The sequence below is a fragment of the Mirounga angustirostris genome, unplaced genomic scaffold (genome assembly GCF_029215605.1).
Source record: "Mirounga angustirostris isolate CCGP_5_RB_7025 unplaced genomic scaffold, mMirAng1.0.hap1 SCAF_3, whole genome shotgun sequence".
Taxonomy (NCBI): Eukaryota; Metazoa; Chordata; class Mammalia; order Carnivora; family Phocidae; genus Mirounga; species Mirounga angustirostris.
The window spans coordinates 3204180-3275711 of NW_026991711.1; the positions used below are offsets into that span (position 1 = coordinate 3204180).

Genomic DNA, 71532 nt, shown 5'->3' on the forward strand with positions numbered 1-71532 from the left:
ATATTTAAAGATCAGGAGAACTCTTCAAGTCTAGAGCGATTTAAGATAAAAAATTTATGATTTAAAATTTAAAAACTTCTTTAATCCTAGAGAGATTAAGCATTTACCTAAAGTCCCCCAGTCAAGAAATGGTGGTGACCGGACAAGGGCCTTGGTCTCACGCCACCAGCTACCGGCGGCCGAGCGGACAGCCTGCCGTCCAGCTGATGTTCCAGAAGCCTGGACAGGGATTTGAAGAAGGCACGGCTCAAATCCTATTTGTCCGTGAAGCCTTTCTGGCCCATCACAAAGCACACTGGCCTCTCTTTGTCAGTATTCATCATTTACCTTTCATGACTCATGGTTTTGCTGTTGGTTATCTCCTGATCGAGGAAGGGATCCTGGATGAGAAAGAAGGTCTACACCAAAAAAGAGCCGATGTGCTTGGGCTCGTTGGCATTTGGGAGAACTCACGGGTGGCCCATGAGCTCTCCCTCTGGGGGAACAGTGGGTCAGGGTGATGTCGGGACGCCTGAGCCTGAGGCCGTCACCTGTGCCCACCAGGGCGGGACGTGCTGGCCACACCTGCCCGCGGGGGCCCCCCGGGGCGCTGCCCTCAGCAACATACTGTCACCCGGAGGGCACCCTGCGTGTCTGCCATGGGGCTTCTGAATGACCTTCTGAGGTTGGAAACAGGATTCCTAAGATTCTATCCAACACATATTTGTGTAATACTAAGCACCCAAGGGCTCCTTCCCAGGATCGGACACTTCGGCCGGCCATCAGCTCCTGGGCTGTGGTCCTCCCGGAGGTAGCGGTCCCAGCAGCCTGCAGCGCGGTGGCAGGAGACAGGGGACTCTTCACGCCCGGCTCCAGCCATGGTTGGGGTCTCCACACACGTTCTCACGGGCCCACACGGCCGTAAAGGGCTGGGTAGTAAATACTCTGGGCTTTGTGGACCCCATGGTTTCTGCCATAACCTCGGTCAGGTGGGTTGGAGGCAGGATTCTAACTCGAGTGTATCTGAATCTAAAGCCCCTGAGCTTTTTTACTAGCATTACCCCAACTTAAAAGTGATTGCTTACACGGACGTGCTGATACATGCCAGACCTTGTTTTCACACTCTTCACAACTCACATGTCAAGAATGTGACTTATTTAACCTTACTTCTGAGGTAGGAATGACCTTTACCTCCATTTTAGAAATGGAGAAACTGAAGCACAGAGAGCGCTAGTCTCTTGCCTAGGGTCACACAGCGGTCCGTGGTGGTGCTGGGATTTGAACCCAGGCAGGCGGCCTGCAGAGGCTGGGCTCCTAACGGCTATCCTAAAACACGGGCGAACCAAACATCTGCACTCAAGATGTTGTATAATTCAGTGTTAAGTTGGGTGACAAGCACCCAAGTGGCCGCAAAGTCCGTGAGGAACAGAGTTGTCCAAGCAGTCCTCCTGCGCGAGGGGGCAGGTGTGGGGGCCCGAGGGCCTGCAGTTGGGGGCAGCAGGGGACAGGGCCACGCTCCACGGGACAGAGTTACTCGCTCCTTATGCAGACACCTTCTGTTTACCCATAACCGAAATTTATTGAGCCCTTACAATGTGACTTACCTCATTAAGCACTTCCACTGTCCTAAAAGACAAATTAATCTGCTTTACTACATAGATAATCAGAGAATATGAAAACTAAGCATGGCTTTAAAAACCATCTAGAGAGTTCCAGCTGCCCTCCCGAAGGAAAGACTGGCTTGGGACGCCGCGGGAAGGCATACGGCCTCACAAACCCCGCCGTCATTTTCTGGGACGCTTCTCGGGTAAGACCCTTCCTTGTCCAGGAGGCAGAGCATCCAGTTCAAAGTGGCCCGACCCGGAAAAGGAGAGCTTATTGGTCACATACGGAAAGGTCCAGAGTCGTTCCCTCAAAGCAGAGCCCACTGTCCCCATGAGGTGAGCATGGTGCTGATGTCCCAGAGTGGGTGTGTCCACCCTACTCAAAGGTCCTGGGCTGGGGCCTCATCCTTCACCTCCTCATTACCTGCGCCCCCAATACCCTGAAGCCTGGAGGCAATGAGTGCAGATCCTCTGAAGGGAGTGGTCCTTTTGTCCCCCACCTGAACACTCTGAGATTCCTGCCCCCGCCGCCCAAACCTGCAGGGGAGTCCACTGGGCCTGGCCCAGCATCTCGGGAGGGCATCCCTACCAAGTGAGGGGTCCTTGGAGCTGAGAGGTCTCCCCCTGAGACCTTCACCACCTCCCTTTTAAAACGGGGTCCAAGGACCCTGGACTGGGCTGCCGAGGTGGGGCAAGGGGTGGGGGCCGAGGCGTGTGCGCAGGGCTCTGGTGCCACGCACGTGTGTGCGGGGCCATCCGGGTGCGGGACGGAGCCCAGGTGGGAGGGGACAGGAGGCAGGCACAGGAGCCACATCTCCAGCGGGGCCGACGCGAACGCCGAGGAGTCTGGGAATTTGACCCTCGACGTGTAGCCCCTTGTAAAGATCCCCTTGCTAAGAGCAGGGGGATGAAAGTGATTGTATTTGGCCATTTTGGGGCTTGGCTGGTCCATATGGTGTTTGAGGCTCCATCTGTGCTCTTCCACGAACGCAGGTAAATACTTCTTTCTTGCGAAACACGGAGAAAGTCCGTGAAGTGCAGAGAGAGCAGGTGTGCACAGAAAAGGTGCAGACCTGAATCTTAGAGAATGAGAGACGTTGGTAGAGAAGGAACGGGAACGGAAGGGAGGAAGGAGGGAAGAGGCAGGCTCACGTGGATGAGGGGCTGGGGGTGGCAGACACACGGGGGGCCGGGGGCGGGGGGTGGCGGAGGCACGGGGGGCCGGCATTACCCCTCACTCCTGGGTGGGGGGTGGGAGACTGCTTCTAATGTTCTCTGAGAAATGCAAGGAAATTTAACAGTCACTGTCAATCTCCTTTGGTTAATGTACTGTTTTCTTTGAAGGCTTCTCCGTTGGTTTTCAAGCTGTGGACTGCTGCCCATCTTATGTGTAGAAAGAAATTAAGTGCTATTTCTAATAGGTAGGATAGATTGGCAGAGCATAGACAACAGCCCGTAGGAAGTGTCACTTCAAGGAATTTATTTCTGCCGAGGGTGTGTACATATGTATGGGGTCGTGATGTAAAATGTTTTTTTCTGACTTTGGGCTGTTGTCAGAAAGTCTGCAAGTCCCTGTGCTCACTCTCCTGTGCAACACGCTCGTATTTATTTGTGCTACATGAGCATTAAGTGAAATAAGATGCATAGAATTCCAGCATAATGCCTGGCATACAGGGACCCTCATCACTGTCACGCCAACCTCTACGGTGCGGGAATGTGTCCTGGAGGTGAATTCTCAAGGCCAGTAGCAGCCGAGATGAGCCTGGAATTCATATTTCTATCCTCAGTCCCAGAGCTTTTCTGAAGTTCTTTTTTTTTTTTTTAAATCTTTTTTTTTTTTTTAAGATTTTTTATTTATTCATTTGAGACACAGAGATACAGAGAGAGAGAGAGAGAAAGCATGAGCACGGAAAGAGGCAGAGCCTGAGGGAAAAGCAGGCTCCTCGCTGAGCCAGGAGCCCGATGTGGGGCTCAATCCCAGAACCCTGGGATTATGACCCGAGCCGAAGGCAGATGCCCAACCATCTGAGCCACCCAGGCGCCCCGCTTTTCTGAAGTTCTATACCCCTTATGAGAGAGGTTTGACGAGCTAAGGAGTTGTCAATACTTCCCGTGTGATTTTAAAGGTTTACCTCAATACCTGACACACCGAAAAAAAAAAATCTTAATTCTAAATGATTCCATATAGGAACATTTTTCACTTTCTTTTGGGGTAGAAAGTACAAACATTTTAAGCATATGGCTTGATGAATCTTTGCTTTTATAGACTGCTGAGCAAACACCACCCAGATCAATCAAATCTCCCAAAAGGATCTTTGATGCCCCTTCCAGTTAATACACTTTATTACCGGAGACCAGTCTTGGTTTTTATACACATGGGATCACACAGTATGAACTTTTATTTTTCACTCAACATTTTGTTTATGAGATTCATTTTTGCCGTAAACTTGTGCAGTGGTTCCTTCTGTCTCATTGTTGTCTAGTGTTCCATTGTATGAATATAACCTAATTAGTGATCCATTATAACCTTGATGGATATCTAGTTTGTTTCTAGTCTTTGCTACTATTTATCTGGTCTTTGCTATTAAAAGAGCTGCCGGGAATGTTCTTGTACCTGTGTTTTTGTAGAATTAAGTGCCCACTTATATTGGGTATTTACCCATGCCTATAGAAGAATTTAAATAATTAGAAGTTTGTATATAACAGAGTTCATCAAAATGTTATTTGCACTAGAAAAAGAAACAACAGAAATCAACAGTAAATATGTAGTCTTGGGAACTAGTACTTATATATGGATAATGCCAGTTTTAATTTTTATTCACACCATTTACCAAAATGAAATCATCAAATAAATAAATAAAACCACAATAAAGTTTAAGAAAACATAAGCAATACTTCTGTCTGGGCAAGGAAAGAATTCCTAAAAGTGAACATTTATTAAATAAACCACAGTGGGAAAATAAAGAAAATGTTTGGGCACATGGCAATTTTAAACCTCTGAAGATCCAGACACATCATGAACTAAATTACAACTGCCATAATATTTCAGAATAATATTTATAACAAGTAACATCATATCGGGTTAATATCCTTACTATAAATAGAGTTCACATAAAATTTGGTGAGAAAAACTTTAGTGACCCAAGAAAAGAGTTCACAAAACTGTAGGAATGGATTTATAAAAAATAAAATACATGTGTTTAATGAACATGAAAACGTTCCAACGTTACTGGTAATCAAAAAAGAGCAAATGGAAACATGGGACATCACTTTTCACACATCACAAGGCACAAATATATATATATATATATATATATATATATATATTTTTTTTTTTTTTAAAGATTTTATTCATTTATTTGACAGAGAGAGAGATAGCGAGAGCAGGAACACAAGCAGGGGGAGTGGGAGAGGGAGAAGCGGGATCCCCGCTCAGCAGGGAGCCCGATGTGGGGCTTGATCCCAGGACCCTGGGATCATGACCTGAGCTGAAGGCAGACGTCCAACGACTGAGCCACCCAGGCGCCCCCACAAGGCACAAATATTTAGCCATCTTAACACCAAGAGCTGGAGAGAAAGCAGAGAGAGCCCTTCTGCTAAGCTATCGGGAATGGCTCCTCCAGGAAGCAACTCAGTACTATTCATACAAAACTTTAAAACATTTAGTCCCTTTGAACTTGTATTTCTACGTTCAGGACTCCATCCCTTGGGAATAATGCAAAATAGAAACAAAAATGTGTGTCTAACACATTTATCAAAAGATTATCATGGCAAAATATAAGGGGAAAAGTGATACTTGTCAATCAGAAAAAAAGAGAAAAAGGGCCATGTGACCTTATAAGGTGACCTCATGGAGGATGAGGTCATGCAGAGCAAGGGCAACCAGCCCAGCGGCATATCCACTGCACCCTCGGGACCGGCATGAGCGGCCTCACTGGGCAGGACAGACTGGGGACAGCAGGTGCTCCGTGGGGCCCCACTGTCCGTCCATCATGCTCCCAAGCAGGAACAATGGTCTGGCCCACGCGGATGGTGTCTGCAGAACCCTGGATGATCCCGGGGTGGTGCTGAGGGTGGGGATGGCCTAGGAAACAGTGGGAGGTGGTCGTGCTGCCTGCACCTGACACAGGGAAGCCTCTCACTGCTTCCCAGGCCATGAAGCTTGCTGTGGATTAACCACGTTGAGCTAGGTGTGTAGTGTTTGCGGGTCACACCTGCTGGGGGTCAGGAAGAGCTGGACAAAGATACGGTCAAAATCAGCAGATCGGTTAAAGTCCTTACAAGACACACAAAAAAAGTGTCGGACCTAACACAACAAAGGGCTAGACGTTATTCTTTGGCAGGTGGGAGAATCGGAAGCAAAGTATTGGGTAGGTTCTGTTCCTGCAATCCTATCTTTAATTTCATGTTGCACTGAGCTAAGAAAATGTTCTTGGTACCCAGAGGAGAGAGAATGGAAAGAACACTGCTTCGTAACTCACGCTGAGATTAAAAGGGAATGGCAGGAAACTGGGGAGACCCTGCTTCTCTGCGGGTGCCCTTTGCTTGAACCAGGCTGTTGATACCACTTCATTACGTCACTTGAAGTTCTTCACGGAGTTGAGTCAGTGACAAAAATCTGCCAGACTTTGTAGCAGTTTTGTAGGTTCTTCAAAGATGTGCGCAGAGGTAGGAATACCATTTGTAGTCATTTCATGTGGGTTACCCTCTTTATCCAGTGCACAACCCCAACCATCCCGATTCTCATTTCATTGGAGAGTAACTGATGCTCGGGAAAGTCATCCGCCACAAGACCAGAGCCACCACTCTACCCAAATCCAAGGACCACTGTTCAGAATGCACAATGGCCCTGAAGTTGCATGTGGCTCTCTGTGATAGCCCCCACCAACCAGAAGTAACCGGTAAAACGAGGTGCTCAAAACTAGGTTCTTGGTCAGCTCATTCGAGGGTATCACCTTACTTACATCTGTAAGGGAAGGAAGATTTCTGTTCTACCCTTTGTCTTCCCATATTACAAAACATAATTTATGTTGCAAGTAACTTACCATTCATATACAATGTACTCAAGAAATAAGTCATCCTTTTAGGGTTCAATATCTTTAAAATGTTAAGTAACGTTATCCAAATATATTTTATTTAGTATTGCTATCTATTGGTGTGATACAGTAGTCAAGTCAAATGCTGCCAGAAGTATATGTATAAAAATAGTTATAAGTTCTTTTAGGTATAAAAGCAAAAAGATAAACCACAAGAAAGTTCTCTAGATTGAATTAAAACATTTGGAAGCCTCCGGTTTTCCCTTTTGGGCAAACTTACAGATTTGATATCCTGAAAATTTTCTGCTGTAAAATACCCATAAGTTATCAAGTAAAAACCACATCTTTTTAAGTTCATAAAAAGTTTGCAAGAAAGTAAGAGAAATCCTCAAGGGATAAAACGAAATGGCACAGGAATCTAGTGGTGAGCCAGCTACGAATAATGGCTCACCGGAGGCAAATGCCTGTGTCCTCAAACCTTGTGCTTTGGTTCTAAAATCCACACAGGAGCAGAAGAAAATAGCTGGGGCTCTTGGAAGGCTAGAGTCTGGCTGGGCCTTTTCCTGTAGGCAGAAACTCCAAGAGCCATGCTTAGCGAGAGGATGAACGCAAGAAACTATCTGTCCTTCAAAGGGACAGAAGGTCAGACACAGAGATTGACAGCAAACGAACAGGTGATGATTCAGACACACACAGGCACAAAATCCAATGCTGGGACTATCAGACACAGAGACCTTATGTCAAAGTCTGTGCTTTAGGGGAACCCAAAGTAAAAGAATGACAAGGTTAAATTTATTCCAGAAACACAAATTTGGTCTAACATTTGGGAAAATCAATTGGTGTAGCTTGCCGTATGAGTAAATTAAACCAGAAAATCCAAAGATCATGGCAGTAGATGCTGAAAAATATTTGATAAATGTTCACATCCCGTCAGCTTAAAGCCATGAGCATAGTGAGATTTAAATGGCATCTACTGAATTCTTTGAGAAGGCACGATAACAAATGGTAGAATTTAAAGTGTTCCCTTTCAAAAATCATTAAGACAACGTTGTCCTTATACCACATACTCTTGGTTCTAGAGAATTCAGTACAAGGGGAAAAAGAAGAGGAAATGAGAATTTGAAAGGAAAACACAAAAATCCCACGACTTGAACACTATCTACAAAGAATCTCCCTCTAAATCTCTCTGAGTTATTCAGATTAATAACAAGGTTTAACACAATTGCTGGCTATAAAATAACTGATTAAAAATCAATTTGATTTCTATACCCCAAAATGAAGAGAAAAATGGAATTTTTATAGACAGGTGTTATTTACAATAGCAACAAAATATACAAGGTGCTAGGAATGGATGTAACCAAGTATGTTTAAGATCTCTATAGGGGAGGGCGCCTGGGTGGCTCAGTCGTTGAGCATCTGCCTTCGGCTCAGGTCATGATCCCAGGGTCCTGGGATCGAGTCCCACATCGGGCTCCCTGCTCTGCAGGAAGCCTGCTTCTCCCTCTCCCACTCCCCCTGCTTGTGTTCCTGCTCTCCTATCTCTCTCTCTGTCAAATAAATAAATAAAAAATATCTTAAAAAAAAAAAGATCTCTATAGGGGAAATTATAGAACTTTATTAAAAGACATTTTCAAATCCCCTGAATAGATGGGGAGATATGCCATATTCATGGATGGAAGAACTCAGTATATTAAAGATGGCCAGTCTTCCTAAACTTACCTAAATTTTAACAAGGTGTTTCATTAAGCTTGTCAAGCTGATTCTAAAATGCGTAAGGAATAGGGTTACGAGTATTCACATGTTCCTGTTGAGGAAGGTGAAGTAAATGTTTCACCAGACAGTGAGATGTGTTAATAGAATAGAATACTCCAATGACATGGTAAATAGAACAGTGAAAGAGAGGAGAGCACGTTTATCCATGCAAACAAGATTTGCTCAGCTCATTCAAGCAGTGGGGAAAAGCCAATATACAAATCATGCTTCCAAAAGAATAAGAAAAAACGGAACTGAGCCCCTGTCACACGCCACATATAAGCAGGTGAATAAATGTCAAAATGAAAAAGGAAAAGAAAGAAGGAAGGAATGAACGCTTGTGACTTTTAGGGTAGGGAACTTTTTTAAAAAACAAAACAAAGCACAAAACTCAAAAGGAAGTTTGATAGATTTGACTCCATGAAAATTTAGAATTTCTGCTCATTCAAAAGACAACATAAAGAAAATGCAGAGACAATAACAAATCAGGAAAATCCATTTTTGTAAAGGATCAATGAACAGAGTAGGTAAACAACTCCTACAAACCGGGGAGGAAGGACCAACAACCCAGGGGCTGAAATGAGCACGAACCTGATTCGCACCTCACAGAGGAGGAAAGGCAAATGGCCAGCCACCCTCCGAAGAGCCGCTCCTCCTCGGGAGCTTCGGAGGAAATACAAGGTAAAGTCATGAGATGCTATTTTGCACCCCTGCGTGCAGGAAAATTTTGAGAGTCAACGATACATTGCTAGTGAAATTTTTAATCTTTATACTTACTTGGAAAAATAATTTTTAAATATGCATTACAATTAAGGATGGGCAGAATTAAGAACAGAAATTCCATTCCTGTGTTCAGATCGGTGTGCGTGAGAATACGCACGCGTGTGTGAGTGATTTCTAAGCAGTGCTTTAATGGCTAAGAGTCACTTAGTTGTTAAACTTACATTTTTTAAGGCAAGTCATTTTAAAACAAAAATTCAAAAAAATTACAAATAGTCAAAGTGTCCACTGGCAGAAGCGAAACATTATTATACATGTATTACCATTAAAATGAATGAACTATGAATGACCTAAGTAGATGACTCTCAAGGACATCTTGTGGACTAGAGACAGAAGGATTAGTGGCTGGCTGGGGATGAGGAGGGGGCGCCAGGGGTGATTCTCTGTGGGTGCAAGGTTTCTCTTCAAGTTCATGAAAATGTCCCAGGTTTAGATAGTGGTGATGGTTTCACAACTTCGTGATTATGCTAAAAACCACTGAACTGTACATTTTTATGGAATATGAATTATATCTCAATTAAGATATAGAATGTTGTGTAAAAAAAAGTAAGGCGCAGAAGAATACAAATAGTGTGATGATGTTTCTATAATGCTTAAATAGAAATTGAAATTGAAATTGAAATCTACTTTCCAAGATGCATCCTTGGTAAAAATTGTACCATCCTGGTGAGTGATGGTACATCCTTGGCCATCGCTCAGTGTATCTATATAAAAATATACGTGTTGTATGCATATACAGAACTACACAAGTAGTATATATGTTATTGTGCAAAGTGGAAACCATAGTGCCTACGCAGACATTAATCTGCTTTTAAAATTTGAAATGTCATCAGTTTCCTGAACTATGAATTTTTATGCATGCCATTCCTCTGTGCAAATGCACCATGATTCATTTAACTGCTGTCTTACACTTGCCCGTTTTTGTTGTTTCTAATCTCTTACTGTTAAACACTGAGCTGCGGTGACTAAACATAATTTTGTGGTGTTCTTTATCTTGGCAAGTGGGTCACGACACATCCAGTTACGCAGGCTGGAGACCTATGAGCAGTTCTTGCCATGCTCGCTCGCAGCCGCAGTCCAGGACCAGGGCTTGTCGCCTTGCATCCAAAATATCCTGCAGACCTCTCACTTCTTTATGCCTCCACCCACTGCCATGTGGATACTTTGGTCTTGATTTTCTGTGTCGAGTAATACACCAGGCACTTGTCATCTCTTATTTGTCACACTTACTCTAGGAAGTAGATCCTGTTTGTCCTCTTCCAACTTTTCTCACCTGTTTTCGATGGGATTTTGTTTCGTTTACCTTAAGAAACAGTTTTGTGTGTTTTTTTTTTTTACATTATGCAACAAAGTAGACACATACAAAAGGGTATTTAACATATATGCCAATTATAAATAATTGGACATCAGTATACTCAGTTCCAAACTTAATTAAGAGAACAGTATTTTCAATATTTTGAAGTCCATCGACTGGCCTTACCACCATCCTAAACTGTGTTTTATTTTTTTATTGTTGTTATGATTTTACCACATACGTATGTAAGCCTAAATAATAAATTTCTGCATTATGCTTATATTTAAGCATTATAGAAACATCATCACACTATTTGTATTCTTCTGCGACTTTTTTTACACAACATTCTATATCTTAATTGAGATATAATTCATATTCCATAAAAATGTACAGTTCAGTGGTTTTTAGCATAATCACGAAGTTGTGAAACCATCACCACTATCTAAACCTGGGACATTTTCATGAACTTGAAGAGAAACCTTGCACCCACAGAGAATCACCCCTGGCGCCCCCTCCTCATCCCCAGAGAAATAGACTAAGTGTCCAACTGCATTAGCAATAATGGTCCCCCAGTTGGTACAATTATAACTAATTTAAATTTTCTTCTATTCACTTTCCTGGAGTCTAAAGATTTTCTACAATAATCGATGGTGACTTCAATAATCGGAACACGCGTGTGGCATTTAACTTGGCAACTGGAATTGTTGCCAATGTCTTCAAGACGGTGGCGGGACAGGCGCTGCGGAGTCGCAGGGGAAGGCGCACGCCAGCGTGGGAGACCGGTGGTGGAGACAAATGTATGTTTGTTATGAAATAATTATGTGGTGGGTGGGGACTTAAAAGCCTCTCTGGGCAATCAAATTCCAGCTTTCACTCAGACACTCTTAACGCACGAGCATAACACCTTTTCAAGCGCATCCCAGGGTGATGCCAAGTGAGTGCTCAGCACAGCACCTGCGGGCCCAACACCACCTTCAGACAGAAGGCGTCTCTCTATGTTTTCAGAGACAATTTCTTTTCACTGGGGGGGATTACAGGCACTACGTGGATTTTCTCTCCTCCTTAATTGTGGAATGCCAGAGTTCGGCATGTTCTTCCTTGCCTTGCCCTCTTCCGTTCATGTTCTCTATCCTTCTCTCCTGCTCTCCTACTTTACTGCTTTTGGAAATATGAACATCTTTTGGAATAAATGCTGAGTATTGGGGTGTGTCCTGCAGTAGGTTAACCGTGGGGCTACCTGAGGAGTCCCTGCAGAGGTGCAATGCTTCAATCATGGCAGATTTTATTAAATAAAATTCACATAATACAAAATAGCGATGTTAAAATAGGCAATTTGGTGACATTTCATATACTGTATCTCATGGTAGATATTTTTGGAAAACATTTTGAGGCTTTATTGTTTTAGAGCAGTTTTAAGGTCACAGCAACACTGAGAGGAAGGTGCTGCGATCCCTCCCACCCCCGACCCACACCCCCCAACCCCCACCCTTGACCCCGGCGCCCGCGTGCGCAGCCTCCCCGACTGTTATCATCACTCACCAGGATGGTACAATTTTTACCAAGGATGCATCTTGGAAAGTAGATTTCAAATATGAAAACTATGTTTGCACTGAAATAAGAGCTACCTGCTGCAGAGACATGGGAGATCAGTCTACTTCAGTGGAGTGACAGGTAGGGCGAGCGAGCCTCTCTTCCAATTCACCCCCAGATCACAGATTGCTCCAGAGCTCTAAAAAATATACCCGCATTCGCTGACTGGAATGTAAGCAAAAACTTAAAAAATACATACAACGCTTCATCTGGAATTAAAAATTAGAATAAACAAATCCTAGATGACTATAATAGCACATGAGAAATAGACTAAGATTTTATGTATTAATCCTCTTTCTTGCCAAAATTACGTTTTTTTTCCCCCTAGAAAACTTCAGCTTTTTCTGATTGGCTTTACTCAATTTTTCCCTCTAGCAATGGTTAGAAAACAAACCATCACTTTTCTAGAACTAAGTATAGAAATAGTTATTAAATATCTACTAACTTATACTATCTATCCACTTCATATATATTCTTCCAGAACACATAACATGGCACAAGAAATAGTCATTTTTTAGGTGTCAGCCTTGTCTGACTGCCCCCCTCCACAGAGGACTCCAGTTTCCCTACGTCACCCTGTCCCTTCACCAGGCGGCGCAGGATGGATTCTTCTAGAAACCTTGAGGTCAGTGACTTCCTCCAGGGCTCAGGGCTCTGTAACTCATGGTCACATTCACAATGTGGGTTTCCTGGGTCCCTCTTTCCTCTCCATGCCCCGCCTTCTCCCTGCACCCAACACCCACTGTGTCCCTTCCTTCCCGGTCTTTCGTTGTACCCTCTGAAATGCCCACACCTCGACCTCAAGAAACAAGCCTCTGTATGTCCTCAGGCGTCAGCCCTCCAATCCCTGAACAGAAGGTCCATAAGGTCTCCGTGTTTGCGGCCCGCAGATGGTATGACGCAGAACACAAAATAATAATAACAAATATTTATTAACTATTTATAACGTGCCAGCCCTTTATCATTGAAAGGGCTTAATATATCACTTTATTTGAGTTTTTCTATAATTACAAAAATGTCCAATTAGAGGGCAAAGTATACAAGTATAATCCAAAAAGTAGAACAATCCCGACGAGAACGTATTGAGCATCTACTATGGGGTAGGTTCCTTAAGAAGGTGGGTCAAGAGTAAAGCGTGAATCAGCAAATGCCCAGGGTGGGTTCGAGGGGCCATGGAGGTGGCTCTCTGAGGATATGCCGTACGGAAAGCCTGCCAGCCCGCAGCACTCAGGATAGGAGGAAAGGTCAGGTGTGGTTTCTCTGTTCCAGAATGACGTCAGCACTTGGTCCCTCGTGGTTGTGGCACCTGACAGTCGCCTAATGGCACATGTCTGGAAATTCTTGACCTGAGCACTCACAGGGAACTGCTGGTATAAACAAGTTGCATCCACCCCAGGTATTATGCAAACAAGTTCTAACAAGCTGTCAGCTTGAGAGTCAAGGAAAGGGATTCTGGCCCATGTTCCAAACATGCAAAAGCTGAAGAGAGATAGCAAGACGATACTTACTTTGGGGGAAAGTTGGTAATGGGGATTCTACGATTTACAACAAAGCAGAACCATGAGATTGAGAGGAATGATGGAGACCCACTGTCCGGACATGTCAGAGGCCCCCGACGGCTGTGTGCCAGGGACTCCCCCAGAACAATCAGGGGCACACACAGATCTCTCCTGGCCCCTGTCCCTGTCCCACACTTGGGATTCCCTGGCTGGAGCCTCTCTGGTTACCCACCGTGGATGCCAACACAAGCAAAACCAAGAGAACGGGTCTCGAGTGCCCTCACACTTATGATGGCTACAGCTCAGTGAGCACCTTCACAGTCGCCGTTAAATCCAACCCGCCACATGTACCAGGCGCCTGCCCACAGCAAAGCCCCTCCTGCCATCCACCTACTCCCACATGCTTGTGCTAAGTGGTCCGTGCCTTTCAAGCAGCCCCATTTCCCTCCTTTGTTTCCCAAACCCTTCTAGTCCATTCTTCCACGTGTCATCCACCGTAAACCTGAGTCTGTGTCCTGGGAACCCCTGTTCCATCCTGAGGACACTGCTGCCCTTTGCCGCCAGGACCAGCGTGTTCTCCTTCTCCGCTCTCTGGCACCTGGTGTCCCTGGGGACCCCCGGGGCTTTGCCGGCACAGGGAAGGGAAGTGCTCCACCCATGGCATTTCCTCCACAGGGACCCTGGCCCATCTTCCACGTGTCTCAGGGCTGCATTCCAACCTCCTCATCTCCACAGATGCCCAGGAGGAAAGTGCTCCCGCTGTGGAGGTCAAGTCCCACCTCCCTGGATGACTCCCCACCATTGTCCATGGCCGTGCCTGCTTTCACACTGCCCTCTGCTCACTCCGGTGACGTCTCACCTGGCTGCTTCTCTCCCACTCCTAAGACTGCTCCTTCTCAGGGCCCCCTGTGGGCTCTGCTCAGTGGCTGGTGGGTGCCAGCATGCTCTGCACGGCTGTGACCTCCTCTCGCTCAGCCTCCCGGCATGGCACCCACTTAGATGCAGCCCTGTGCCCTGGCCCCCCAAACTCATCTGCTGTCCAAACCCGTCTGGCAATCTGCTGACAGCTTCCCTGGGGCGGCTGACGGCTCGGTCACATCCCTGGCGTCTAGAATCACTCGCTCCATTCTCCCTCCCCGACCTTCTCTCAGGAGAGGGCACTGCGGGTCCCAGTCACCGTGCCAGGAGCCATTTCTGACTCCCCCCTCTTTCCGAGCGCCTGAACCATCACCAAGGGCGACTGGCTGAGCCATTAGTTAAAGCTAAATTGAATTATTTTCACACCTTGACTATTTAATAGATTCTTGTGTTACAAAATCCAGAAAACCCAAAAAGTAACTTGGTAAAGTGGGGGTCCTCTCCCCATTTCCCATCGCCCCCAACACAGGTCTGCACTGCTGCCAGCTTTGTGAGCTTCTAGAACGCCTGTGCATGAATACACACATTTCCTTTTTATAAACATAACAGCATTCTATTAAACACCCTGTTCTGTGACTTATGTTCCCACCTTCCACTGTATCCTCAAATGGATTGCGGGCCAGCGTAGACAGAGCTGCCCCGTTCTGGTTCCCGTCACAGAGCGTTCTGGTATGCATTAATACGACCCTTACACCTGCTAGGTTTTACATGGACGTGCCCTGTTTATGAAATGGGCACTTGGTTATTATCATTACAATGTTTTAATTATGATTATGTTTGAAATTATAATCCAGTCTTGATAAGGAACACTATCTGTATATTTCTTTATGAGTTAAGATAGATAGATTGATAGATGAATAGACAAAGTTTGATCAGTCCCAAATTGTTGGCATTCAACTTGCTTCCAAATTTTTGCTACCCTAGGCAAGCCCAAAATGAAGACATTTCAATACATATGATTTCCCATAGGTGTTGTTTCTAGTCCAATCATTAATGTGATAAATACCCTTCTAAAGAAATTGCTTCATATATGCACGAGTAATTCCTAGAAGTTAAATTGTGGGTCAAGGACTGTGGGCATTTGCCATTCTGATGGATACAGTGAAACGGCTCGGCGTTGCTTCGGTTGGTACCCCCACAGCCCTGTGTGGGAACCTTTCCCGACATTCTGGCAAACACGCTGTGTTACCAAACTTCTTAATCTGAGCCAATCTGATAGGTGAATGATCGTACCACTTTGTGGTTTTAATTTGCATTTATCTTATTAGGGGAAAGGTTAAGCAGACTTTGATACATTCAAGACTTTCTGGCACTTATTTATATTCTTGTGACATTTGTGTTCAGATCCCTCACTCATTTTTGGATTCCTTATTATTGTCTTACAGGAGCCCCTAAGGTATTAAATAAAGACAGGATTAGCACATTTTCTGCGGTATTGGCTATGATTACTTCCCCCCACAGAATTCTGTTTTAGAAAGTCAAATTCATCCATATTTCTTCCATTTTCTCCCAAATTTTATGGTTTCATGTTTTAATATTGCAATCTTTGATTCAACTGACATTTCAGTGAAAACAGACAGGCATTCAAATTCGTGTCTTCAGATATATTTTCCCGGTATGCCAACCCCATTTACTGATAACCTGTTTTCTCCCCCAGTGGGGTAGAATGCCCACTTGGTAATGCACTGTTTTCCCCTGTGTGGTCCATCTACTTCTGTACTTAGCACAACTGACCTTTAGCTATTTGCATAGAGGTTCTCGTCTTCCCTCTAGACTGTGAGCTTCCTGAGGGCGCTGTCAGGGGCGGAAATTTCGTTCCATCTTCCTTACCAGCTAATTGGCTAGCCTGCCTCGTGACATGCATGCAAGGCGAGGATGTGAACTTCTTGGGTCAGAGAACAGCATGCTTTGCTTCTGCTCCACTCCAAGCACCATGCGGGTGGCCCGGAGAGGTCTAGGGCATTCTACCTGTGCAGGTGGTGGTCACAGTTGACTGACGGGGGCTTGGAGAATCCAGCTCTTTTGCAGCAGGAAGTAAGCAAGCCTGTTGTTTGTCCTGGAAGGAGCCATTGCTTTCTCGATTAAGGTGGTTGTCTGCAAACACATCCCTAGAAAGGCCTAAGTGAAGGGTGGCCACTAGGCATAATTCACTTACCCAGCAAGAGGTGTGGGAGCAGGAGAGAGCCCGGGAAGACCTTCCTTCCCAGCAGAACCACTGGGTGGCTGTTGTAGGTTTGCATTTTTGTGCCCACGGGACCACACACGGTGTCTAGCACAAAGTGAATCCTTGAAATATATTGACAAATTTGCTAGAATCAAATATTTCCTTGGGTCAGTATGAATTTTTCACCAGATAACATAACCAGAAACCAGGTATTCCGTATTATTCCACACTATGCAAACAGTTCCTTAGCCTGTAGACTGGAGCGGGATCAGACTATTGGCTTTTTAAAAATTAATCTAACACTGGACTAAATAGAATTAGTAATGTTTGCCTAATTAAAACTAATTTCCATGAAATAAAATTTGGAGACTGCATTTCCTAGTTTCATTCCTGGGAAGTGTTCAGCCGATAACTTGGAAAGCATGCACGGGGTTTAAGAGCCCTTAATCTATTTTAAATGGATGTGTCTTATTTATAAAATGGGCACTTGGTTATTAACACTAAAATGTTTTAATTATGCATTTTCACGTTTGAAATTGTAATCCAGTCATGACTAGGAACACCGTCCGGCAAACAAAGCTGGGAGACAAACAGAATTGCCCCCCTACGGAATTAGCTACAGATTGCAAACAGCATTCAGAAGGCAGAAAAGGGGACTGGGTTAAGAATGTAAAGGGAAGAGAAGAACCAACGGGAAGAGCAGTGAGATGCAACAGCATGTCCTTTCGTTGTATTTAAGGAGGGGTTTGAAGTGGATGATGGGGACTCAATACCGTGAGTGACTATGGAGTCCTGGCTCTCAGTACCTGAGCGCTGAATCAGAATGCGGGAGACGCAGAGATGCTTCTGTGGGAGTGAGGGGGACCCCTGGCCACACAGGTGCATGTATCAGAGGTCGCCGGAACTCTGGTCCCGACCAAAGCTCTCAGGGTCACGCGCAAAGCACTTTCCATGTTAACTGCTCAACACCTAACATCCTTCACATCAACTCAAAAGACACCTTAAGAAAGATTCATTTTAAAGCTGCCTCAATGTACCTTGTACTTGTTCTCATGTCTCCCCTTTCTTTCTTGTAAGTGCAAACAAAATTATAATCGATGATAGTTCTGCTTGTCAGAGTGAAGTTCAGTTCTTGTTTTTTATTTTTTTATTTTATTTTTTTATTTTCATACCACCTTGTCCCGGAATTTTTCCGAACATGTAATTTGACGTGGTGGGAGATGGTTTGTAAAACTTCTGTGCTCAGAGATGAAAATCACTTTCTCTTCCATATATTATTGGCAAGAAGGGGCTAAAATAGCAGCATTAGGAATTAACATCAACTGTTAAGAAAATTAAGAACATGCCAGATGATGATCATAATAACATACAATAATTTTTGTTTCCAAATTATGAGATGATATTGAATAAAAGGTACAAGAAAAAAAGAAACTCCTTAAACATTAATCATTTTATGAAACAGTGCCTTATTATTTAGATAGAAAACCAAAAGGGCAAAGACTTACATTCTAGATAATTCCTAAAACACATTTGCTGCTTAATAAATACTGAACATATATTCAGTGATTTTTATATTTTGGATTGAGGAAGATACAAATCCACTTGAGTAGTAAAGGATATTACTCTTTTTCTATTATTCTATAATTAAAAAATAGTGTGACTTTAACCAATGGAACCAAATGGCTATATGCATATTGATTTCCTTTTTAATTCATACTATAAGGGGTATGGGTGCCATGTTGAAATTGTAATACATTCTTCGTGTGTAGAAATTTTAAAATCAGGTACAAGTTTCCCAAAATAAAAACAGAAAATCATCAACTCTCAAAATAGCAATATATTTCATTGTGTTTGCTTTTCAGTAGCAGTGGTAAATATGGCTTTTTAATTCTTACTATTACACCTAAAAAGGCATTCTTGCAGTAAAAAATGTAATTCTAAGAAAACTTTTATGTAGAATTCTTATTTTTTTCTCTCTTTTGGCAAAATGAGAGGCTGACATCTTAATGAAGAACTAACAAAGGTGAAATACAGGCTGGTGTTTACACTCGAAGTGGTCATTCTTAGAACGAGCTTATCTGAACTGTCATCTCTACCCAACACTCAACAGCCAGCAGGAAATGGCACTAAGAGCATCTTTATTATTTTCTTGTGAACCTCACTAACTCGTATTTCCTCCAGCCAGTTTAGTTGATATCATTTGCTGTAAGCGTCCTAGACAAGGCAAAAAGTATAGTTACTATGTGAGTAGTTAATCGTTCTTCTTAAACATTGCATGTGGGTGCACAGGTGAGTGGGATTGAAAGATCGAGGTTCTATTCCCACTTACATTGGAATCATGTATTTACAGTATCAGCATTACGGGAGAATTATGTATATATTTTACTTGTCCCATAGGCTGGTAAGAATCAAATGCCATAACATACGTGCATATACTGCTAAACAACCCTTACCAGTTATTATTATTGCTTTTTTTTTTTTTTCATCCACAGGTAAAGGTACCTGAAGGACATGCTTGGTAGCAAAGAAATCAAGTCTTCTGATCTCTTCACTCTATTTAGATAACTTACCTCTAGGTGCCATTACTAATTTGAGTATCTCTATTATTTGCGTTGCCTGAGGACAGACTAAAACAATTAAAAGGAAGATGCAATTTATACATTTAGAGTTGATAAATAAGTCATGAGTGTGTAAGTTGAAATTATTTCAATAAAAAATAGCTACATTGGACATTTATTAACTGCCATTATTACTTATAGTTTAAAAGTGTTTTTGTTCTTCTTAGCTTTTAAGGTATATTTTCTTTCCCATCCATACTTTTTCAAATTTTGCTTTTCAATATCCCTGAAGATGACCAGCTTATTCTAAAAATATTTGAGACTGGTAGGTCAATTTAGTGAAGGAATACGATAAAAAGTTTGCTTACAAGACAAGCAAATCTTGATTGTAAACTCATGTTTACTCCAAAATAATCCTGAGTTTAGATCCTTGTTTGTTTTAATTTTGTTGGTTAGGTAGCTTTCTAAACTCTTAAACGAACGTTGATATTCATTTTTTATACACTAACTGTTCTTGGTAAATAAATGTGCAAATTGAGATATAAAATATATTTTAAAATGTGAATGTATTAGCTTGAGACTTGCCCAAGCATAAAAAAAAAAATAAGTTTTTAAACTGAATGTATCCATTTATTTGTCACCTGAAAATGCCCTGAGTTACTCATTGTCAGTATTTCTTTCTCTTCTCTCAAATTGTTTCTACCAGCTTATTTAAAGTTTTGTGCAAAGCAAATGTATGTTAGGTTGTAACCAACTTTCTGCCTCCACTCTGGCTGCAAGGTCTTGCAAAAAAGCCTGTTTTGCCTTAGGAAGCAGCATTGCCAGGTGGTGGCACCATTCACAAGAACGGCTCACATTTCGCTGTTATCTTTAGGTTGGATTTCAAAACAACTCTAGAAAACAGACTCAAAGGCAAGCCTAGAAACAGCACGTGAACTGCAGAAAAGTAGAAGGTTTCTGACTACAACCCAGTTCCACAAAACACCATAGCATCTGGCAAAAAGCAGAATGGCTCCTGTCCTACTTACCTCCTGAGCAGTTTACAAACAGGGCGAAAGCTCACTCCTAGAGCAAACAGTGGGATCAATGAACACGGGCTGATCTTTCCTTCCTAACATTTGCTCTGTTCAAGGACACGCAGCTCTCCTCACCGCTCATACCCCTCCCTCCCAGAAAATATAGCTGTGTCATTTAGAGACTTTTTTTTTTATGTCACTTGCTCATGATCTACAGATTGAGAAGCAGACAATTTTGTTCTGCTCTGACAGAAAGCCACAGTAACAACAAACAAACAACGTTTTCACCCAGTAGCTAGGACACCGAGGGCCAGCTCTACCCAGAGCGCCAATCTGGTTGTGCAAAACGTGAGTGTATTAAGTTACAGGGCCAAGCATTCCAAGAGAGAGATTCTAAGAAGGAATCTTTTTGTTTTTTTACGGTTCAGTAATGTTATACAGTCATTAATGTATAATTTTTATTTCTATCATGGAAAGTCTATGGGGAAAAAAAGGTTTTTGGGTTTGTTTGTTTGTTTTTAATGTAGAGATACATTTTCAAAATTCAAACACAACAAAATCCAGAGGTGAGTTACTAAAAATTTTAAGTTACTAACTATAGTCACTTTGTAATTGGTTGTTTATATGTTTAAATTTCTCCAACATAATTATATTCAAAATGAAAATGTTTTGAGTATTGGGTGAACTATACTTGTTCCCACAACATAAATGAGTATTTTTCTAAAGAGTATTAATTCAGTGCACACATTTTTCAGAATAATTCTTATTTTTAAGTTATATTCAAAGTTATAGTAGTTTGCTCCACCCTATATGCACGAGATAGTCACTTATTTTAGAAAATCCCTCCTTTAGAAAAGCCCTCCTGCCTAATGAATATTTAAGAGACCATCTAAAACATATAAGTATTTATAATAAACAAAATAAATACAAAAGTGGAAAGACTTTACAATTTCCAAGGAACCAGTATGATCTATTAACAAATCCTGATTCTTCAGACATTTGGAATGCCATGCATAGATGTAAGCTATCCAAACAGTAGTTATATTCTCTCATGTCAATCATTCTGTTGCACACAATTAGCATGTTACAAAATTCTTGTGAAATTTCAGTTGAAACATATTAGCAAATATATTGGTGTAAAAAAAAAAACAACAACCCAGCTATGAAAGTCCAGGAAGTCCTCTTACGAATTCTAGATGAGGAAAAAGGCTGTCTTTGCATGGCTCATTCATCAGAGAAAGAGAAATGTATTAAACGAGCTACTGAAATACATTATTTAATAAAGCAAAATGTGATGAAATCCTGTCACTTTTTTTAAAGACTAACTAGGTCCTCTGACATAAGGCTCTGAGGTTCAAATCTATACCTCCTCCGAAAGCATATTTTATTTTATGTTATGTTATTTTATTTTTTCCTCCTAAAGCACATTTTAAATTGAAGCTATTCTGATTATATAATGTTCCACTTAACTATCTGCTTAGTCCATTTTTAGATACAGTTCATCCAGATAGGAAATACTGTCAAACAACCATGGGGTTAAACAAAACAAAACAAAACAAAAAAACCTCACAAGCACTAAAATGTTATCTACTTTTGTCCTCCTCTGTGTGCCTTTCTTCCATGAAACAGAATTAATGATCCTTACTATTATTTGCATTATTATTATTTGTATTATGGATTTGTGATGCATTTTTAATGTCTACATTTTTATGAAATTGACTACTTTATGAAAGGTAATTAAATGATTCCAGAAAGGACTTTTTGTTTTAATCAAAAAATCATTATGTATGATTCTGCGTAAACAAAACAAAACAAACAAACAAACAAACAAACAAAAAACACCCCATGCTAAAAGGTATGGCCATTTAGTTATCCGTAAAGCCAAAGAGAACTTCCAATGAAAGATCTTGGAGCATGAGAAAATATTTCATCCAGGCTGCTGGCTGGCAACAGGCCACGCAAAGCAGCACCCAGCCCTGCGTGGAGAGCAGGTTGGCAGATGTTATTAGCTGACTTTTGCTGAAAAAGTATGGGAGAACAGTTGGAAATTCACAAGGTGTTGGACAAGCTCTAAATAAATAAATAGCTTATTCGGCAGTAGAAAGAGAGAAAGACAATGAGCTCCTTCGTTGAGGAAGAAGACAGGGATACTTCTAATTACAGAGTTCCTTACTGTTGGTTTCATGGGCTGACTTCTTAATGAGAATGGAAATTGTACCTCCCACACTTGTGTTTAGAGGTTCTAGGACTTCAGAATGACAATTAGTTTGCAGTTTTGCTCCAGATTTGTGATCTTTCTGGTATGGGAATGCCACCAGTGTAGGTGAGAGTTCTTCGCCCTCCTCCCTTGGTGATTGAGGCAGCACGTGGGGAAAGTGCCAAGTGCCAACTTAGAGCTTCTAACACCTTAACTTGAACATGGCATTTAACACTAGAATAGCCCTAAGGGAAAAAACAAACACCCCAAAGACGACACTTGTTAACATCTGAGGGGCACGGCTAATAAGGATTCAGTGAATATACGAAAATCTAATTTTGTAGAAAGAGCCGGAGTCCAAAAGAAAAGAATGAAACAATTGCAAAAGATACTTTCTCAGAGGAGATCATTATCCCATGAGGCTGAAAGGAGGTTATCCCAGGGTCATTGTTGGCTAGTTAGGGTTGCTGAACACATAGGCAGGCCCATTTAGATCCCTCACAAAGTAAGATGGAAATCATCACAGAGCCGACAAAATTGGGCCACATTTTCTTCAAATTCCAAGAATCCCTTCATCTCTCCTTTCTGAGTAGACATATTGCTAGGCAACATTTGTTAACACAGAAAGGACAACAAGATCTAAAAGGAATAGAAAACCAGAGCACCATGTCTACAAAGGTGCCCCCAACACACACACAATCTTACACACACACACACACACACACACACGCGCACATACAGGCACACACACTTAAAACGACATTCCAAAAGGTATTATTTTTTAAAGTATGACTTAAAATGGAAGATCGACTTTAAATATACCTCTTTGAGGCAAACTCTACTATGATACACGCCTCACTGATTCTTCTTCCCAAATTCATGCTACTCCACAATGATCATAACTATACTGGCTAAAACGCTGTTTTCTTTGTGTAAATAGGGTTCTTTTGGCACATGATAGCAACTGGCAGAATCTTTAAGTCACATGCTGACAAATATGTGAAAATATTTATTACCCTTTAAAACATTACAATCTTATTATCCTTAGACTTAAGATTTCATTATATTTAAAATAAAGACCTTTGTAAACTATAGAGGACATTCAAAGGCGAACTTCCAGGACTTAATAGAAAATAACCGACATTATTGTTTCAAATTATTTCACGAAGATACACAAATTAAAGGAAGAGAATAGACAAGGGCTGGTTTTGTTCGTCTCAGTCTCTGCAAGACCCGGAGGCTGCTCCGGTCTCAACTCAGGGACGCCCATCCTCACCGGTTGCCCCCACGGTTATGAGATGTGACCGCAGGGGCACTATTTGTAATCGACTTGGAAAGTCACAGAAGCCGTCACAAAGCCCCGTAGATGTGCACACTGGAAGCACTTCTTCAAGGGCATTTCGACGAGGCAGTCGCCGCCCGCGAAGGGCGCGCAGGTCTGGAGCCGCCCACCTCCGCGCCTCCGGGCGCGGGGCCGGGAGGGTGTGATGGGGAGGAGGGCACCCCGCCGCGGGGACGCGGGGACGCGGGCTCGAGCTGCGTTCTCGCCGGAGCCCGCCCTCTTTCCGGCACTATGGAAACTGCAATTTTCTCGCCTGCTCGTCCTCCTTCTCCTTCCCTCATTTCATCCCAAACAGAAGATTTCAACTTCCCGAGAACCTGACAAGTGAATGGCGCCGAGGACGCCCCGGAAGAGCCCACGACCTGGCTGCGGGGGAGGGGCGCCCCCGAGCGGGTGGGACCCTGGGAGCCGCCCGAGGCGAGCGCTGTCCGGGGTCGGGGGCGCCGCGCCCCCCTCTCCCTCCAGGAAGAGGGTACCGAGCTGCTGTCGACCCAGCGCTCACCGGTGACTAATGTGATGCTCGTAAACAAGGCGCGGGCCGGGCACCCGGGAACCACCCAGGCGCAAACCCGCCGCGGCGGGCGGGCCCGCGCCCACCCCGACTTTGGGCGCCAGACCCGCTCGCCCAAGTGTGTAGGATGGTGGGGGGGGGTTACGCGAGGGCAGCCAAGTTCACTGCCCCTTCGGGCCCCCGCGCGTGGGGCGGCAGCTGGGCGATGCGGGGCCCGAGGAGGGGCGCTGCGGCCCCCGCACCCCCCCCGGCGCCCAGCCCCGGCTGGCGGTCTCGGCCCTTGATCTCCGCCGGCCCCCGCCCCCTGCAGTGTCCCCTCCCCCGGCCCCCTCCCCGGCGGAAGCTCCGAGCCCAATTAACTGAGTCAAGGGCGGGAGGGAAGGGCCCTCCGCGCAGAGGCCGGCCCCCGCCCCTCCTGCGCGCCCCTTTTCCCGCCCTGGGTGGCATCTCCTCCGCCGGCATCCACAACGAGCCTCTGATTAATGAGGCTCGGCCGGCCCCCACCGCGCCCGCGCCCCGGCCTCCGCGGGAGGGGGAGGGGACGGCGGGAAACGCAGCCCGGGGAGAAAGGGGGGCGGGGCGGGGGCGCGCGGCCCGCCCCCCCGCGGCCTGCTCCCATTGGCTGCGAGGGCCGTCCGTCGGGGGGCGCGGCGCCAATGCGGGCGGCGGGGCGGGGCGGCCGCGCCGTGTGTGCCTGCGTAACGCCGAGTCACATGTTGTTTTGCTCTTCTTAGTTCAGTCACTCGGTGCGCGATGTGTTACTCACTGTGCGGCGGGGACCGCGACGAGCCCGGGTCGCCGTTGGCAGCAGCAGCAGCAGCAGCAGCCCCGGTGGCGGCGCGGACCCCGAGTGCCCGGGCGCGCCCCGGCACCCCGCAGCGCGGCGCAGCGGCGGGACCGGTGCGGCCGCGCGCGCCTTAGGCTCGGCTCCGCGGCTCGGGGACCCCGACTCTCGGCCCGGCCAGCGAGTCCCCAGGCGCCGCCCGAGAGCCCGGGAGACAGCGGCCGCGGGCAGCCGGGCCGGGGGGCGGCCACCGCCCGCGCCGGGCATCCTCCGGGGCCCGGAGCGCGGAGGGCGCTGCGCCACCGCGCGGTGCCGGCCCCGCCGGGCTCCCCCAACCTTCCCCGCCTCCTGGGCCCGAGGGACGCGGGCTCCGGCGGGCGAGCAGGGGAGGGGAGGGAGCCGCCCCCGCCCGCGCGCCCCTCCGCTCTCCCCCAGCTCCGCCACGCCGGGCCGGGCGGCGCGGCCTGAAACGCGGGCGATGGCGAGCCCGCCGCTGCATGGGCCCCCCGGGCCGGCGGGCGGCGACGGCCCCAACCTCAACAACAACAACAACAACAACCACAGCGTGCGCAAGTGCGGCTACCTGCGCAAGCAGAAGCACGGCCACAAGCGCTTCTTCGTGCTGCGCGGGCCCGGCGACGAGGCGACGGCGACCGCGGGCGGGGGGCCGGCGCCGCAGCCGCCGCGGCTCGAGTACTACGAGAGCGAGAAGAAGTGGCGGAGCAAGGCGGGCGCCCCGAAGCGGGTCATCGCGCTCGACTGCTGCCTGAACATCAACAAGCGCGCCGACGCCAAGCACAAGTACCTGATCGCGCTCTACACCAAGGACGAGTACTTCGCGGTGGCGGCCGAGAACGAGCAGGAGCAGGAGGGCTGGTACCGCGCGCTCACCGACCTGGTCAGCGAGGGCCGCGCCGGCGACGCGCCCCCCGCCGCCGCCACCGCCGCGTCCTGCAGCGCCTCCCTGCCCGGCGCCCTGGGCGGCTCGGCCGGCGCCGCCGCGGCCGATGACAGCTACGGGCTGGTGGCGCCCGCCACGGCCGCCTACCGCGAGGTGTGGCAGGTGAACCTGAAGCCCAAGGGCCTGGGCCAGAGCAAGAACCTGACGGGCGTGTACCGCCTGTGCCTGTCGGCGCGCACCATCGGCTTCGTGAAGCTCAACTGTGAGCAGCCGTCGGTGACGCTGCAGCTCATGAACATCCGCCGCTGCGGCCACTCGGACAGCTTCTTCTTCATTGAGGTGGGCCGGTCGGCCGTCACGGGCCCAGGTGAGCTGTGGATGCAGGCCGACGACTCGGTGGTGGCGCAGAACATCCACGAGACCATCCTGGAGGCCATGAAGGCGCTCAAGGAGCTCTTCGAGTTCCGGCCGCGCAGTAAGAGCCAGTCGTCGGGCTCGTCCTCCACACACCCCATCAGCGTCCCTGGCGCGCGCCGCCACCACCACCTGGTCAACCTGCCCCCCAGCCAGACGGGCCTGGTGCGCCGCTCGCGCACCGACAGCCTGGCCGCCACTCCGCCGGCCGCGAAGTGCAGCTCCTGTCGGGTGCGCACGGCCAGCGAGGGCGACGGCGGCGCGGCGGCGGGGGCGGCGGCGGGGGCGGCGGGCGGCAGGCCGGTGTCGGTGGCCGGGAGTCCCCTGAGCCCCGGGCCGGTGCGCGCGCCCCTGAGCCGCTCACACACCCTGAGCGGCGGCTGCGGCGCCCGCGCGAGCAAGGTGGCGCCGGCGCCGGCAGGGGGCGCCCTGCAACACAGCCGCTCCATGTCCATGCCGGTGGCGCACTCGCCCCCAGCCGCCACCAGCCCCAGCAGCCTGTCGTCCAGCAGCGGGCACGGCTCCGGCTCCTACCCGCCGCCTCCGGGCCCGCACCCGCACCTGCAGCACCCCCTGCACCAGGGGCGGCCCTCCAGCGGCAGCGCCTCGGCCTCGGGCTCCCCCAGCGATCCTGGCTTCATGTCCCTGGATGAGTACGGCTCCAGCCCTGGGGACCTGAGAGCCTTCTGCGGCCACCGGAGCAACACGCCCGAGTCCATCGCTGAGACACCCCCGGCCAGGGACGGCAGCGGGGGCGAGCTGTACGGGTACATGACTATGGACAGGCCCCCGAGCCACTGTGGCCGCCCCTACCGCAGGGTCTCGGGGGATGGGGCCCAGGACTTGGACCGAGGGCTGAGGAAGAGGACTTACTCCCTGACCACACCTGCCCGGCAGCGGCCGGTGCCCCAGCCCTCCTCTGCGTCCCTGGATGAATACACGCTGATGCGGGCCACCTTCTCTGGCAGCTCCGGCCGCCTCTGCCCGTCTTGTCCCGTGTCGTCTCCCAAAGTGGCCTACCACCCCTACCCCGAGGACTACGGCGACATCGAGATCGGGTCCCATAGGAGCTCTAGCAGTAACCTGGGTGCCGACGATGGCTACATGCCCATGACCCCTGGCGTGGCTCTCCTGGGTGGTGGCCCCGGCAGCTGTAGGAGCGATGACTACATGCCCATGAGCCCCACTAGCGTGTCCGCGCCGAAGCAGATCCTGCAGCCCCGCGCCGCCGCCGCCGCCGCCGCAGCCCTGCCCCCCACGGGAGCCGCAGTGCCGGCGCCCACCCCTACGGCCGGCAGGGCCTTTCCAGCCAACGGGGGCGGCTACAAGGCGAGCTCCCCAGCCGAGAGCTCCCCCGAGGACAGCGGGTACATGCGCATGTGGTGTGGCTCCAGGCTGTCCGTGGAGCATGCCGACGCCAGGCTGCTACCCAACGGGGACTACCTCAACATGTCCCCCAGCGACGCGGGCCCCTCGGGGACCCCTCCCGACTTCTTCTCGGCAGCCTTGCAGGGCAGCGGGGAGATGCTCAGGGGAGTCCCTGGCTATTGCTACAGCTCCCTGCCCCGCTCCTACAAGGCCCCCTACACGTGCAACGGGGACAACGACCAGTACGTGCTCATGAGCTCCCCCGTGGGGCGCATCCTGGAAGAAGAGAGGCTGGAACCGCCGGCCGGCCCGGGGACCGCGCCGTCCACAGGCGCCCTCGCGGCGGCGGGCGGCCACTCCCAGCCTCCTCCCCCAGTAGTGCCTTCGCCCGGCAGGCCGAGCGGCAGCCTTGGTGGCCGCCCCGACGGCTGCCTGAACCAGCGCTGCCGGTTAGTGCGGCCCACACGCCTGTCCCTGGAGGGGCTTCAGACCCTGCCCAGCACGCACGAGTACCCTCTGCCGCCCGAGCCCAAGAGCCCCGGCGAGTACATCAACATTGACTTCGGCGAGGCCGCCGCTCGCCTGTCTCCGCCCGCGCCTCCGCTGCTGGCTTCGGCGGCCTCCTCGTCCTCGCTGCTGTCGGCCAGCAGCCCGGCCTCATCCCTAGGCTCGGGCACCCCGGGCACGAGCAGCGACAGCAGGCAGCGCTCCCCACTCTCCGACTACATGAACCTCGACTTCAGCTCGCCCAAGTCACCCAAGCCGGGCCCCCGGAGCGGGGACCCCGTGGGCTCCCTGGATGCCCTCCTGTCCCCCGAGGCCTCGTCCCCCTACCCGCCGCTGCCCCCGCGCCCTCCCGCCCCCACCTCCTCCCCGCAGCCGCAGCCGCCCCCGCCGCCCCCGCCGGGGGAGCTGTACCGCCTGCCCCAGGCGGCCACTTCCCAGGGCCCCAGCGCTGCCTGCTCTTCGTCCCCGGAGCCTGGGGACAGTGGGGACTACACCGAGATGGCCTTCGGCGTAGCTGCCACCCCGCCGCAACCCATCGCGGCCCCCCCGAAGCCGGAAGGTGCCCGCGTGACCAGCCCCACGTCCGGCTTGAAGAGGCTGAGTCTCATGGATCAGGTGTCGGGGGTGGAGGCCTTCCTGCAGGCGAGCCAGCCCCCAGACCCGCACCGGGGAGCCAAGGTCATCCGCGCAGACCCACAGGGGGGCCGCCGCCGCCACAGCTCCGAGACCTTCTCCTCGACCACCACTGTGACCCCCGTGTCCCCGTCCTTCGCCCATAACCCTAAGCGCCACAACTCGGCCTCTGTGGAAAACGTCTGTCTCAGGAAAAGCAGCGAAGGGGGCGGCAGCGGCGTCCTGGGTGGGGCAGACGAGCGCCCCACGTCCCCCCGCCAGTTGCAGCCGCCGCCCCCCCAGCAGGCGCGCCCACGGGCGCCGGGTCAGCCTGGGGGCTTGGTTGGCTGCCCCGGGGGCAGTGGCTCTCCGATGCGCAGGGAGGCCTCTGCCGGCTTCCAGAACGGCCTCAATTACATCGCCATCGACGTGAGGGACGAGCCTGGGCTGTCGCCCACCCCGCAGCAGCATCCACATCCACAGCCCGGAGACAAGAGCGCCTGGGGCCGCACCCGCAGCCTCGGGGGTCTCATCAGCGCCGTGGGGGGCAGCAGCGGCGGTGGGGTGTGTGGGGGGCCGGGCCCCGGCGCCCTCCCCTCCGCCAGCAGCTATGCCAGCATTGACTTCTTGTCCCATCACCTGAAGGAGGCCACCATTGTGAAAGGTGAGGCCCTTGGACCTTGCGGATGGGGGGGGACGGGGGGGGGGGGTGGGGACGGCTGGGGGACGGGCGGGGGGAAGGGTGCGGAAGCCGGTGAACCGCTCCGGGTTCACGGCCATTCTCCTCTTCAGCACCTTGACCCCAGCGCCAAAATACTGGACCAGCCTTCTCGTTTTGTTTTCCTGTGGGCTCCCCTGGCTTCCTTCTGTTCCAAACACCAAGAGCAGTCGGGGGGTCTTTGAGCTGAACGGGAAGCTTCCCACTCAGGAGACTTGGATTTGTTGTTCTCCCCGAGCCCCAGGTCTTTTTTCCCACAGCCGCCCCTTCCCATCGGTTCCCAGGGCAGATGTCTCCCCAGGTCGGCCACCCCAGAGTGCCAGGTGCGGGCTCTTGGCCTCAAGTTTGACAGCTCCCTCACCTTTCCCTTTGTTTTCCTGGAGCCAGGTCCCACCTGATCTTTGCTGAGCCCCGAAGTTTATAAAAGCAGGCCTGCAAGTCATTTAGAAAATGAGCGTCCATTTTGGTGACAGCAACAGGAACAGTTAACCGTTTCAGTTTTACACGGAAACTGGAGGGGCTTTGCCGCAGGAGACACCGTTTTTCTCCTGAGGGTCTGAAGTGGTGACAGTGTGTGCGCACAGCGTAAGAGCAGTGGTTCCGGGCGTACCTGGGAGTCACCTGGTCGGAGTTAAACCTGGATGGCTGGGCTGTAGAAAGCCCAGAGATTCTGATGCAGTAGGTGTAGGGTGTGGCCTGGACTGTGCCCTTCTAAGAAGTTCCCGGGTGGTGTTGATGCTGCTGGTCGGGGAGCATCCTCGGAGCACCCTGTCCTCCGGTAGGCTCACCTGAGGAGGCTTGAGGGTGGACCTGCCGGGCCTCGCCCAGACACATTCGGGCAAAGCCTCCGGTGGGCAGAGCCCAGGCACCAGCGTCGTCCAGAGTTTGCCCAGGTGATGGGAACGTGTGGCCGGGATTTAGAATCAGTGCTTTAGAGAGAGTAAGTGGAAGACAACCTCCCAGGTCTTTTCCAGAACAACTGGACAGGAGGGTGCCCCGTATTGTTCACCGTCTCGTCAAATATCCAATGAGGAGAGAGGGGTGTGCTTGCTTGCAGCTGGTGGTGCATTCTAAGGAGCTCAAACTTTGAGCGGCTGGGGGTCGGGGGTTGGGGAACAGGAGGGAGTGAGTATTCAATTCCTAATTTTTCTTTGGTGGGGGTGGGTGTTGCTAGTAAGGTAGAGGCTCTGGGGCCACCCCAAAACAGGAAGCAGTGAATAGTGTTCTGTGGATGCTGGCTTAAGGTCAGCAGGCTGCAGAGGGACCGAAGTGATGATCTCGGTGGCTTGGGGATCCATGCGCCTTTTGTTCTTAAAGTAAACAGAGTAGCTGGACGCCGTCTAAGTCCAACGTAGGGTTTGGCGTATGCTTGGGACTGTTAGTCCCTGCGGTTTAAAAGTGCAGCTGTAGGGTAAGTAGCCTGTTGTTCTAACATAATAGAGGGAGAGCGTTTTACTTTTTTTACTAAAACCATAGAGTAAAAGATGAAAAGAGTCACAGAGAATTATCAGGAATGTGGTGCTTGAGCATCTAATGACATCAGCTGGAACTTGCCAGAATGTATCCCATAAACGATAACTCTCCACTGAAGGTCACTTTGCTTGGAGTTAAGCACAACAGGCACTTCTGGAAGAAGGCTCGTGTGTGTCAGGGAGTTGGAGGGTGAGCTGCCGTCCAGGACACAGCCCAGAGTGACACCCCAGCATGACTGGAACTGAGTTGGGGAAAAAAAAAATGCATGCACACAAAAATTCTTTTCGTATGCCCAGATGGGCGTATGGGGTATATGCCATAGTGAACATGAAAGTACATTTTGCTGAAATCTGATTCTAATCAGAAAAGCAGCCTGAGAACGTAACACCTTTTACGCCTTTTGGCGAAGTAGGCAGCGAAAACCTGGACTGGACTCAGCCAGGCCCCAGGAGTGGGTTCTTGCTACAGCAGGAGGAGCGAGCTGGGGTTTTCGTCGCCAAGCCTGAAAGGATTCGAGGCCGTTCTGATAAAGGAGGTACATTCAGAAGCGTGATTCATGTATGATATAATGCCCTTTTCAGACTAGGGAAAATTTTAAACTGCAAGAGATAAGTTTAGTTCGAGACCTGATTTAGCTTGTTTTGTTTGTTTTCCCACCAGTAGAAAATTCCTTCCAACCTAGAGGATTCAGGACTCTGAAACCAAAACGGCAGTTCATATGCTCTATGGTGGCTGAACAAAGATGAGATTGGATTTGCATGCCGTTTTTCCAGAGTCTCTGGGGGCATTATGGTAAACACCCATTTAAGAAGGAAAAGGACTATTTTTAAGCAAAATAGAGAGCTGCAATTGATCCATTGTGCCAAAACCACAGTTTTTTTTTTAAAAGGACTGCATGCTAAATGGATTTCTAGTAAACTAATGTGACACAGAGAACAGTAGAACAGGAAAGACAAGGATGTCATCTTAATTAACGTGAACCTGAGTTGTGGTCTGCGGAGCCAGAAGGGAACTCAAAGTGAACGTCCACTTTTATTTAACTCACGTGTGCGTGTAGAAATTTGTTTGTGGTGCTCATAAATAAAAAGTTCACAGGAGATAAGCGTCCTTTGGGAGAATGATTTATAGGAAAGAAGACTTGGAAAGCATTTCTTTGAAGATGAAATAGGAGAAGAACTTCCTGGGTCATTGCGTGCACTGGCCTGGTGCTCAGGAGTGGCTTATGTGTCCACACTGAGCTCCTCAGGCTCCATATGGGGAAACGTCATTAATTATGCTGAAGCAGAATAATTCGGGGTTGTTTGGGTAGGGTTTGGCATTTGCATAAGTGGTAACAAAGACATAAGGTTCCTGCAGTGCTTGATAGTTGTTTACAATAGAATTGGGGATGGTGGGATTTTGGTGCCGGAACCAAAGAAACAAGTTAGTATACCTTAGGGGTGTGTGTGTGTGTGTGTGTGTGTGTGTGTGCGCGCGCGCGCATGCTCTGGATTAAGATATAATAATAATATATATGATACAATAGTTGTATATATTAATCCAGAGCAAATCAAAATTGAACTCTAAATTATGCATCTTACTTGGGAGCAAGGGAAGGTCCTTAATGTGTGTTTTGCGTGTGTGTGTGTAGGAAAATCCAACCAATCTGTCAGAGCGTTGTTGTTTCAGAACTGGAAATATAGTACAGGATTTACTGTGCTTTAAAGCAGCATTTAAAAACTAACTGTATACATTTTTGTGCCGTGATTGGAGGTTGGTGTCTATCGTAAAAGGTGCTATCTTAGTGTTCTGTTCCTCTTTAGTGGGATTTTTATTCTAAAATTGGTTTTCATGTATGTATAAGGCAGATTAGATAAGAGTTACCATTGAAAGCATCTGTGTTTAAATTCTGCTTGATAAAAGGACTATTTATTCATATCCTATGGTCAGAGAATTTGGGGATAAGAGGAATGTCTCCAAAGGAACAGTATAATCACGATTTATGTTTAAAAGGATTGCCTATTGGAAGTCCGAAAGCAAAGAAAACTTGAATATCTTTCAGTTGCTTGACAAGCCACATGCCCTTTATTTTTCTGTTGTGCGTGCTGTCCAGCTCCTGTTGCAACAAGATAATAACACTGCTCCGGCCCTGTTCCCAGGCACAGACAACCAAGGTGCTAATGAAAACACACAGGCTTTCGTGAATGAAAGTCACGTGACTCGTTCTACTTCCTTTATTGAAAGAGAAACCTTTACAAAAATAGTATTTCGTAGAAGGAAGCATAGTATGTGGAACATTAAACCAGGAATCAGGAAACCAGGTTTCTGGTTGCTGATCTAATGAGTCATTGTGTGACAGAGGAAAACCATTTAACCCCACTTTCTCACTTTCTCTGTCTGTAAAATGGGGTAATTATAACCCTCTCCCTTCCGTGGCTTTGGCCACTGGGCGGTCCAGCAGATCATAAAAATGAAGAACAGTTAAAACACTCTTCTAAAGGATCCTGCTCATAAACCCACTGATGCTATTGACACTTACTACCTTGAAACCATGAGTATTTACAGGAAAGTCACTTTTGTCCATGAACGTTCTTAAAAAAACAAACAAAGAAACAAACTCAGAGTCTGAAAACGGAGCTAATACCCTTTTAAGAAACGCGTGTCTTTTTTGCTTCTTTGCTAGTTAACACCCCAGTCGCCAGGAACCATGTTTTCCCCCTCTTTACTTAAGGTGAGATGTTGTTCATAGATAATTATCAATTGCAATGAAGTAGTGGTTTAAATTACACAGGAGAATAACAATGGGGAAAACAGCATCCTAATGCCGAAACTACACTAAGACTGTCCTTTTGATTACCTTTTATGATTTGTTTGTATGTCAAGAGATACTGTCAAGATGAACATTTTTTAATTAGAATATACCTTTTTTTTTTTTAACTGATAGTGTTGGCTGTCAATGTGGGGTGTATTGAAAGAAAACCAGAACCCTTGAACTTTCAGCCGCTGAATCCAGTGCTGGGCCTGGGTTGATTTAATTAGGGGAGCCACTCCAAAGTTTTGATTTGTGTGGTTGTCAGACAGGGTAGGGAAACCTCCAGAGTTTGCTTGAGTCATTTGCTTTTCCACAGGCCTCCTCCCCCACAAAAGGAATTCTCATAGATAATTAATGTTTTATTTTCCTTGGAGCTATATGGATTAAACGAATCTTTCTCTTTTTCTGGAGAGGAGAACTTGCAGCAGTTTAACGAACAGCATGGGTATAATGGGTTTTCTGTTGAAATTCCCACTAATGCATTTTCTGTAGAAGCATAGTTCCAAGAGCTGGTTAACTTTTGGTATCAGATTTGGCAAGTGGAGAGGGTTCTTTTTGTTTTGTTTTTTTGGGTAGCACAGAATCAAGTGTTCCCGTTTCACCTTAGAAACTTAAGGGAAAATGTAACTTTACTCTTTTATCTGCATTGCCAAGTGGAGTGGGGAAGAACTCAGAGGGAAGTAAAGCGCCGCCCAAAGCCCGTTCTTCACCGGAGTCCACTAATAATAGGGGAATTCGCTGCCGATTTTGTCTACTACAGACATGAGGAGAATGTGTATTTCTGTACAAGATGGGCAAGGCATCTTAATGTTGGCATTTTAATAAACAAATGAAAACAAAGTGTTCTTACCCTCTAAAATGATCAGTTATAAGCATGTCCTTGATCAGGTGGTTGTTTTGTGAAAACAAACTATCCACATTTAAGTGGGGGAGACTGTGTTAATTTTACTTGTATTGTAGACTGAGTTCAGTGGTAGGTTTTTTTCTGAGGGGAACTCGTGGAGTCATCCTTCAAGATAGGGGAAATGCTGAGGCGGAGTGTTGCTGGTGATGATTCGATTTCTTTCTAGAAAGCCATAGAGACTTGTATGAACTGGGCACAGAAATAAAAGGCACAGAAGGAAGTTTAAAGAGAGGGACTTGGAATATACGTCGTATGGTACCATCTTGCTCAGTGGATACAAATGATACAAGATCCTTCTGGGCATGGTGCTCTTGCTGCTTCATTGAATTCATTGCATGGGAACGCTAAAAGAGAATTGGGTTAAAATTTAAAGGCTGCACGTTTACAAGTGATAAAATAGGCAAGTTAGGGGTTCTGATTTCTCGGTGATTGGACCAGAAAAATATTAAATTTGCATAAAGTTGCTTTTACATGTCCAGAGACATTGTAAAACTCAATCAGGTAAATGGCGTCTTCAAATTTGGCCCTCTTTCCTTATGCCATACATGATATTGATGCCCACAGAAAAGATTTATAAAATACTCTTTGCCTACTGTGCTTTTACTGAAATTTGGAATATTTGGTCAAATATTGTGGTATATAATATACTTTAAAGATAAATGATCTATGCATAGCACCTTGTAAATACTGGGTTTTTTTTTTTTTAGTATTGATTTTATGTGTATATATATATTTATTTATTTTTAAGGTCTTACTTATTTATTTTAGAGATGGGGGTAGGAGCAGAGGGAGAGGGACAAGCAGACTCTGTGCTGAGTGCGGAGCCCCACTCAGGGCCCGATCACACGACCCTGAGATTGTGACCTGAGTCAAAATCAAGAGTCTGATGCTCAACTGACTGAACCACCCAGGGGCCCCTTTAGTATTGATTTTCGAGTATCAGATTTTCCAGAAACAAATATTTTGTGTGTGTGTTTATGGCGGGGGGGGGGGGGGGCCTCCATTTCTCATCTAGTCATGCTCCAAGAGGCTTGATGTGAATTTTTTTTTTTGATGTGAATTTTTTTTAATTGAAACTCGAATACTGAATAATGACATATTCTCTAATCATGTTAAAACTTTATAACCTCAAGTATAGTTTTAGTCTTACTGGTGCTTTAATCTATCCATATGGTATTGGTATAAATCAGTGTGTGAATTATTATATTCTAGTATTAAATTTCAGTTTTTTCAATGTGTAAGAATGGGATTATGATAGATTTCTTTATATTATGTGACTTTAATAATTACCTTAAAATCCATGTGTTTATCTCAAGAAGGATTTATGCTTTTCCGTAGTATTAATGCATAATCTTTAGTATTCATGAATGTGACATAGTGCTTTCACCATGCAAATTTATAAGTAGTTACTTAAGTCAGTCCATCTTTTGCCTCCAAATTATGTGTAACTAACAGTCCCAAAACTTGATGGGCAGTGAAAGAAAGCAGCTGGAGCTGGGAGCTGGTGACATTGTAACCATTACTGAAAGATTATTGTGCGCCCCTCTCCCCTTCAGGTCAGCAGTATTGTTTAAAATCCAGAAAGTGTTTTTTCTCACTTCATGGTGGTGAGACATTTTCCTACCTGCAGTATCACGTAATCCTGCAAAACCCAGTGACATAGACAGGGCCACTCCTTGGAAATAAGGAATCTGCCGCTGAGGGAGATGCCCCGCGACTTGTCCAGGTTCCCTGCGCCGAAAGGAGCACTGTTGGGCGATCCACGGAACGGCGCTACGGACCAGCGCTGTCCTGGGGCGTCCTGCGGTTCCGTCTCCGAGTGCTCTTTACATTCTATCCCCTTGTGTCCGCGTCCTACAGACTCTGCTTCCGGAGCTCACAGCCAGTAGTTACATCGGGATTTTGCTGGACCCGCCTCACGCAGCTCTCAAGGTCACTGTGTGGTTTTTTATGTCGCTGGGTGATAGTTACTTCATTTCTCTCTCCTTTTTTTCTTCCATGTATTTATTCATTCCCAGTAAAATGTGGGCAGGTGAGCAGGAAGTAGGACATGGAGGGAAAGCCCCCCAGTTTCTTTAAACCCGTCCTACACCCGGCAGCGTGGAGAGCTTAGGATCTGATAGGACTTCGACGGCTCTCAGTGTGTCTGTGTCGCTGACCTCAGGTGTTTGAGGTTGTTGGTTGGTGGTCAGCTCTGGGGGCTTCCAGGCTGGCTTCCTGGAGTTCTAGGGGTCTGCGATGAGGAAAGCTCCCGTTGCCCCAGCTGTTTCGGCTTCAGCAAAGCCGGCTGTACATTATACTTGAGAAGACCCCTCCCCGCCCTCCCAGCACCAAATGCATTAAAACGCCTTCCACACAGCGTGTTGAGAATCAGAAGGGAATGCAAGTTCGTTTGAAGGGAGAAGAGCTGGGAGCTGTTGGTATAATGTAACTCATTTAAGATTGTGAACACAGAGGCCCAGGGAGGTCAGACTTCTTCTCCAAGGTCACCATTTAATTAGTTGGTAGAAATGTTTGTAAATATTATCAAGAAAGAATAGAGTATGCTCTGTCTCTGTGGGTCCTTTGTGCACTGATGAGTAACTTTCTCCCAGGGCTGTCCGGTTCGCTGCAGAACAACTCAGCGCTTTTACGAGTGGTATCTGTCTTTTTTACTTTGGGACATTTTGCTTCACGTATAGACCAAAAGGTCTGCTGGTCGCCAGAAGTAGGGGAGACAGAGGCACCGAAGTAAGGAAGCGGGCTGTAAATCCGGGAACGAGCCTGCTCACGACCATGTGGGCAGTGTTTACTGGTGAGGCAGAGGAGAGAAGCTTTGGCAAACATTCCAGATCATGTGCTTACTTGTTAAAAAGAAAGAAAGAAAAGAAAGAAGAAGAAAATTCCTGGCATAATTCAAATGGAAAAGCCTCTATTATAAAACGTACGTCCTTGATCTTTGTGATGGGTTCAACCTGGACGGTCCATCCGGTCACGGCTTGAGGTGTCTTTATGATGTATTTATTCTATAACTGAAATACCATATTCTCCTCATTATGAATAAGTCCATTAACAGTTTCCTAAGAAATGAGTCATTAACCTCTTTAACGATGAGTGTATTTGAAAACTAACCAATTTAGAATTTGCCCAGGGACCGATAAGTTAACTCATCAGTTGTTGCTAGGTGGTAATCTTCTGGGGACTGGATTATTTCATGAGTGCCTGTCTTGTTTTCGAGATTTCTTTTTCCTGAGAAAAAAAATCATTTAACTGAATTTTTATATGAAGAGAAAGGGTTTTTCTACCTTCCTAATGATGTGACTGTAACCCCACTTTCCAAGGCATAGGGGAAGACGTGAACAACCCAAAATTCATAAGCTGTCCATAGTTTTTAAAAAAGGTCATGGGGCTCCATGGGCTTGTGCTCTGGTGGGTGAGTCAGTTTTGTTTGCTTTAGCTGCCGGTGTCTCCAGCATCCTCGGAGAGACTACTTCCTCCCTAGCAGATGGCAGCCTCGGGGCCACGCCTGCCTGGTAAGCAGGGTGCACCGTAATCCACCCAGCCGCGCGGCATCCCAGGCTGCCTGCCGCAGGGGCTCAGCAAAACAGGGAGACCCTGCCCTTCCCTTCCCTCCCCATCAGTGCAGCTTTTCGGGTTGAGGGAAGAGCAGAGTTCAGAGTGCCCGGTCTCTTCGGTTCTGGCTGTGGAGCACGTACCAGGATAAAGGGAAAAGCTGACGAATGAAGATTCTGATGTGCTTGCTCTGTAGGGAGTCTTCATAAAGAAGCCCAGCAGGCTTTCCCGGGGTGAGGTTTGGATCCCTTCCCTAGAGCACCCCTGGAATTGGCGTGGCTGCCCTGCCCAGCACGGGGGATGGGGGGCGGTGGGAAGCCAGCGGAAAGTCCGGACTGCAGTTGGGGGCGGGGGGTGGGCTGTGAAGCCCGGAATTCCCAGGCCTTTGGAGAAGCCACACCCACACCCACTGGGGGGATTGTCCCCGCCAGGCCAGGCCAGCACCTCCCCTCCTGTCCCTGAGCAGAGTCTCAGGTACCTGGTGGGTGGATGAGTCGGGGGGGGATTGTGAGGTGGGGGAGAAGTTTTGGAAATAGGCCAAGATGTTCTTCTTACTAAGTTTAAAAACTATGCAAATCGTGCTTTAGAAACTCTGAGCAATAAGCAGGATTAAACAAGGCATGGATTAGTGTGTGTAGAGCAGCTTGATTTTGTTTGAAGATGAGAAATGGGGGTACTAGGACCCTGGGACAGTCAACATAGTGGAGCTCCTGAACTCCTGAAGTGGCAGAAGTTGCTAGAAAGTGGCCAGTTTCTTACGCTGCAGCCTGGATGCATTTTTTCGAAGGTAAATTACTCAAGTGACTTGTGGCAATGTATGCGACTGTTTTATTCTTATACGATAGTAGGGTTTTCAAAAATTGTTTTCTGGCATAAAGGTGACCTAAAATAGCACTTTGTATATACAGATGAAACAGAAAACACCATTAGCTACTCATACCCTCCTCCAGTTATGTTTATCAAGTAAGTTCGATGACACTTCTTCAAAGATCTTTCTTTCATTCGTTTGCTGAGTAGACTTCTAATAAATACACGGTTCAACTGAAAATATTTAGGTGGGATTTAGGAAAATATATTAGCTGCAACACTGCGAAATCTGTATTTCTTCCTCCTTTAGGATATTATAAATCCAGGAGCGTACAATTATGTTACAGTCAGCATCAGAAAACTAACTTCAATTGGTTCAGTAAAAAAATGAAAACTTGAATAATGCATGGTGTGGAAATATTAGATATGAAAGCCTGACAGACTTCTAAACAATGAATTTTAAAACATTCTTTAGCTTTTACTTATTTTGACAGTTTTCTAAATGAGCATCTTTTTTCCCCCAAGTTTAAAGTTTATGTAGCTTCCAAATATAATGACATTTTGGTATTTAGGGTCATATCAGAATTTTAAAGATGCAGTAGAACTGACTCACCTTAATTCCATTTTACTTCTTATCACTATTTGCAGTTTAGCTTATCAGTAGGGCTGGTTTATTAGTAGTCTTCGTTCCAAATGAAATAACCACAGCAGTAAAATACCCAAGTTTCTCTGGCATGGAGCATTTAATTAAGTTCCTAGAATAACTCCGGGTGATAAGCATTCATCTCCACGACTCTGGAGTCTGTCCTGTTCAGCTGGAATGTTCAGAATTCTTCGGGTCTTAAGCCATTTCCTAGAGTCGAAGACGGTTCAGCCAGTCACTCGATTGAGGTTCAGTGTGTCCCAACACCAGAGTCGTCACGGGCGACGTGAAACCAGCCTCTGGCCCCTCGGTGCTCCCCACGCACGCTGTCCCCTGGGCAGCCGCTCGGAGCCCTCCGGGAGGTGTCCACCCTTCACAGTGGGCTGGCTCGCTGGAAGGTTCTGATGGAGCCAGTCCAGCGCAGAGTCGCCTCCGCCACCCTCTTGGGTTACCTCCGATGATTCTGGATCGGTTTTCTTCTCAGAAACAATAGGTTTGATTTTGCTGGGGTCCTGGCTGCTGGGTGTAGCTCACTCTATCCTGTGCCCTGTAACTGTCCCAGGATTTCTCTTTGTGCCCAGTCTTTGCTGTCAGAGGGAGTATTCCAGAAACTTCCCCACGCTAGGTTACCGGCTTCCCTTTCCTGCGCCTTCTGATTCTTCTCGGCTCACCATCCGCTGCTGCTTCGCAAAGATGTCCTCTCTTTAGTTCGGGTGGTGCAAGTTCTTCCTGTGAACCCACCCTTTATTCTGCGGCCCCCAAACAAAGTGATGGGAATGCCACTCAATGGCTGCTTAGCAGAAAGAAGGGCTGTGGGTGGGAGGGACAGGGGCAGAAAGGTTAGATCTCCCTTCAACTTTCAGATTTAATCAAATTGTTGAATATTTTTTTCATTACGAAGATGCCAGTTGTTACTTGTTAAACACTTTTAAAATGTTTCACTCCTTGAAAAATACTGAAGTGTGGGCTAGAAAGAAACAGGTTTGGTTTCCATGCTAAAAAGAAAAACAAAAGGTACTCAATCTTCAAGTCTATATTTGAGACCTAGGAAATAAATTAAATTTTGAAATGTGTTCAGATGGTGAAGCATTGTAGGTAATAATAGATGCTCCAGAAAATTAAGTGGGGAAGGAAGAGAGGGCAAAGGTGACAACTTGAAGGTGGTGAGGACGCAGGTCTTGTAGGATGAGGAAGCGGGTCTTGTAGATATTTAGGGGGAGAATTCATATAGACAAAGGAAATGAGTAGCCGTGCAAACGCCCTGGGGCAGAAGATTGCTGCCATGTTCCCGAATGAGAAGTGGATCAGTGTGACTGGCGGAGAGGGAGAAAGGCAGAGCTTATTAGGTGAAGTGAAGGAGGTGACAAGGGACAATAACCTGTAGTGCCCGATCAGCCATTGTGAAGACATCAGTTCATATTTAACAGTATAAAAGGAAAATAGAGTCTTTGGAACAATATCTAGAGCATTTAAAGCCTTTTACTGGCGTCATCTAATTCTGCCATCTTGTGTTATTTTGCCTGGTGAGGGATATGGCAGCTCTTGACTTTGCTTCTCCAAACTAGCAGAGAAAATGGGAGAAGCCCTGAAAGTGGGTTGAGGCACTGAGATGTGATGGGGTGGGGGGTGGGGGGCCCACGGGGAGATGATAAACGAGATAAACAGCCAAGCACCTGCCTACTCGAGGAATCACATACTTGATTACACAAACATCTGTAAAGCACCTTATAATTTATGAAACATTTCTGAATGTTGTCAGGTCCTCAGGACCTCCTTGGAGGGAGGTTCTTGTTATTCTTAGGTTTTAAAAGAAAAACCTGAGGGGGCGCCTGGGTGGCTCAGTTGGTTAGGCGTCTGCCTTCGGCTCAGGTCATGGTCCAAGGGTCCTGGGATCGAGCCCCGCATCGGGCTCCCTGCTCCGAGGGAAGCCTGCTTCTCCCTCTCCCGCTCCCCCTGCTTGTGTTCCCTCTCTCGCTGTCTCTCTCTCTGTCAAATAAATAAATCTTAAAAAAAAAAAAAGAAAAAAAACCCTGAGGCTGGAGAGACTCTCTGGGCCTGGAAGGAGGCGTTGTCCCGGTAGGTTCGCTGCTGCCTGGTTCTGGGTCTCCAGCTGACGCAGTGGCTTCTTTGGGGCGGGGGGTGGGGAGGCCGTCACCCTGGACAAGACAAACCGAGGGTGAGTCTGGAGCTGGGTTAGTGCTTGTGGGACCGCTTACAGCTGAGCCCCGACCCGGGGAGTTTGGCAGGCTCTGCTTTTCCTAGGGAGTGCCAGAATCAGGCTGTGCAGCGGATTGACTTCGTCCTCCAGCCGATGGAGAACTGAATGTGCCGCATATTTTGTAGCGAGAACCCCCGACAGGACAGTGCTGATGTTAGGAGTGAGCCGGGAGCTGCGGACGCCGGAAGGACCCTCCGGCCTCAGCCTGTGTGTGAGGGACATGGACGTTTTGCAAATGGATTTGTGTGCAGTTATTTGTCGCTTGTGTGGTTTTCAGACTTGACGGAGCGTGGAGGTCTGTCTTCAGGACTTAGGTTTAGTTTTTTCATTTTGGTGAACTGTGTACAGGATACGGAGTATATGTAAACTATTAAACTCCTCTGTTTCAATGAGACAGACGGCCTCCTCCTGATGGGCTGCTTCCCCGTATTAGCAGTTACTCCTCGGCTCGGGGACGCTCTTGCCTCTGCCAGGACAGAAGTGTGCAAGTTCAGTTTTCACGCCCAAGTGCGTGTGCTAGGAAATACGTCTGTGCTCCTGGGTCGCCTTGATTTCTCTGCTGCCTGAACTCTGGAGCACTTGATGCAGAAGGCCCCGCGGCGGCGAGAGGCGGGAGGGGGAGGCGGCGTGTCACCAAGTGGGCCGGTCCGGGCCCCGCATCCAGGGCCTCCGAGGGACACGCGGCCGAGGCGCCCACCCCACGGCCCGCAGCGCACGGCCGGCCGATTCCCGCGCCCCGACTCCCGGGGGTCTCACTTTCGCCGTGCATGGTGGTTCAAGATGAGAGCGAGTTTACTCATTTTCTTCCTGTTCCTCTTGGTTTAGGCCACTTGGAAGCCCGTTCATGTTCAGTTTAATACAACAGCTAGAAATTACAAAATGACCTGTTGCTCTCTGTCTTAGAAAAATCGAGAAAATAAGCATTATTTTTCTGTTAACCCCTATGACTGCGTGTCACAGAATCCTGCCACTGTGAAGTGGAGGGAATGCTTTCCATGGGTGGAATATCGGGGCTGGCAGGCTGCCCTCTGGAGGGGGGAGCGCTCCGCGCGTCTTGTAACTGCCGGGTACGAAGCTTCCGTCTGCTCTGTCGCATGTTGTCATTTTGGTCCCTGAAGAGGTGGTTAGGAAGGCACCTGTCTTTTTAATCCATTCTTAAAAGTCCTAGAGGGTTCTGCCCAGCTTGGAGGGCCTGGGGATGTGAGCGGGCCGGTCAGTGCGGACCGTCCAGCCTTCTTGCGGTGGAAGGAGTAATGTCTTCATACCGAATTGACTGTGTCCCCCTCCCCAAGCCTAGAGCCGTTTGGGAAGCTGTGTCTTTCTGTGGTCAGCTGTTTTGTTCCTTCACTCGGCTTTCTTCTCGCCAGAGAAGAGGGAAGGGTGAGAGACGTGTGTGCTCATGTCCCCAGTGTGGCCCGGAGCTGGGCCCCTCCATCCCCGCGCGTGAATACCTCCCATGCTGGACGCGGCGGCAGCAGGTGCTCTTCCTGGGTCTGGGCATACAGCTGTGGCCCTGGCCTCCAGGAAAGTCGGGGGCCAAGGTGTCCAACCTGCCTGCCCTCTCGAATCTCCCAAGAGGCCTTGAGAAATCCCAGGCCAGGCCCCTGACCCAGGCGTCCTGGGGTCCAGAGCCCCTCCTGTGGGAGGTCCCTCCCAGCAGATGAGCATGTAAAATGCCCACCAGGTCTGGCCACTAAGTTCTGCCAAGGCTGGAGAAGTGAGTCTCCAGCAACTGTACTCTGGGGAGACTCCAGTTGTGAGCGACATCGAGGCAGTTTGGCATTCTGGCTGAAAGAGCACATGGGGTACCCTAACCTGCCCTAGGTGCTGTCTGGCTGTGAAGTGGGGGGTGGGGCGTGGAGGTGGGTCACCTGCAGGCTGGGGCTGGGGCTGGGGCTCCGTAGGAGGAACCACCGTTTCCCTGGCCCCTCTGTCCTGGGAGGGCCTGGCCATCAGCAGCTGCTGTCTCACTTGATTTTATTTTTCAGTAAATGGACTTGATAAAGATGGTTTGTAACTTAGCACTTTACAGTTTTCACTACTGAAATTTTAATAAATAGTACTTCGTTTGGATGTAAATATTTCTTGTGTGCAACAGAGTCTGGATGTCGATCTACAGTTTGCTGCACTTCTGTACAAAAACCAGAGAGACAGAGACTTGCGCCCGTGGCCCCACCAGCCAGAGCCCGGCTAGCTGCCGGCGCGCGTGCTTGCCGGGGGCACGTTCGACGTGGGGAGGCATTTGTGCCTCCTCTGACGGCGCAGCTGCCTGCGCGGGGGCGCATGTGACCCCTGTCCGCGCGTTTTGTCCTGTGCATGGGACGTGGAGCGAGCAGCCAGGCAGGGCGTTCTGTGCAGCGTTGGAGAACGATGAGCTTTAAATGGCCTGGAGTTACCCCCAGAAAAACAATTCTACTTCTGTTCTGCTTCTATCCAATTAAAACAAGTTTATTCATTTCATTCCGGGAGCTGTTTGCCATTGTTTTTGTGCATTCATCAGTTGTTTATTTGCTGCTTGAAGTCCCAGTTGTGCGTGATGTCATTCACGGGTAGAGTTTTGAATGAAGGAAAATGCTGTCATGGCAAACGTGCTCAGAGATACCACGACCGTGGCCACACAGATTAGCCCGAGAGCGGGGTGGGAGGAGTCAGGCTTGTCTTATTAAGAAGTCTTTGTAGTTCACAGGAACATGTGGTTACGCGTATACGCCGTTTAAAGGGGCTTGAAGAAAAAGCAAAGGGACCCAGCTGCAAAGTCAAGTAACGCGAGTGGTGCGTGCCCCTCTGCACAAGGAAAACCACGTCTCTCTATATTGTGTTTGACTTCTTTGTTTATAACTTGCATACATAAAATCTCATTCGGTTGTTTCACTGTGGCCCAGGGAGGAACTCAGGGCAGGGGAATAAGGTCCCCGTGTTCAGGAGAAGGAACAGATCGGTCAGTGCTGGATCATGGGCCCCAGGACCCTGACTCCGGTGGAACCGGTGGCCGTCCACACCCAGGTCGCACTGAGCCATTGGAATGGCATTCGGTTCAGAGGGGTGGGGATGGCTTGACCTGAGTCATTCCTAAGCTCCCAGGATGCTTTTGAGATGAGTGATGGTGGGAATGAGCCAGGGCACAGCAGGGTTGGACCCTCAGCCTTGACTTCGCTAGAGGATCCTGCACCTGAAGGCTGGCTGCCCATTCACACTAGAGCCTTAAGTGAGATCTAGTCTCAGCCCCCGGGAGACAGCACCGACATCCTGTATTATGTGGATGTTATGGACGGGGAGGGAGTGGGCCTGCAGGTTAGAAGCCGGGGACGCTCAGGCCACTGGGTGTGTTTGTGCGCGTTTGTGCCCGTTTGTGCGCTGTGGAAGCTTCTACCTAGAAGGGAGGTGGCTGGGCGGGGGGCAGTGGGTTCCAGAATCTTCCTGTTTCCATTAAATGTTTCTTTCTTTAAAGACAAGCACTTTTTTGCTTATTGCGCTCTATCTTTAATACGTTTCCAAATTACAGTTATTGTTAAATGTGAAAACCAGAGTATATTTTAAAGATTATTTATTTATTTATTTATTTGAGAGAGAAAGAATGAGAGATAGAGAGACGAGAGGGAAGAGGGTCAGAGGGAGAAGCAGACTCCCTGCCGAGCAGGGAGCCCGATGCGGGACTCGATCCAGGGACTCCAGGATCATGACCCGAGGCGAAGGCAGTCGCTTAACCAACTGAGCCACCCAGGCGCCCCCAGAGTATATTTTGGAATCCTGAGGCCATCCCTTTTTAACTATGCTCCTAAGTCTGTCTCTTATTCAGTGATACTATAGAGGGGATTTGAGTTGTGTTTGGCATAATTTCAGACTTCCAGAAAATGCTTATTTTGATTTCAATAATAAAAATAAAAAAGGAATGAAATCATAAAACTAAAGTAACCCCCATAGCAACTCTTAAATATTTAAATATTTGAAGGAAAGAAAGGTGCATTTGAAACATAACAACAGGATATTTGGGGTGGATATATTTTGAATAAATTGTTATTGTACATTCCTTAATTTTGTAGGAAAAACATAATATTTAGTTTGAGAACTTCAGATATAAACAATATTTTTGAAGTCTACATAAAATACATATTCTTTACATCAGTGTAAACTCATAAGCATAGTAATGTGTTAAATCTGAGGAAAGAATTACACTGTTCATCGGATATTTGCAATTTTAGCGCACATGGTATCATTTGGCTCAAGTATTCTTACCGTTTCATAGGGCAGAAATATAACGCTTATATTCATGTTCATAAATGACCCCAGAAAGAGAAAAGATTTGGATTGACATATTACAACTTCACCTCTGTCGAAGTTGAAAGAGTAGTACTGTAGGATGTATTTTGTAATAATCATATGTACTCAGTACTTCCGTGTTGTGTATGAAAAACAAAATAGAAGGGCCGTAGGTAAGGGAAATTAATCCCAAAAGTGTGCTGGCTTCATAAATGATCGTGTGACTTGCTCCCTCATTTTCAGTAGGGCCTGTAACAAGATAGCGTGGTTTTTAGTCTCTGGTATTGCATTTCTAAAGGACGGAAGCTTGCAGATAATATCCAGAGGGGGAATCAGTTAGTCTCCAGGTGTAACACACAGATGGAAATATATGGTGTTATTTTGAGTACTTCACCCTTCTTTCTCCTCGCTGTCTTCCTCCTGTCATGTCCTGGGGCGAACTGTCTCTGCAGGGCCACTCCCCTCTGCGGTTGAAGTGCAGAAGCGGCCATATACAAATGAATGAGCATGGCTGTGTTCCAATAAAACTTTATTTACAGAAACAGGCAACAGGTCAGATTTGGCTGTACTTTGTTGACCTCTGCCTAAGAATGCCTCTCTCTCTTTCTCTCTCTCTCTCTCTCTCTCTCTCGAAGAGGGTTTTCTTTTCCCTTGGGCCTCAGACAGTTCTAAAGTTTCGTTCTCCTTTAGAAGAATTTCTTTTTTCTTTTTAGCTTTTCTGCCTGTGAGAAATGGCATAAACTACGTGGGTCTTTATTTCAACGTCGGGCCAGCTGCTGGGGACAGGCAGGGCTCAAGGGCTCCATTGGCTGGGGAGAGAGACAGGTGCATGCGGCAGCAGCCGGGGGCCGGCAGTATTTTGTGTCACTGGGGTGAGTTTTGGAAGGTGCCGTGTAAGAGTGTAAACTCCGGGCCCCAAGTGACAGTCGCAGACCTCTCCTCCCCGCCCGAACCCTACCCCTCTGTCCTTATTTGTAGCAATGGACGGTGACTGCCCCATTTGTAAGGGGAGCCCTGGGGGCAGTGAAAGTCCGTCCTTCACTGCTGACCAGTCACTGATGCTCCCTCGTCTGGTTGGTACCTAGGAAGGTCTGACCGTTGATGATTTAAGAGGGGGTCTGCCAGGAATTGAGGGGGTATGTTGCCCATTGGGCGTCTGTACTGAAGAATAATCCTGTTTCTCCTACGCTGTCGCTAGCTGCTGCCCCATGTATGGGGGGGCGTTCTTGCCATGGAAGAATAGCTAGTAGGGTGTGCGCGTCAGGCTCCCTAACAATGAGCATGGGGATGAAACGCACACTGGAGGTGTGAGTGTGCTGAGAACGTGCACTAAGCAGTGAGTGCAGCCCCTGTGGGCGGCTGTGGCTCGGGAAGCGGGGAGAGGTGCGGGGCCGGGCCCCCTGGGCCGGGGCCCCTGAGGGCTCTAGTGTGCAGTGGTTAACGCAGGGTCTTACGGGAACGATTCAACGGGAGCTGACGGAGAAGGAGAAGCCGCCGCCTTCTATGATCCCCAGCCTCCTCCCAGGGCTAGACCTTCTCGTGCCGGTCCGCGCTGCGTCATTTCCATCAGGTTACAACTTGGTGCTGGGACATTTCTTCAACAGCAAGCACTCAGGATGGAATGATTTTACCTGTCCGTGGAAAAGGTGATCTCATGTAACAGGCAGTTTGAAGTCTTTCATGAGTAGGGTTGGTAAAGTAATTTACGGCCCCCATTTGTCCTGGGGAACTTCTTCCCTAGTTTCCTTTTAAGTTATTTTTTTCTCCTATTTAAATGAAAAGTTCAAGTAACCGTTTTTCTTAGAATCTCTGGCTTGTTTGTTATCACACTTCGCCTTACTTTTTTTTTTTTTTCTTCTGGTATATTGGACAGTGTTTTGCTTTTAGTCAAGTAAGGAGATACTGTATTATCAGGGTTCTTTTTCTAGGAATTTCTCATGTAACTGAAAAGTTTATTTTCTCTTGTAAGTCTATGTTTAACATCAAAGGTTTAAATGGGCCAAAGGACATGTCTGGGCTCATTGCAGGTTTCTTTCTTCCTAATCATAGTTGCCGCTGGAAATATAGGTTTTAATTTTGAAAAGTATGTTGTTTCGTTTGTCACGCAAGGATTATCTGCGGCCACTCCTTTTGTGCCTGCAAGGGTTAAGTCATTTTCGCCCACTAAGTGTGGCTATAGCTCTCTCGGGTGCGGTCCGTGCCGCTGTGCTGGGAGCGCCCCCCACCGTGGAGTCGGGTGTGGGGCTCTGTCTGCGTGGGGCCCCACGCACATCTCCCCCCAGCCCTCCCCGGGGCTCCACGCGGAACGCGGGGTGGGACCCATGAGGCTCTCTGCAGAGAGAACCAGGGCCTTCCTGGGCAGACTTGCTACCCCTCAGGGCTGTGTGCGGAATTCTGGACACTGAAATATTGGCCACGAAGCCAGACACGTCCAAACCCACATACCCGTGAGAAATCAAAATGAAAATGTCATGAGTCAGAATGTGCATCGAAGATGCCGCCTGAATTTATTTGCCAGTGCAGATTTCCCCGATTTATCCCTGGAACGTTCTAGACCTGATGCCCACTGTCGTTTCCACGCTCGTATTTGGAATCACGGAGCCCGGCGAACCGGCGGCAGGCATGTCGGTGTTTCGATATTTGTGCTGCTCCTGACAAAGGAGGCTTCCCACTTGTTTCCATGACAAGGTTTTCAGTGACTTGTTTTCTATTTCTTTCTGATTCTTCCTCTTTTTTTTTTTTTTTTGTAAAGAGCAGATTGAAGGTGGGGTCTTTAATGAGGGTGCTCGCTCCCTTGCATTCTGATTGCTCTTTTAAGTGGAAGAGAAAAGGCATGGAATTATCCCCCCCCACCCAGGAGTGAGGATACCTGGCACGTGGAAACGGTCCTTCGTGCGGCCATCATTTGTCACACGTGACAGAGCAAGATGGGGTGTAGCTGGCCAGGGTGATGCGTCCAGTGGAATGACTTAAATCTTGTTAATGCAAATTTTTTTTTTTTTTTTTTAAATCAGCTGCCTTAGATCAGTGCTTCTGTGAATGGGTTTCTTTACAAAGCAGTGTCTAAGCTACAGACCGGTACTGCGTGTGATTATATGACAAATTCCATGAATGCCAATAAGTTTAAATTATTTTGAGACGCATTTCCTCCAGGACAGAATCCAGACACCTTGGTAATCGCATTCATGAACAACGTGTGATTCTTGATGTTTCTTTTTTGTTTGGCCGCTACACCTAATGAGTTCAAGGAGTGTCTCCCATCCTAATGAATATTCGGTGTGGATTGATCATAAAATTAATAATTTGTACTTTGCTTCTACTAGAATTAACGTAGATAATAAAGCACACAAAATTTTGCCAGAATCACCATTAGAAAGCATAAATATTTAAAGGCGAGGATGTCAGGTTAGTAGTGTGAGAAGACTTTTTTTTTTCCTAGTCTGGATGAAGCAGATTAATTTTCAGGAGGAGAGATCATTTAACGTAATTTAAAAGTCAGTAAACAAAGGAACCAGCATCCGCCAGCTCTGGGGATGGGGGAGCTGAGCAGAGCAGAGCAGGGTGCAGTGAGGGGTTTCCGGGGGGGCTGCCCTGGGTTCCAAGCCTGGGACCCCGCTGCCTCTGGATCCTCTGAGCCCCCGCCGCTTTCCTTTGGCCGCGCCCCTCCTGTGCTCACGTTCAGGGCCCTGGCTAGCGTGTGTGGGAGCCGAGCTCTGGACGGCTGCTTCAGCTCCCTGCCTGGGGGCTCCCCCTCACCCATCAGCACCCTCAGGTGCCCTGGCCCTGTGAAATCAGTGCGTGCACAAATGCATGAATGAAAGGTGACCCTGCCTTTCTCCACGCTCCTCCCACCACGACAAAGCGCAGAAATGAAGGTTTTGATACTTGTTGTGTATTTACTTACCTTCCAAAAGCTAAAATTCCATGTTTACCTTGATGAGAGCTCCCGAAGATCTAATGGTGGGAGCCGGGTCTTGGCATGGAGCATGCCCTCCATGTGGAGTTCACACGGCTGCCGTGCCCCGAAAGTGGCCAGGGTGAGTGGGGGGTGCATTCTCAGGAACAGCTAACCCGCATTTTTGTGACTGTGTAAACTTGGGAGATTGAGGAATTGACTTGCTTAGCTGTTTCCAGATAATGGGTTTAGGGTTAACAGGAGACAATTCTGCCTCATTTAGCTAATCATTAGAGTAAAAATAAAATAAACTGTGACCCCAGATCTTCGTGTCAGCAGATCCAGGGCGTCTTGACCACCTGCTTGGGGTTCGCCGGGAATTCGTCTCCCACTCAGGGCCTCAGTGACAAAACGCAGACTCTTATCTTGGGGAGAAGTGGAAGTCCAGGTGGATTCCAGCAAACACCTGCTATTTAAGGGATGCAAATGTCTGGGGTGGGGCCCTCACATGGGTTCTGGCGGGGACAATGCTGAAATAGCCGGGGGGCCCGTCTCTCCCCGGGACAAAACTTGGCCCCTGTTTCTGCTTTGGGGAACTGTTTGCGGATTAAAATTTTTAGAGGACATAAGGCTTTTTAAAAATAATAAAATACGGTAGCACTGCTCCGAAATAGCACATCGTGGGGAACTTACAACAACCCAGTCATGAAAAGGTATGATGTTTATTTTGCATGTTGACCGTTGACAGCGCTTGTCTGTCCAGGAGTTTGTCTTTCTGGCCGCACATGGGATGCAGCCCTCGGAGCTGGAACCAGGGCATCCAGCTGCTCATTCTTGGCTGCAGGGTCCTCTGGAAATCCTCTCTTGCCGGGAGCGGGCCCCTGAACTCAAGGTGGACGGAAGAGAATTGGCTTCACCGTGAAGTAAACCAGGGAGCGTGGGGAGGGTCGAGGAGGGATTGTAATGATATGAGAGCAGTACTCGGAAGTGCAGGGTCGTGTGCACGCAGGTGCCAGGGAAGAGCCCCTCCCTGTGTAGGGCAGGGCGTGGCCAGCAGGGTGGCCCAGCCACCGCCACTCCGGGGGGTGCAGACGAACCACTCGGGGTTTTGATCAAAAAGCCAAGAAACTTTGGGCACCTGGGTGGTTCAGTCGGTGGAGCGTCTGCCTTCGGCTCAGGTCATGATCTCAGGGTCCTGGGATCGAGCCCTGCGTCGGGCTCCCTGCTCAGCGGGGAGTCTGCTCCTCCCTCTGCCACCCCCCATCCCCTGCTAGTGCTCATTATCACGCCCTCTCTCTCCCCAAAATAAATAAAATCTAAAAAAAAAGAAAAAAGGCCAAGAAGCTTAAAACGAAAGGCAGTTTGCTATGAAATGTCAATCTCCCAACTCGGTCTGTCCGTTAATGTTCTTTAACGGGCAGTTAGTGAAGTAAAAACATGCTGGAAACAATGGAGATTGGGGACAGGTCGAAGAAGTTTGATCCTTGGGCCTGGAAGGCAGGAAGCCATTGGAGTGGGTTGGTCCTAATGGCTTGTCACCACCAGGCTCATGGGGGTAGGTGACCTAACCTGGCCCCGGGGCAGCGGGGCAGATGAGGAGGGTCTGGGATGACAAGCGGGTCGCTGCAGGAGCGAGTGTGTGGGCCTGGTCGCTTTGGGAAGGGGATACACGATCCACTGGGAGGGTTTTCCGAGGCAGAATTCAGACTCACTGCCTGTCCCGTGTTCCCGTCAACCCCCGATGGCACGGCTTCCAGGACGCGCCCCCGGGCCCTGGCGTCCGTCCCCTCGTGAGCTTTCTCCCCCACAGCCCCCACCGAGAGCCGGGCCCCGGGCAGCAGGCCGGCTGCTAGCTCCAGGGCTTTTGTCCCCGAGGGCAAGGGCCGCATCCTGCCTCTGCGTCCAGCCCAGCCGGGGCCTCACCAGAGCGCTCGCCTCATGCTTGGGAGTGACACGACTTCCTCTCTCACTCGAGATGGCTCTGTTCCTGTGACCCCTGTCACCACTGACTTCTTCCCTTTCTTTTCCAGAGTGAGGATCTGTCTGGCTTTATCAACATGACGTCACACATCAGAGAATGACATTAGAAGAAGATGCTCAGCGTGGTTGCTTTTTTATTTTTTTTTTAATCTGAAGCTGCTTACAGTTTTCTTTTGGATCTGAGCAACGACTAGGGTTTGGAACATCTGCGACCGTGTTAGAGTCTGAACCAACAAGGCAAGGACACCTGCCCCTCTCCTGGTTCCCGCGGTGGGGGAAATTCATCATTCTGCTGTTTGTGCTGTGTTTTGTTTGTTTGTTGACAAAAGTCACCGAAGAAGTTATTCTCAAGAAAATTGGATGTTCCGATTGGTCATTTAGATCGTGGCCAGTGTCTTAATTTCTTCTTACTTTCATTTTAGCAAAGCAAATTTATCCCTCAGCATGCTAGGAGATTCTACCAATACCCATGAAAGTGGTAAAATCTGGCATTTACTGGCATGCACTCAAAACTACCACAGTCCTACCTCAGTTCCAGGTAAAGCCGGATTTGCGTGGCCGGGGGCTGGCAGGACCTCCTGCGCATCTCTGCTGAGTGCGTCTCGAGTGCGGCCTTTCAGCCTTATTAACTGGCCCCAGGACACAGCTGCTCCGTGGACTCCAATCCAGGTACCTGCGTGTTTACTCAGACAGAGCCCAGTGTGGGACTGACATTTCTCAACAGAAATGCAATTTGGGATTGGACTTCGAAGATGGATTAATAAATAATAATAATTATGTGTAACTGAAGCAACCTACTTTTGAAAAATCATCAATTACATTGGGTAGTGGGGGTGGGAGGGGGGTTGGGGCAGGGGGTGAATATCTCTTTTTACCTTTAACAGACTTGTTTCATCTTCTCTATGTAGATGTTTATGTAGGTACTTCAAATTGCAAAAGCCTTTGAACCTATTTACAAGCTCAAATGTCTCTGCTATCCTTAATCTTGAGCTTGCATTTCTTTAACCAAAAATTCATGTAGGCATGCTAGCGATCCAAGGGTGGTCACGGCTTTGGCAGATTTAAAAAAAAAAAAAATGTATTGTCTTCACTTGATGGTATCATGTGGGCCAATGGGCTGCCCTGAGCAACAATAAAAAAACACAAAAACTCCAAAAAAGACAAGGGAAGCAAAGAACTCGGTGTAAGAGCTATTCCGGCCCCTGTGTTGTTAAGGGAAGAAGAAAAAGGAGACAAAAAAAACCTCACAGTACATCTGACTTGTTAAAACAGTTCCTGACGAGACTACCCTCATTTTATGTTTCCAGTGTTCTGAAGATACCAGTGTTGTGGTGATTAGAACTGCTGACCTTGACCAGCAGAATGTCATGTCACCTCGCTGCCCCCTTGACACGTGGCGGAGGGCTGCAGACCCCCCTCCCACGGGCACGTTTGCAGTGCCTGTCTGCTCGGATAGTCCTGTAGAGGTTACGCTAATTCATTGGAGATGTGAGTTTTTTTTTTTTTTTTTGGGAGAAAAATATATATAAATATATAGATATATATCACTATAGAATAATGCATTAATAAAATGAGGCTTTTTTAGAGGAAGACCAAAAAATTCAATGTCTTAAAAATATATTTAATGGCAATGCAAAAGTCTTCCTGCTTCCATGCTGAACTTTTAGAACAGAGGATTGTATTGCGAGACAAAGTTGAATGTAAAGTGATCCCCCAGAACATTTTTAAAGTTTTACTTTTCTAAAATCACACGTCGCAACAGTGTATAGACCATATGATGTTAGTTTGAAGGTCAATTTCAGTGTATGATACGTATACTTTATGAAAATGTATAAAATGTCCTGAAGTTCGGATTTAGTTTTGGGACTCGGAATCGATGGCTGGTGTTTGCTGCGCAGCCCCCCCAGTTCAGTAGGACCGAGTGAGGGCCCTGCTGGGTACGGTGTGTGTATGGCATATATAAGTAGGGCTCTATGCTTAGAGTAGTCTTGGCACCATATGCGTGGCTCCCGTTCATACTGCAGCTTACAACAAGCAGAATAAAAAGTTGATAATAGACTAAATTTTCCTCTATCCTGTACATTTCAAAAAAAAAGGCATATGCAATATTTACATTTTTAATTTAGTTTACAGAATGGAACCAAAATGTATAAATGTTATGTTTGCTAAAACTTCACAATGTATATTGGGTCTTTGTACATTTTGCCTGACTTACCTTAAATTTAAAATATTTTTTGCTATATAAACTTTAACAGTTATTAAACAGTGTTTTCTTTTTGGGTACGTATTGTTTCTGGATCTCGAGATGTTAAATATATTTCTTGCTATTGTGATATGACAAGAGACTTACCTATCTTGCTCTGTCTTCCACTGTGCGCACCGTGTATAAGGGTCGATGTGACGCTGCTGGAAACAACAGTAAACGGACCTAGAATAGTGCATTGTACTCAGTCTGTATTGATCATGGATGCTCTCCTTAACAGCCATATGCAATAAAATAAAATACACTATTTATGAAACGAATAAAGCCTTCAGGATATCTTCTTCTGCATGGATTCTGAGTCTCACATAAAGCCACTCTACTCCTGCTGTCTGAGAGTAAAAAAGTAAACACGAGGCTCTTGAAATTGCTTTGATGCCTCTTAATTTAAATGTTTTAATCCCGGAAACCCAACAATATTCCCCAAATGACAGAATTTATGAAAAGGAAATGTATTAAGCAAACAAAGATGTTACTGACTTCGCAAAACACAGACTGCTTACAGTGGGCCGGCCAGATGCTGTTCTGAGTGCTGTACCAACACTCGCTCCTTCAGAGTCCGTAACAACCAAGGTGGTAGGAGTCCCCATCCTCGTTTTACAGATGACGCGACCGGAGCGCAGGGACCATATCTCTGAGCCCAGGAGCCGGGGTCGAGGCCGATCGGCACACGTGTGCTCCTGGCCCTGCCTCCTCCCGGGGATGCACACGTGGGAGGGGTGGACCGATGCATCCAGGCAGGGTCACTGCGGCAGCCGGCAGGTGCACTTCAGGAGGCAGAAAATATAAAAATGATGACTATTGATTTTTATCGAGAACAACTTTACCTCCTTGTTGGAAGTCATTTTTCTGCCCTCCACTTCACCCTAACATTACAGGATTGCAGTAACGTGGGTGTCACCTCTTTTGAGCAAATAGAACCAGCACAGTTTGGATGACGATTTTAAATGTTGGCTTTTAGGTCACGAGGCTGGTGGACACTGTGTGGGGTGTTTGGGGACTTGGAGGCGGCAGGGCAGCCCATTCGCAGCTGGACGGATTACACGGGGTCTCCCGTTAGCCACAGAGGAGAACATGGTCTCCCAGGCTTGATGCCTGTGAAATCTGACTTATTTTAGTGAAAAAGCAGGTCATAGCTGCCATTCTAGGAGAGTCCCATAGAGTAGGAATCGGCAAATGGATTTACTCAAAAGAGCTGATTACAAATGAAGTGGGGAGTCGTTGCCAAGATCCACAAATTGCCAGAAGCGTTTGCTCGAAACTGATCTAGAAACTTTGAGGAGAAGGCTAAGCTTCATAGAACAGAATGATGTGAAGGATGGAGATCCCACTCTATTGATTTTGGGAAGAGTGATTCCGACCTGCGGATGGTCTCAGTAGTGAGCTTGCAGGACACGGCTCGCTCACGGTCTCCTGGCCTGGCATCCTCCGCAAGAGTCCAGGATCCGAGCTGACCTGCAGGACCCCGGGCCCTGGTCAGACATTACGGGGCAGGCTGTTCACTCGCGGGTGCACGGAGGTCTTGAAGAGACGAGGTGTGCTAGCATTTGAGTGAAGCCAGCATGACTTATAGCAACGCTGTGATGCCCCGCTTGAAGGACAAAGGGGATAATTGCTCCTTTGAAATGTGCAGTGTGTCTCTTCCATCACTGCCCCCCCTGCGCAACTCTCCCGCGTTTCCCTGATTGATACAACTCGGTGGAACTTGAAGGTTCCGATTCTCGCTTTGGCAGTGATCCGTGAGACAGGGCTGCGTGGCCTCGCACGCTGACTGGCAGCTGGGCACCGTGACCACCCCTCCAGGATCTGGCCGGGGTTTCCTCCTCCAGCCCGGCTCTGTTCCGCTCTTCAGCTCGTTCTCGCCTCTCCAAAGGACGCTGTTGAGCTGTTGGGCAGTTTCGTGCCTGCTTGTCCTTAGTACCTCCCTGATTACGTGCTAAAACGATGTCCTTGAATCTTCCTCAGCCCTCGAGTGACTCATGGCCTTTGCCACGACATGTAGAGAGAGTTCTGGGCTCTTCTGACCCGAGCTGTGCTTCCTGGGTTTTCTTTTCCTCTTTTTCAGAGTCCGCTCCTTTCATCCAGGATGGGAACGCTAAAAGCTCTAAATTGCCACAAAATTCCTTACACCTCAAGAGCCCTACCTGGGCGGCCCGAGCCCCCTCTCTTCAGCCTTCGCATCTGAGATGTCACAGATTCCCTGGTGACCCCCACATAAAACAAAAACATCAAATTGATTGCATTTCCCAGGAAAGAGGTGTGCAACACGGTACAAGTATTCATGAGGATAGAGTTTACCGCAGATGATAGAAAACCCAGGGCAATGGCTGATGCCAGTTCTCCAGCACTTGGGCTGATTGGAATCAAATCAAATGCTTGTGAGACCAGATCATGGGATGATGGATCCCCAGACTTTCTTTTCAGTCACCTGGGGGGTGGGGCTCAAGGACTTGCATTTCTAGGAACGTCCCAGGAGATGCTGAGGCTGCCGGTCTGGGACCGCATTTTGATAACCACTGAACAGTAAAGGGATTTATTATCTCCCGTAACAAGGGTGCAGGGCTGGGTTACTTAGGCAGCTACCTGGCCTCATCAGGGGCCCAGGACCTTCTCACCTTCTACTCCGCAGCCCTCAGCATCTTGGTTTTTCTCTCTCAGACCTGTCCCCTCATGTTTATAAGATGGTTGTAGGGCCCCATAAGGTATATCCTCCCATAATAATATCCAATAAAGATAGTCTCTCACCCTTGGGTACTTTTTGAAGGGATGCAAACGGTCCCAGAGCCACCTACCCCCAGCCAGCCGGGCCTCACTCCCACGGACCAGAACCAGGTCCCTGACCATTGTGATCCTGGTCCCTGGGGAGGGAGTTTGCACTGAACGAGGCTCGCCCCCTGAGCCTGGGAGCCATCAGCATCCAGGGACGCGCCAGCCTGCCAGGCGGTGAATGGAGCTGGATGCTGGTGACACTCTGGGAGACGGGGTGGTGTCCCGCAGGGCGGGGCTGGCAGCGGCAGCAGAAGAGGGACCCGTGATGGGAACCCTTTCAAATGCAAGTAGACCTCAAATGGGCCCTCTAACGTTCACATTGCACACACTCCAAATCTCCGGGGACTTCGAAAGGGGGGTTCCTAATAAAGTACAAGTGGAATAAAGTGATAAGTTTAGCTTGATCAAAAACATAGTAATGATGCCAGCCTATATTTACAGAATTGTTGTTTTCCAGACCCTGAACATAATTCCAGCACAGTGTTCTTTTGTAGGTTTGTTTTCATTATTCTGTACAACATCGGAAGCTATTTTATGAAAGATCAAGATACAAAGGACGGGGGCGCCTGGGTGGCTCAGTCATTAAGTGTCTGCCTTCAGCTGGGGTCATGATCCCAGAACCCTGGGATCTAGTCCGGCATCGGGCTCCCTGCTCCGCAGAAGCCTGTTCTTCCTCTCCCACTCCCCCTGCCTGTGTTCCCTCTCTCGCTGTCTCTCTCTCTCTGTGTCAGAAAAATAAATAAATAAATAAATAAAATCCTTAAAAAAAAAAGATACAAAGGATGGAAAATCAGACCTCTGCAGGAGCATTAAAACAAGGACTGTTTAGGTTGGAAGAGAGAAAGCCGTGGTGATTTATCCCCATTGGTGATGTTAGAGGCTATGATAAGAAAAGAGATTTGTCACTGACCTTCTTTAAAGAAGATATAACAAGAGAAAGGATGAAAGGCAGTGGGAAAGGCACGTTCATTTTCCGCAAGGAATAACTTGATAATAATGAGGATTATTGAATGCCAGTATTGACGTCGAAAGAATTTTAGATGACATTCTCCGAAGCCTAAAGAAATAGGACTTTCTTTGAAGGGAAGGGAGGGCGGCAGGCAGGCCCAACACACCCCACGGCCCTTCCTGCCTTTCTCAGCTCTGGGAGCCAGGGGCGGCTGTCCTGGATGCACCTGCCAACAGCACAGCCTGGAAACCCGCGGGGCCCGCTCCTGTTTCTGGCCCTGGCATCTCCGAAGACTAGGACTCCACTTAGCAGTGGGTTTGAGCAGGAACAAGAGAATGATTATGCCCAGTTTACTTTGTAGTGCAAGTATGTAGCAAACAGTGTTTAAGAATCTGGAGTAAAGATCTAAAAACCTGAGGCAAAGATCAGGATCTTAGGCCAATCCTGACCATCACCTACATGCTAGAGCACCTCCAGTCATGTTACTTCGAGGGATGACAACACTCGGTGCAGCCAAAGTGACAGAATGATCCTTACAAAATCCACGCATGACCATCTCTCCATCTTGGTTAAAGATCCTTTGCCCCCCCTCCCCCAGCCCATTATATTATAGGAAAAGTCAAACTTCCTGAGCCTGGTAGACACGGCGCTTCACGGTGTGGCTTTCGCGGACTTCGATGGGCCCATCATGGCCCCCACCGCAGGCCACCCCTTCTGCCTGTCCGTGCCCCAGACTTGCCGAAGTCCGGGAGCTATACCCAGCTCACACACGGATGGAGACAGAATGACGCTGAAAAGAATTGCTGGACTTCCTGTATTATACCTTTGAAAACTTCTGATTTTGAAAATGTATTGAGTTTTCTACTTTAGGGGCAATGATTATGGGTGGGTTTTATCTCTGATGCATCTTCGTTTCCAATCATTAGCTTCTCTGTAAATGTCTTAATGCCGTTCTCCTTTGTTACCTGTCTGTACTCACTCCGGTTAGTTAGAGTTTTCTCCGTGTCCATGATTCTGTTTCAGCCGTGTCTGCTCCTGACGTTTCTAATGCACTAGTCCTGCTTGGTCCTAGTACGCTGCTTTAGAGGACTTCATTCCCCTTTTGATCTTATTCTGACTTTTGTTTACAGATTCATTTTTGAGCTCTTTAAAAGTTATTGAATCCAGGGGCGCCTGGGTGGCTCAGTTGGTTAAGCGACTGCCTTCGGCTCAGGTCATGATCCTGGAGTCCCGGGATCGAGTCCCGCATCGGGCTCCCTGCTCGGCGGGGAGTCTGCTTCTCCCTCTCCCACTCCCCGTTTGTGTTCCCTCTCTTGCTGTGTCTTTCTCTGTCAAATAAATAAATAAAATCTTTAAAAAAAAAAAAAAGTTATTGAATCCAGAGATCCAGCTGAATGGTTTCTGAGTTTGAATCACTTTGGGGACTTGGCCTTGTGAAGGGCTCCTCCAACTATACACTCTGCCTCCTCCACCTGGCGAGACTCATCTGCCCCACGCTCCCAGGGCTGCTAAGAGTTACAGTGAACTCATTACCAACATGAACCTTTTCCAGACTCTGTTCCCTTTGCCCTAGGGCATTGAGGGCTCCTCCTTTACCTGGAAACTGGTACTCGGGCTTCAAGACAGATATCATCACCTGGATCAATCAGGATAAGCTAGGTGATGCTGCGGTGATAAGCGAGCCCCAAATCTCAGAGGCTTATTTCTCATAATAACATCTCCAGTGTGAGTGGGTGGAGGGAGGAGCATGGTCTAGCTTACAGTGGTCACCGGAGACCAGGGCAGATGGAGGCACACGGATTTGCTCCCAGGATCACTGCACAGTAGAAAACAATGCAAATTATCCACCGCTTCTGAAAATTTACAGTCAGAAGTGAGACATGTCACTTCTCATTTTTCATTGACCAAAGCGCATGCTATGGCCACATCTTCAAAGGGGATAGGAAGCAGCACCACCATGTATCAGAAGGAGGAAATCCATAAATATTGGGGGAGCAGTCTTAATGACAACACAACCTATTTTCAACTCACCTAAGCAGAGCTGGTTACTCACTCCTCTGGATCCACAAACCCCCAAGGGCTAAGTAGGATGTAGAGCACCGAAGCTCAGAGGGATTGCACAACCTGCTCAGGGTCACACAGCTAATAAACAGTGAGTCAGAATTCGAAGCACTCATTCCAAGTGCCAGGTCTTTCCCTCTGTGCTTCAGCAGAGCTAACACAGCACACGGTCCGTAGTAGGCTCCACGAGTGTTTGCTGAATATTTTGAATGAATGCCTTTGTCTTGTGTACTCTGCTAAAACAGTACCAGTCTAAGTGAGCTCATTGGTCTTGAACGATTATACTGTGTACTTGCATTATTTCTCAAAATTTACCTTGTTTATTGGCTTTATGAATGCATAACATTACTCGGGGAATTAAAATACATCTTCCGAATTATAATAAGTGATTCATATTCAATCCTAGTGTTCCCTCAGTACCTAGCATGTGTGGGAATTACATGTAGCTCCCTAGAACAGAAAGGCCAAAACAACAATGGTTCAAACAAAGAGGGGTTTATTCTCTCAGGTAAAACGAGACCAAATGTGGACATTTCAAGGCTGGTATGGTGTTTTCATGAAGTTTCCCAGGATCCCAGCTCCTTCTGTCATTAAGCCTTGCCATCTCCAGTGCACGTTTTCTGTCTTCAGGTTTTCTTCGTGGCCCAATGTGACTTCTGCAGCTCCAGCCATCACACTTGCTTTTCCAACAAGAATGATGAAGGGGCCACACACAAAAAAGTCAGCTGCTTTATAAGTGGACCTTCTTCTTGAGTCTCACAGGCTGGACTTTAGACAAATGTAGAAGCTGCAGGAGAAGCTGGGGAACAGACTTTGAACTGGGAACATTGCACCCCAAAATGTAATAGGGCTCTCAGTCTAAGGAAAGGGGGGAGACACATTATGTATGTAGATCTGACTTCAAAAACACCTGCTTCCTTTGTATTAACTTGATCATGTCGTTTGATTTTTAAAATATAGGGGCACCTGGGTGGCTCAGTCATTAAGCGACGCTCTTCGGCTCGGGTCATGATCCCGGGGTCCTGGGATCGAGCCCCACATCGGGCTCCCTGCTCCGCGGGAAGCCTGCTTCTCCCTCTCCCACTCCCCCTGCTTGTGTTCCCTCTCCCGCTGTCTCTCTCTGTGAAATGAATAAAAAAAAAATCTTAAAAAAAATATATATATACCTTTTATTAGGTTTCCTTTCCTCTCAAGGATTTTTAAAATTGCATGACCCTGAACTGAATGAAGGACTTAGTCCAAAGTCTCGTGGTGCTCATGGACGAGCGCCGAAAGCATCACCCATAGCAGAGTAATGGTTTGACTAACATGTGTTTACTGTGACCTATGCAGTGCTGGAAAGGAAATATACACGGGGATATATCTGTTAACAGCCGTGTAATCTTATGTCGTGAGAACACCTCCGCTTTCTCAGGGAAAAATACACACATTTAAAATGACTAGGATGACATGTGAACTTCAATTCTGGTAGGACATCCTTAGCTCTCGTCCCTCATGCAGTTACGTGGAGGCAATGGGGAAATTCGTTCGACACTAATTCATGATGAGAATCACTAGACCAGAAAATTCACTCCGTTTTTCCCACTCAGAAGACGTAGAAAAGCACGACCGTCCCCGTCCAACTGTGAAGGTGTTTGCCTTCAAATAATTGAGAAGCCAGGTCACTCTATGTGCCTGCATATTTGAAACATGTCACTGAGAACCTTTCCTTTCTCCACCATTTGTTTCTTCAACAATGTTTGTGTGTCTCCTCCGTGTTGGGCTCTCTTCCAGGCACTGGAGGCAGTGTGGGGAGGAAACCTGCATCCTAGCTCTCACGGAACGTCTGGTGACAAACAAGTCACTAAACATGAGATGAAGACAAACAGGACAGGGGATAGTATAAAGAGGGCTAACTTGGGGAAAATGGTGGGAGCATTATCTTCTGTGGTGGCTAGAAAAAGTCTCTCTTAGAAGGTGACCCTTGAACAGAGGCCTGAGGAGGCCCTCTGGGGGAGATTCAGAGGAAGAGCATCAAAGTCCAAGGGACCAGCATGTGCAAAGGCCCTGGGGCTGAAAAACATTTGACATACTGGAGAAACAAGAAGGCCGAAGTCTTAGTTCCTGCTCTACCATTTCAGGTTGTCAGTGAACTATTTAATCCTCTTGTTTAAATGAGAATCAGTTATGCAAATAATCGATCAAGGTTTATTATGGTTGTTAAGAGCTTTGCTTTACTGCCTAATACAGAGAATGGGCAGAATAGGAGAACGAACGGCATTACGCAAACAACAGAAACTTCCAACTTGGCTTTGAAGGGCTATTCATCTGGAGTGAGTATATATTCCAGGAGAAAGGGAAGGACAGAGGCAGGCTGGACATTAGCAAAAACAGTATGTCCCCTAGTGGGGGCTATGCCTGCAGAAGCACCAGAAGGGCTGGGAGCGAGGCATCAGATGGCAGTGACCCCCTTCTCACCGACACGGCCAAGGGCAACGTGTGGGAGCCGAGGCTGCTGGGGCTGATGAGCATGCTCACCACACTGGGGCGCGTACAGATGAGCCGCTGTCTGCAGCCCGAGCGGCTGGGCTGATCTCTGCTGCCGGACAGCACTGAGCCATGTCATCTCTGGCCGGTCACCCAGAGGGCTTCTGGGGAGGTCCAGAGTGGACATGAGGCGGGGCCCTTGCCAGTGGGGTCCTGATCAGCTGTGTCCATCACCCCATGTTCCAGAAGGTTAATTTCATGAGTCAGCGTCATCAGAAATTACCAGGCTGTATAGTTTCTTTATCCACTGATGCAATTACTATTATCACGTTATTGGATCTCGTGTATTCCATGACATCTGTGAAAAATGTCCATGCTGTCCAAAGAAAGCAAAGCACAAAACATTGTCACGATCTCACCCGTTCTCGCAGGGTGAGGAATATTCACTGCCATGCTGAGGAACGGAGATGGGCATGTCCTGCTAAAAGAAGCAAAGATAAAGTTTTCAGAAAGTGCCCTCTCTCTGGCTGTGGATTTCTTTTTTTTTTCTTTTTTTTATAGGTAATCTCACTCCACCATCCAGCGATGCCAGAGGATGTCCAGAAACAGTCACTCCCACAGCAACTTTGTAAGATTACAGGTTTGGTTTTTAGCTGTGTCGAGCTGGGTCCGTGGGTGAGCAGGTTTCCCCTAAAAAATAACAGAGGTCATTTAACTTGCAATGGCGTAAGATGACATACACGGGCGTCCATCTCTGCAAGGCTCTATCACACACCTGTCAGAGTCCTTGCAAAGGAGGAGGGAAGCCTCGGGCTGAGAGTGAGCCTGGCCCTCCCTGATGAACACGAGTGGTAAGGGAACCCAGACAAGAAGGAGCTCCTGGCCGGCCAGGGCATCTGCCGGCAAGAGCCCCGGACGGTGCCGCCTGGCTCGGCAGCTCCATCCCGCGGTTCTCCGTTAGGTTTCCCCAGCACCGAAGCCACCCTGGTTGCTTCCTCCCCACGGGGCATGGGAAGGGATGGGATATGCGCTGCCCGCTCCCACCGGCTGCCTGAGCTTTCGAGGACCTGCGGGGAGGTCAGTGCTCCTCCGTGGCAGGCGGCCCAGACTTCGTTTACTGCTCTCAAAGCAAACTCGCTCTCCTTCCTGCCGGTCCGGTCCATTTTCTGAAAACACGAACTCTTGGATCAAAGTCACTGCTTCCTGCTTTCATGTGCTCAGCCTGAACTAACAACGTCCAGCCGGCCGGCCGAGCCCGCCCGGTGTGGGTGACGCCACTGTCCCTGCCGAGTGCACAGAGGCCCCGGGGTCTCAGCCTTCAGAGAGCCTGAGCTCCCTTTTCTCATCACAATCCCCTAGGAGTTACTCAGTATTAGTGCACTTTTGAAGACTGCACTGAAGGGTGGCGTGTCTAACTCAGGCCCTGGCGACATAAATTTAAAATAACACCCCCGCATCTAGTTCAACTGATCATGTCATGCCCTACCTCGGGTTCCACCACGTTTGAAGGTGGCACTCCCCCGGGGGGGTTTTTTCCGGATCTCCGAAATCCTGGCTCTGGCAACGGAGCGTCCTTTCCAGCATCCTCTAGAAAGCTAATTGAATACAGCGGGAAGCCGGCTCGAGAGCCTTTCACTGTGTCTGCCTCCTTTCCAACAGGAAGCAAAGCTGCTCCATTCCAAAGAGGGCAATTACCTCCCTCTGCACACACATTCCAATTATTCAAAGGTATGTTGTTTCCCCGCCACTAGAAGTTGTCTCCTCATTACCTGAGGCACCCAGGTGTGGCTGAAACTAGGCTCAGCCCCGGGAGTAAATGTCTACATGCAAGGCAGCCTGTGCATGGCGTGGATGCCCGCAGCAACCCACAGCTGTTAGCTGGTGACTCGGGCAGGATGCGGAGGCCAGGTGGACCGCAAGGTGCGCTTCCGCTTGATTGCTGAAGAGCAGTTCCTCGGAAAGGGGATCTCGGGCCCTCACCCTGTCTGTGGGCCCAGGCTCCATCACACGGCTCTCTAAACTACTCTTTTGGGGCGCCTGGGTGGCTCAGTTGGTTGGGCGACTGCCTTCGGCTCAGGTCATGATCCTGGAGTCTTGGGATCGAGTCCCACATCGGGCTCCCTGCTCGGCGGGGAGTCTGCTTCTCCCTCTGACCCTCCTCCCTCTCATGCTCTCGGTCTCTCATTCTCTCTCTCTCAAATAAATAAATAAAATCTTAAAAAAAAAATAAACTACTCTTTTGAGGAAGAAAAGAAAACTTCTATGTTTCCTTTGCATTCAAGGTCAGGTGGCAAGATGTGACTTGTAATTATTGATCGACCCCAAAGTGCCCATGCAAGTAAATGTAAAATATCTATTGAAATCGTTTTTGTGTTGTTTCCTATCAAATAACTTCTAATCTTTATTTGTTGCTATTGACTGAACATGTGTATGTATCCCCCCAGATTAATTTGTTGGACCTCACCCCCAGGGTGACGGCATGGGAAGTACGAGGTCCCGACGGGGGCTAGTTCCTTATCAAACAGGCTCAGAGGCCTCCCTCGCCGGTCCCCCTGCAAGAGGACAGACGTGGTCTGTGACCCAGAGAGGCCCTAGCACAGCCCGGCAGCACAGCTCCCCGATCTTGGAATGCCAGCCTCCAGAGCTGTGGGCGGCAGATTTCTGCTTTGTGACGCTGCTCGGTTCACGGCCATCCGAACAGACGGCCACGTTTGTAAAGCGTCCACCCGTGACAAGTGCGTGGAGGTGCTGAGCCGCAGCATGCGAGCGGCGGTCACAGCCAGGACACGGCGACACGTGGTCTGCGGCACGCGGAGATGTGGGTAATCACCCCAGAGCACAGGGTGCCAACCCCAAGTCTCAGTCTGCGTCGTGCACGGCGGGGGGCGGCCGGTGGCGTTGAGGGGTGCGACCCCCTTCCTGAGCACCGTGAACGGGCCTGAAGGCGCTCTTTGATGGGTGAGAGAAGCCGCATCAGCCACTGAGGGCGTTGTCTGCACGGTTCCCTTCGGTGCTTAGTCCACCCCACGTGGACTAAGGTGAGCCTTTTGCTGAAAGGTGAGGAGTCTCATTAGCACCTTTTCTTTGGAAAAACCCAAGTGAGTGCCATTTAATAATGTATGATAATGTTTTTCAACCGCTACTGTGCAAACAGACTCCCCGGGAAATGTGTTAAAATGCAGAATCTGAGTGGGTGGGTCTGGGGTCGGCCTGAGTCTCTGCATGTCTGACAGCCCCTGCTGGGCGGATGCTGTCGCGACCGTCCTTGGGGCAGCAAGGGACACGGGATGCAAAGCATAGCATGTAGGAAGAGGAGCTGGCTCTTCAAGTCAGTGTCTCCTACCTTCTCCATTCTTCCTCAAACCCTCCTTCCCTCGGAATAGGGCTAGTGAACCCGAGCCCAGTTAACAAGGTCAACTCGCGACATGGTAAGGGAACCATAACTGGTTAACCGCACACTGAGGTGCTGAGGGTGATGGCCCCACCGGGCAGCCTCTAAGGCAGGGTGCCTGGGTCCTCCTGCTTGAGCCCTCTCATTGTCCCACCAATGCCACCAGGCCGTGGAAATGACTTCTGTTGAACCCCAGAACAGGACAAGGAGCCTCTCTGTCACCCACTCGTCACAGAGGTCCACGCAAACATTGGCTTCTGCAGTTTAGAGGAGAAATAATGTGGAATCAGGCAAAGTTGTGGGAAGAGCTTCTTCCATCCCTGGGGCCCCTGGGGTCCTACTCGATAGTGACCACAGTTTGGCTTTCCTCCTACCTTCCTGCAAATTCACCCGACAGTGCTTAGGAGTGATCACTAAATCGAACCCGCTTTTCTTAGTTTTGGATTGCTTAGCGTCCAGAATCCCCGTGCTTGGTAAGAGAGGACAGCGACACTAACCCGGATGTGAGGAAGCCCGCCTCCCCCGCCCGCCCCCGCAACTCCGGGTTAGAGTTCGTGTGACACGGCTCCTTTCGCTGGTGCCTTTCCTCTCCCTGTCCTAGAAATCAGTGATGCTCCCGTCCCACTGCTCGTCAACTCGACACCCTTCCCCGGACACCCTCATGCACCCACAACGTACCTGCAAATCTATGTGCTCCACTCCGACTTCCATGCATCTCAACATCAAGTACAGGACGTCCGGCTCGACACCTCATCAGGACGCACCGCGGACACCTCATGCTCCAGGGAACAGAAGAGCTAACCGTGTTCTTGCCCAGACTGGCACTTCCCCCGGCATCCCCCATCCGTCTGTTCTTGCCAAACCTCCCCTCTGTCCTCCTCACTGCCCCCTCCCTCCACAGCATGAAATCTGGGATGGTGATCTCACAAGGCCATGGGCCCCGAGTTCCATCAGGACACATCTCCTGAACATCTCCACCTAGTTGTCTCGCACAGGCCTGGGGAGCAACATGATCAGAAAAGACCTCTTTATTTAGCAGGACCCGTCCTGCCCACCCGTCTTCCCTGCTGCACCCCGGGGCACCCCCGCCCACCAAACCCACAGGCCCAGAAGCTGGGAGCCACCTCCTTCTGCACCCACGTTACATCCTTCAGCAAACCCTGGCGTGTTCACCTGCCCTAATCCAACGCCTCCTCACCACCTCCCCTTGAAGGTCACTTGTCTCCCCTTGAGCTCTTCCCCTCATCCCACCCCCTTCCCTGGACCCTGAGTGAGATGCAGACAACGTAAGCCAGACCCGGTCACTCCCCAGTGGCTTCCCAGCACAGCTGACTCATCATCCACGTGCCTTTCCACGCCCGACAAGTGGCCGGCCCTCCGCCATGCCCAGCCACACTGACAAAGGTCAATATATCAATACATTAATTTCCCTTTAAATGTTTCGGGGGTCACGGAAACAACTGAAAATGGGAAGGGAAAAAATAATTATCTAATTGTTATTAGATAATTAATGTTTACACATTTATTTGAATTAAAATGCATACGTACATATCTGAATGTTCACACAGACATGGAAGTTTTAAATACAATCAATTTGTGAATTTATATAACCAGTAAGAATGGGATCTTTTATAGGGTGGACAGGACCCACTTTTTCCTTTATATGGTGATGCCTGTAAATCCGGGTCCAACTGTCACTTGCTGATCACCCCTGCTCGCTGCCATCAGATGTCTCCTCGTCAGATCCCCTGCACACAGGTCCTTCCTGCTTATTCGGGAAGCTTGTCGTGGAGCCCCCTTCCTCTGGGTCCTGGGCCTCTTCATAGCCAAGGGCCATCGTGCAGTTTGGGGAAGGGATCCCCACTTGTTTCCTGACAAAAGAAAATACCAATAAGCAGGTTAAGAACAAAACCACAAGGGTCCTCTTTTACTGAAGTCGGTTTTGAATACTGGAACCTGGAGAGAGGGTCTGAAGTAAATAGGGGATTGGCTGTCACGGGACATTCTGAGGCTGAAATAAATTGTGTATGATTTGTTATAAAATAAATGCACAGCTTTCTTGGGTTTGATTTCCCAAACCACTGAGTTAAGTAAGTGGCATAGAATCCGGTGTCTGATCTTACAGGCTACTCCATTTCTTACCATAGAGTGTGTCATGTATCCACAACACTTTACGGGGAAGGTCCGTTAAATAAAAATTATTATGTGACTTTAAGTTACTGTGTCTTCAATCAGTCTCTTTTCTCTGTCACTTATAAAAAAGTAATTAATGAAGAATGAAAAGGAGAAAGAACAGACTAGGATTCAAGAAGATTCTTTTCCTGTGTGATGTGGAGCAAATTAGTTTACCTCTCTGGGCCTCACTTTCCTCATACGTGAATGATCTCCTAAATGATTGAATTAGGTTCATTCAGCAAATATCTATACTAATCACCTTGTATCAGGCCACTGGCCCTTCATAAAAGTCATTCCTTTGATCAGAAGTGACGGCATTAAATCATGTAAGAAGAGCTGAAGATGCTGTACCCCATTCACTAAGTGACATTCTGTGTGACAGAAGCCAGCAGGAACCGGCAACTTCAAGATCCACTCGTTAGGCCTCATCAGGGGATGGAAGTCACCCATTGCCAAGATTTCAAACTTGAAAGTCCCCCGCCTGGCCACTCCACCATCCTTCCTTGTCCCCAGCTTCTGGCCCTGCCCCGCATCCGGCCCCCTGTGCCGTGCCACGAGGCTCCTCTCCTGCGTGCGGCCACGTGTGGCTTGCTGTGGCAAGTGGAATGTGGATGGAGTGACAAGGATGTCCCAAACCTTGTCATCAAGAAGCCTTGCTCTCCCAGAACCCTGCCCTCGCTGGAGGAAGCCCAGGCGGCGTGCTGGCTGCTGAGGGACCCCACGGAGCAGACACTGGCTGGTCGGGTTATCTCAAACTGTAAGAGAGCCCCGTCCAGGTTAGGGGTCACCCAGCTGACTCACAAACTCAGAGTGAACCCTTCCGAGCAAAGGTGAAGGTTTCTGCGTGTCTGCCACTTCAGTGCTGGAGTGGTCGGCCTGCCCCGTTCCCTGGCCACGGCCACGCCGTGAACGTGCCCCCAGCCAGCGGGACCCTCCCTCTGCTCCACCGGGCCCGTGGGTTCACCTGCCTTCTATCCCCAGTTATCCCGAGGTCGATGGGCAATCGTGACCGAGTCAGGAGGCCAGCCAGGAAAGCCCGGACAGATGACCCCATTCCCCCACCCAAGATAACCGCCCAGTCAAATCTCTAGTTTCTACTCTCAGTTTAGACCTTAACTGATGCTTCCTTAGTCCTCTTTCTCTTGTTGACACCCCAGCACGTTTGCCCCGTGGTCCTGAGCAGGGGTCCCACCCCATACTCCTCTTACTGCCCCCCCGGCCGGTGCTCTGTTCCTCCGCGCTGGTCTGCGCCCGGCACCGCGCAGGGGCATCTTCCTGCCTGAGTGGCCCTCACCCCGGGGCGGGCATGCGGGGGCTGGCGGACAGGAGGCTGTGAGCACATCAATGACTGGATTGTGTCCCTGGGGCCTCCCATAAAGAACAAAGGCCATGGAGACACGGGCGGCCGGAGCCACTAAGTCTGCTGGGAAGAGTCAAGGAGAGCGTCGGGGACACGCGCGGCCGGCTACCCCGGGAAGGCGCAGAAGGGCGCTTTCCAGGTTGAGGAGGGCGGCCCTGTCCACCTGTGCGTGTCCGCCCCGTCACCCTCCACCCCTCTGCATCTGGCTTCGGCCCTGACATGGTTGTGGGGCCAGCCTTCGAGTCCCCCAGACAGTAGCTCACGCCCCCAGAGCAGCTCCCTCTCAAGGAAGGGACCCGTCCCTGCTCAGTGAAGTCACAAACACTCCCGAGGGCCAGCACGGGCCTAGTACCAAACACCGGGCCTCCCATGTCCCCCTGGAGGGAGCTTGCGGCGAATGCAGGAGGGAACGCTGCCTGAGAGCCACTCCGAGGGCGCCGGGGTGCAGGGGTGCGGCGGGGCAAGGGCAGGGCTTACAGCCCAGTCTGTGTCATTCCGACTGGTTGGCACAGTGCGTTGCCCTCGCTGCTCGGCCCCTGCATGCTGAGCCACCCTCACCCTTCACCCCTTGCTGCCTCTGCTCCGGAAGCCTCGTCGCCCCGAGATTGCAGCGAGGACCTTCGGGGCCGCCCGGCGTGTGGCTGCCACTTCGCCCCTCCGCAGCCTCTCCAGTCCCGAAGCCTCGGCCCTGCGCTCGCAATGGCCGGCGGCGCGCGTGAGTTTGGGGTTCCTGAGGCCATCTTGGATTTGACATGTCCGGGAAAATGGATCGCTGTTTTCCCAGGAAACCGATCCCCCTCCTGACCATTCTCTGAGTCGGTGAGGCTAGAACTTAGAGGGCACGACTTATATCTGCAGCCCCGGGGCCTCCCCACAGCCCATCGCCTTCGGTCTGGGAGATGTCACTGGACCCCCTTCCTTGCCATTCCCACTGGTGACGCATTGCGTATTGCACGGGGCATCCTGTGGTGAGTCTCTGGCGATGGGGCCACCTCTGCCTCGTGGCCCCCTTCTGCTGCTCAGCCTGGGTGTGTCACGGCTCCATACACAAAACCTTACAGATCCCCTTATTACGGAACAGGGTCCCGACTCCACCTTTCGGTGTTTCCAGCCCTGAGACTCCACGGCAGCCTGATCTGCGATGGGAACCGCCCCTGAGCCACAGCAGCCGGCCACAAATACAGCCCCATGTCTGCAGGCTCCCGTGTCCCCGGTCCCCTAGCCCTGCCTGGTAAAAGCTGGCGGGCCCATCCTCCCAGGCCCTTCTCCACTGTTACCTCCTCCATGAAGACCTCCTTGATGCCCTCGAATCCATTACTGACACTTGGCACTTTTTTGGCCCATATTTGCCTCTGAACTGGGGCACCTGTTTTATCCTTCTACTCTGAGAGCGGGAGTGAGTGACCGTCCCGTCTGCCACGAACCTTGACTCTCATGGATTGTAAATATTTAGAACATGGACTCAAAATAATAAGTGATGATTATGAGCACGGTGGTAACTATGGTTTCATAACTCAGGGATAATCCTTGTAGAAATGTGCAAATACTCCGAAAGAGTAGCCCGGAGAGGTGTGCCATGTGTTGCTAAGGAGCCAAGAGCTTTAGGGGAGCTTAAATCTAGTGGGGTGGTGGCCTCTCACTGATGAAAGTGTTTGTACCAGTCCTGCAGCATTTCTCCAAGAATGTGCATGTTTGGGTCTTCGAAATCATTTGTTTGTGGAATTGTGGGTTGGTATGAAAAGGCCACACTGTAGGGAACTAAGTTTGGATTTTGATAAATGACTTCTGTGGCCAGTTTGGGGAACCTAGCTATACTCTGTTCTGTATGTTTTGGCAGGTCTGTCCTTCCAAGATATGATTACAGGTAACACCAGCAAATACATCAAAAGTGTGGGTCACTTTCTTCTGGCCTCTTGGATTAAATAAACCTATTCATTAGGGGAGTCCTGGATGTGTCTTTAGAAGATCTAACCAATGGATGCCATGCGCACTTTGAGAAACCTCTACCTGCATTCCCTCATTCACTGAAAATTATGT

The 71532-nt window shown here is 48.7% G+C and overlaps 1 protein-coding gene across 3 annotated transcripts; it reads left to right on the forward strand.

Annotated features, from left to right (window-relative positions):
* The first annotated feature begins 24960 nt into the window (after nt 1-24960).
* IRS2 (insulin receptor substrate 2) lies at nt 24961-54608 on the forward strand. Of its 3 annotated transcripts, XR_010409912.1 has the most exons (4): nt 24961-29490; nt 31678-40207; nt 52115-52733; nt 53372-54608. XR_010409912.1 is itself a non-coding variant. In XM_045869701.3 (2 exons), the coding sequence occupies exons 1-2, from the start codon at nt 25503-25505 to the stop codon at nt 52117-52119; spliced, it is 3993 nt and encodes a 1330-aa protein (XP_045725657.1). In that variant the 5' UTR covers nt 24962-25502; the 3' UTR covers nt 52120-54608. The 3 variants fall into 3 exon arrangements, 1 of the variants encoding a protein (XP_045725657.1); XR_010409911.1 differs by having other exon boundaries at nt 52115-54608; XM_045869701.3 differs by lacking the exon at nt 31678-40207 and having other exon boundaries at nt 24962-29490; nt 52115-54608.
* Nucleotides 54609-71532: the final 16924 nt, after the last annotated feature.

Bases quoted from the DNA above. Each gene is read 5' to 3' on its own strand.
- IRS2 (XM_045869701.3), top strand. From the start codon at position 25,503: ATGGCGAGCCCGCCGCTGCATGGGCCCCCCGGGCCGGCGGGCGGCGAC.